Below are 62,581 nucleotides of genomic sequence, written 5' to 3'. Positions count from 1 at the left end.
TGGCTCAGTCAGTTCACTGTCTGACTTTGATTTCAGCTCAGGTCTTGACCTCAGGGTAGTGAGTCTTTAAAAAAAAAAAAGGTACTTTATTATAGAAAAAATACTGCTTTTATGCTATTCATTTAATTTTTTTCATTTTGAAATAATTTTAAACTTACAGGAAAGTTAGAAGAAAAGTACAAAGAATCTTTTCTCCTCCAAACCACTGAGCCAGTGATGCTCCATTACCTCGAACACTTGAGTGTATAATTTCTACAAAGAAGAATACTCTTCTAACTTGTCACAATAGAACTATCCACCCAGGAAGTTAACACAGATCTTACAACTGTGTATCCAGACCCCACTCAAGTCTCACCAGTTGTCCTAACAGTGACTTTCATAGGCAAGGGGTCACAATTTACACATAACTGTTACGTCTCTTTAGTCTCCATCAATCTCAAAGTTGGTCTTTCCTTGACTTTGATTACTTTAACATTTTTGAAGATTTCAGGTCAGTTATTTTGTAGATTGCTCTTCAGTTTGGGTTTGCCTGATGTTTCCTTATTATTAGATTCAGGTTGTACCTTTCTAGCACGAGGATACCACATAAGAGGTATAGGTATTACCTTTTTTGCATCTTATCAGGTGCCATACAATTTTGATTTGCACAGTTTCTGATGACTGGATTTTAATTGAAATTCAATTAGCCAATATATAATACGTCATTTGTCTCAGATGTAGTGTTCAGTAATTCGTCAATTGCATATATAACACCCAGTGCTCATCACATCATGTGCCCTTCTTAATGCCCATCACTCAATTACCCTACCTCCCCACCTCCCTACCCACCTTCCCCTCCAAGAATTCTCAGTTTGTTTGCTAGTGTTAAGAGTCTCTCATGGTTTCTCTCCCTCTCTGATGCCTTCCCATTCAGCTTTGCCTCCCTGCCCCCCTATGATCCTCTGCAATGTTTCTTATATTCTGGACTTTTTTTTTTTTTAATGATTACTAGATTTTATCAATTAATGAAGGCAGTGTCTGTCAAGCTCCTCTACATTTATAGTTACTCTTTTTCCCCTTAATTGATAAGTATCTTATAAGGAGATCAGCCTTTCATCCAGTGGTTTTAGCATTTACTGAAGACTTGTCAAAAACTGATTTTCCAATTCCACCATTCCTTTTACATGCATTGGTTAGCATTCCACTGAAAGGTAGAACTTGCCCTTTTTGTGGATTCCTGCCTTCCTATTTTATTCAATAGGTTGTAATTTGTTACTAACAAATGCAAATGCATACATGCAGGCACACACTCATACACACACACACACCCACACACACACACATTTCTTATTCTACAATTCTACATATATTGAAGATCGGGAGTTGTATACCAATACTTCCAATCCCAACCTTATTCTAGTTTTCTTCCTTTTCTTACTTGTAATACTCTTCTCTGACAGACATCTGGCTCCCATTAGCCTTAATATATTTACTTGATCGATCAGTCCCCCTCATAAATAACCCGTCTCCTACTGCTGCATCCTTAGTTCAGATCCTGAGAGTCCCCTCCCTACTACCCTCAAATGTCCTCCCTCAGGCTTCACCCTGTAGTCCCACCCTGGGCCACCCCCTTATGCCCCTGTGGCAGTACCTACCTGTACCTTGCTCAGAATAAGTGAATGACTTTTGTCCCGAATTATACAGGAAAGGAGAGAGAGGCAGGAAATAAGTCAGGAAGGCAGGAAATGAAAATCTTTTAAAAATGCGTTTTAGTACTCTACAAAAGTTATCACTTCAAAATTTTTTTTTAAATTTTTTTTTTAATTTTTATTTATTTATGATAGTCACAGAGAGAGAGAGAGAGAGAGGCAGAGACACAGGCAGAGGGAGAAACAGGCTCCATGCACCGGGAGCCTGATGTGGGATTCGATCCTGGGTCTCCAGGATCGCGCCCTGGGTCAAAGGCAGGCGCCAAACCGCTGTGCCACCCAGGGATCCCAAGTATCCCAAGTTATCACTTCAAAAGACAGTTACATATGCAGGTATATTCATTCAGCTATAGCTTTCCATAAAAATACCTAATGTTTCTAAGAAACCAAACTGTCTTTCCCAAGGAGGATGCTATAAATAACAAAATCTCACTGATACTTTAAAAGTCAAATCACAATAAAATTTTAAGAATTTTAGAGGTTTTTTTCCATTTATTATATTATCACAAAAAAATCACTGTATACAAAGATATTACAAAGGTAATAAAATATTATGTACAACAAACAGGATTTTAACACTTTACAAATGATTGCATCTTTTAAACTCATTTGGCATTAAATAACTGAGAACTTTAAAAAAAACTTTTTTCAATGCCTCTAAATTTATTATAGTCACTAAGAAGCATACAAAAATACATAGCACAGTAAAAAAATAGGATAGTGCCATTCTGTAAGGTTCTGAATTCAGGTAACAGTTATTTTTCAGTACATTCTTTAAGAACATAAGTCATCTCTAAAGAGTTCATCTGGTCTGAACCATGACCCCAATGAAGTCTCTTGAGAGACTTTCATACATAGAGCCACAAAATCTCCATCTTACCTATTTCTTACTATATTTTAGACAAAGTTATACTGTTTTGATTAGATAACAAAGAAGAAAAATAGGCAAGATGTTTACTTTTATCAAAAACTTATATTTACTAGGCTGGTATCACTGAAAACTCAATTTATTGAAGCACCATTATTTACTAATTATTGTGTATTACTATTCACACATAGGTGTTTAATTAAAATTTTAAAATTACTTAAATTTTTGAAAGTCCAATAGTAAACTGAAGTTGTGGGAACAAGTGATAAGTGACAAATGATAAATTTTACCCTCTTTAAATAGATAATTATTAGCAGGTGGTATTTTTTCCTAAAGCCATAGACATTTGGAAAATATTTAGAAGAAATAATTGTTTAAAAGTTTTATCTGTATTTTGTTTAATAGTGATGGTAGTAGGGACATGATGAGGATTTTCTGATCTATACTTTTGTATGCATGGAAAAAATGACAATTATTTTTGAGATTCAGTCTTATCTATCAATTTTAAGTTTGTGCTTTAAACTCTAAGATATATTGGTTAAAATATTAATTTGAGTCTTAGCCAAAGGCATAAAATTGGATATAAACAAACCATACATATATCTCTGATTAGTTGCCCAATCCTGGGCTTATAATGTTAAATAGCATGATGTTTTTTTTATTTTATGTGATACAAAAAGCATCCTAATTTTGCCCCTTTCATAGTCAATCCCTGAAAACAAAACAGATCAGAAATCTTTCAGTGGCAACTTCATTAGCTATGATGAGGTTCCCTTTTAGGAAGACAGTCCTCTAACTCCCGATTCATAATCAACTTTGGCAAAGAAATTAAGGGGCCTAGGAACTTCAGAGCTAGAAGTCATTAAATGACCTTATTTTTGCTATATAATGGAAACTGGTTCTGAAAGGAGTAAAGGCCAAAAGATAGGCCTCCAGATCTGGGCAAAACAGATAGCTACTCTGAAGAGAAACCTATCCCAGAGTTCTTACTAAAGAATCTAATCCACAGTGATTTCTCTCTGCCATGTATTAGGAGTGTTTGGGTTAAGAAGATTAATCAGGGCCACAGAATACACATAGATGTTTATTAATATTTGACTAGCACTATACTATTTACAGTTTCTTATGCCTTATTTAATACAACATATCTTGTGAGGTAGGTAAGCAGGGTATTATCTGCATTATGTATCAGAAGAGAGGCCCACAGAAGGCACGATTTCTTAGATACTATGTAATGAGTATGTGGCAGAGCAAACCCAGATGTTTTGACAAAAAAAAAAAAAAAAAAATCTTCTTTCCATTTCTCCATGCTATTTAACATCACATGACAATTTCTTTAATCCTCCTACATATTAATGTATGATACAACAAATTATTTGGTGCTACTGGGCAGCTGGGATCACAATTCCAAGTCTCTCTTAACATGGACAGTCTAATTTTTTTCCCCTGAAACATTAGGTTAAAAACTGACAATCTAGCTATTAGAGAAATCCAGTTACCTATTTAAAAGATCATTATGATAGTAGGTTCTAATGACAGAAATCAGAATAGTGGTTTTTGATGTGTAGGTAGATTGGTAAGGGCATGAAGGAAACTTCTGGGGTACTGGAAATGACTGTTTGCATATGTAAAAATTCATCAAGCTGTACACTTAAAACTGGTTCACTTTCTATACTTTACTGTATATAATATCCCTTAAAAGAAAAAGACCAACATCAGTGAGAGCAAGGGTTTTGTTTCATTCACCTCTGTGTCATTCTCAGTGCCTAATATGGTCCTTTGCACATCGGACATTCAAAAATGTGCTGTGTGACTGATTACTTAATTAATACGGGAGTGTCTGTGCAAGGATCAAGTGATGAGGAAATGCACACAGGGAGAAGATTAAACCTGCCACATACAGCAGAGAAAAGGAGCAAGGTCAGAGATGTGAAACAATCCTAATAACTGTAAAATTTCTACCTAATACAGTTAATATTACAGGAGGCAGCTAAATGTCCACATTTAGCTACTTACAACTATGTGGCTTGAAATGATAGAAGAGTCAAGACTGGTTTGAAAACGGAGGAAAATTTAGTAGAACTCTCCTTTAAAGGAACATTCCAGAATGCAGGAAATGCTCTAAATACAGAGATGTTCACGAAAGCAGCATTTTAACAGTGAAACAACTGGGAGCAACTTGAACACCCAACAAAAAAGTAAAATGCACACTGATGTATTCCATGCAATATGAATGGATTAAAACACTTCAGAGCAAAGGCCAAAGGGGTTGTGAAGCAGAAGAGAGGGCAGGACAGCACAGTCACTATGAGTAGGGGCTCCAGGATGCTGACTGAGGTTACACTGGACTCTTGCATGGCTGGAGGACCTCAGCGAGTTCCTCTGTTTGCCTTTGGTTCCTCATCCATGAGGAGAGGATAAACTGTACCTATTCCAAAGGGCTGTGTGAGGTTTAGAAGAAACGATGCTTTTATAAAGCCTTGACCCAAAGCCTGGCACGTGCTATGGGCCTGACAGATGTTCACCGTTATTAAATATATGGTCTCAACTGAAAAAAAACAACAAACACATTACATAGCTGGCATTCTTTGAAAAGTCTCTCAGGTTACCAGGCCTTCATGACTTCACCATGGTATCCACTCTGCCTCTGTTCCTCCGCAACTATAACACGTCTTCTTTAAGACTGGGCTTCTCTGTGAAGTGCAGTTCTGCTTCCCTAGCTGAGGTACACTTTGAACGCGTCCTCAGTGCAGAACTCCTCTTACTGAATTATAGTCATTTAAGGTTTGTCTTATTCATCTTTTGGACTTCATCACTTAGCATAGTCCATGGCATCATTGGTGCTAAATGGTAGCTATTCACGGATATAGGAGTGATTATAAAAATGTGGACAAAGATATGATTTTTTTAAAGGGAAAGGTACTTAAACTGGCAGGAAAAGCAGTGATGCCAAGATTACCAAGCTTGTTAAATACATAATGTGGTTCGAGGAGAATGTGGTATTTTTAACCAGGAGAGAAGATTCTGTTTGAGAAAAGGAATGAAGGCCTATACTAAGGAAGCATTAGGAAAAAAGGAGGGACAAATGCAAGACATTTTATGAGGCAGAATTTAAAAGACTTGATAACTAAGTAAGACTATGAGAGAGAAAAGGAATAAAACAGGATTTTGAGGGTCCTATTAAATATCTTGGGTGGCAGGGTAAATGGTAATGCCATTACTGAAAGTAGAAAATGCAAAAGGGGTGGGCGAGGCAGTTTATAAAGGCATTTGGGTAGCGTGAGAGAAAGCTGAAACTGTGGGCACTGATGAGGTCACCCAGGGGAAAAATAGCACCAAATGAGGGCTGGGGTTGAGATTCTGGAAAAAAGTCAACCTCAGGGAGGAATCTTACCTACCACAGAAACCTCAGAGGAGTATCCAAGGAGGGAGTAGCCAATAGGAAAGAAGGTTATGGATGGGTCACGCAGAATGAGGACTGATAAAAGGACACCAGATTTGACAAGGAGAGTGTCTCTGGTCACTTTTCCCAGAATATCATAAGAAAGCAGTACGAGGGCGTGCCTGGGTGGCTCGGTCAGTTAACTGTCTGACTTTTGATTTCGGCTCAGGTCTTTATTTTGGATTCGTGAGATGAACCCTGGGTTGGGCTCTGCGCTGGGCATGCAGCCTGCTTAACATTCTCTCCCCCTCTCTCTGCCCTTCTCCTCCTGAGTACACGCATGCTCCCTCTCTCACTCTCAAAAAAAAAGAAAGAAAAAAGAAAAAACAGTAGGAGGTGAAAGATTAATAAGCCAAAGAATGGGACCTGAGGAAATCGAAGCTGAAAGCATTTCCCAAGTCTAGATGTGAAGGAAGGTGGATTAGTTAGTAGTAGTTAAGATTTTTGTTCCCTGTAAGGTTAGAGAAGATATTTACCACAGTTACACAAAGAAAACCACCACTAAATACTGATGTGAAGATACAGAAACAAGACGGAAAGAGAACAGGGTCCAGGATGCAAAAGTAGAGTTTAGAAAGGCAGAAGGGCACTTTTTACTTGGAAACTAAGTGTGAAAACATAAATACATTTAGAGATAGAAGAGAAACAGATTGCCAGGTTATTTTTATATTATAAAATAAATTCTATGATCAGTAAATAGCACCTGAAAAAAGAAAAATCCATTGGAAATACTCTCAACACAGATGTAGTAGTATCTTCACTCAGCTTACATGGGGGGGAGGGGGTTTGCACAAATCTACAACCTTGCAAGACAAGTGTTTAATAGTCTGTGTTAAGCTGGTCAGTGATAATGAATACAAAACTATAGAATTCTGTATTTTTTGAAAAAGCTCACCACCTATCAACTGCTATCTGGAGATATCCTGGGTTCATATTTTGAACAGAAAAGAAATGAGGCTTCCTAAGTTTTACTTCCTCCCTGGTAAGTTCTTCTTATGCTTATGGCTTTTAAAATGATATAGTAAAGGTTTCATTTTGAAATCATAATTTCTAAGAAATATTAATGGTACTTAGGTGTCTTTAATCTTTTTCTCCTCCTTCCTAAACTATCCTAACCCCAAGTCTTATCTTATTCTCCTTCCCATTTCCTTCCCTTCCTCCTTCATTCAACTCAGAACTTTTATTTACATGACAGTCATATAATATATCTCCCATTTTAATTGTTCCAGTAAACTTACTAGTTTGTTTGGTTGGACACTGTGTAAGTGAAATGACATGTTGTTTCTAGCTCAGAACATGCCCAACATTCATGGTAGGTTCTAGTTGTAAAAGAGACTAAGTCTTTAATAAGTTTGTTACTTAACATCATGACAATTCCATCACAACTAAGATTACTGCCATCATTTTGCCCCTGGGATTACTTTGCTTTCTAACAGTTTGGATTACCATTATTAACTCCTGACCTGAAGATGCATGATTCTGACATAAACCCAATATCACGTTAAACAGAATTATAAAAATAATGGACATCTAATAATTAAAGCTGTTCTTTCTTTCTTTCAAAAAACAAAGTTCTATTAGTAGTACTTTGAACATTCAATAAATATTTACTGAGTGCTTAATATGAGGCAGACCCCATTCTACAAACTGGAGATTCAACAAACAAAACACAAAAACTTTTTTATCCCTGTGGAGCTTATATTACAGTATAGGGGGGAAAAAAACCAAAACAAATAAATGCTTGGTAAAAGTCAGATCCTGGTAAGTGCTATGGACCAATATATAGAAGGGAACATGGAGTGCTGTGTATAGGCTCGAGGAAGGCCTTGATCAGTAAAAGTTGAGTGAATCTGAAAGATCCTAAGAAGTGAGCTCTGCACCTATCTATCTGAGAGAAGAATAATCAAGGCAGAGAGGACAAGTACAAAGACAGTCTGAGGCATAAGCGTACTTGGTGTTTCTGAAGAGAGACTATGAGGGCAGAGTGCCTGGAGCTGAATGAGAAGAAAATGGTAAGAGATGAAATAGGAGGAGTAAGAGCCTGCCAATTTTCAGGATTTTGTTGAGCAGGTTAATGATACAATTTGACTTGTTTTACAAATAATCATTCTGGCTACTTTGGGGAGAAGAGACGGAGACGGTAGGGCACAAGAAGTGACAGCATCTCTGGAGGCTAGAGCTTCAATCCAGGCAAGAGGTGACAGGACACTGGCTTAGAACAGGAAGTTAGTAGTAGAGGTCAAAAGAGGTGGGGAGCTTTGGATATATTTTGAAGGCATGGCCTACCAGATTTGCTGATGGATTGGATTTGGGAGAGAAAGAAAAGATCAAGGATGACTCCATGGTTTTGAACCTGAGCAACTATATAAGCATAGCACTGCTATTTACTAAGCTGGGGCAGCCTGAAGGGGAAGCAAATTGGGAGGGAAGATGATGAACTCAGTTTTGGATGTGTTGAGTCAGAGCTCACTAATTAGGTTCCTAAGTAGAGATGTCAAATAAGCAATTTTACATACATGGGTAAGCTCCAAGCCTGGAGGTCAGAGGATAGGTCTAAGGTAAGGATAACATTTAGAAACAGAGAGCATGAAATTAGAGGTGATCACAGTGAGTGAGGGAACACAAGAAAGATGAGAGGTCTAAGGAAACCTCTTCACCTTAAAGACATGGGTGTAAAGCTAAAAATCACAAGCAATTTTAAAGGTAAGGATTTAATTGGTCTGAAATGTAGAGAACTTTCCCTACCTTGAGTTGAGTGAGTTGAGCTCACTTCAACTCTCTTCTGTTCAAGTTAGATTTTTTGTTTAAAAGATATTACTTATTTGAGAAACAGTGCACATTTGGGAGAGAGGGAGGGAGAAGCAGACTCTCTGCAGAGCAGATAGGCCTACTTGGAACTCCATCCCAGGGTCCCAGGATCATGACCTGAGCCCAAGGCAGTCGCTTAACCCACTAGGCACCCAGGCCTCAACCCGAGTTAGATTTTTAATTTTAAAGATTGTTGACTTACATGCAAATTTAAGAAACTCCAAGAAACCTCAGAAAACCCCTTAGGGGTCACCTTGGCCTATGGGTCTCAAAAATAATAAGAAAATCATTTTTTTAATGGCATAGCCATTATAGGTTTTACCTTAAATTTGCTTAAAAGCAAATATCAGTTAATTCATTTAACTAAGAATACATTAATACAATACAAAAGAAGTATAAAAAATGTGTATTTGGAAGAACTGAGGTGTCTTGATATTCTCTTCATTCTGTACTGAGAAGACGGGGTAGGACTGTAAAGCAGAAGTCCCACCACACACAGTATCGGGTCACATGTTTCAAAAAGAAGAAACAGTAAAGTCCTTTTAAATTTCTATTTCAGGATTTTCCTTTCATACTTTCCAGCTTGGTATTCAATACACCCAAACTACCATTTAAGTTTTACAAGTTACCTTGAAAAAATTCAAATGCAAATGAGTCGCTCAATTGCTCATTCTGCATAGTGCCAATACCAGAATACTGACTATGAACAAAACTGTGACTGTTGGGATTAGTACCGTTTGATGGTCCTGACTCATTTATCATACTGTTATCTGTACAGTTGAAGTCAGATCCCTCAAATGCCTCTGGCTGAGGAACAAAAGCGGTAGTACTGGAACTGGCACCTGCTGGCATACTGGGAGAGGACATCTGATGGAGCTGTCTCAAGTCTCTTGGGTCTAACACTGAATTACATGAGGGGTTTTCGAGATTCATGCTCACAAGTCTCGGATTATCAGTCTCCCTCATGCTGTCATTACTAGGTGTTATCATAGTCATAGGGCAATTCGGCAGCATGTTGCCATCAGAAATACCATATAAATCAGCTGATGACATGGATGGCGCTTCCATTCTGCCTATGTCATTCGCATTGTTATAAATACAAGCATTAGAGGCATTCAAATCACTTTCAAGAGGTATTTCCAGATATGGTGAGATACCTTGTGGATTAGAGGAGAGTGTCCCTGTTGAAAAACCACTCAGTGGATTCGTATTGACTGCGCGCGAGGTGGGGTGGGCCCCTGATGACCAGCTTGAAGAAGCCTGAGACACCATTGAAGGTATGGGTGAAGAATGATGTGACAGTGCATTTGACATGGACACAGACGAGGAATAGTAGGAATCTGCTTGACTTGAAATGCCTGAAGTCCTGGGCATTTCTGTCAAAACTGCACCATGAGAAAAGTTTGATTCTGTGGGGAGGAAAATGTATTTTTGCAAAGTGAAACAAAAGTATAAAAAACACTATCTCTAAATTAAAATTGCATAACCACACTAAGAAAATTTTCAAGCCAACTGATGTAACATTTTAGAGAAAAATATTAAATAGCACTAAAATTATTACATGAGTCCGAAGCTGAATTCTGTAACACTTACTGTTTTACAAATACCTATAAAATAATTTTGGTAAGTTATTTTGAAATAGATAGCTTCATTCCAGTTAAGCATGAAAATTTAGCTTCTGAGGCCTTATAAAGGTATTTTTGGAAAGTGAAAAATAAATCAGAATTTCAGGGGTGTCTGGCTGGCTCAGTTGGTGGAGCACGCAACTCCTGATCTCAAGGTTGTGAGTTTGAGCCCGCACTGGGCACAGAGATTACTTAAAAAAAAAAAAAAATCAGAATTTCAGTTAATGGAAATCTAAATAGCCAAAATCATTTCATATTCACTACTCTTAGGAGAAAATGGAGAGACAGAGGAAAGGTTCATTAGGGATGATTGAAAAATACACATAACTTGTTAAGATAAGCATCTGACTCTTTCAGCTCAGGTTATGATCTCAGAGTTGAAATGGAGCCTAGTGTCAAGTTCTCCACTGGGCACGGAGCCTGTTTAAGATCTTTCTCTCTCCCTCTGCCCTTCCCTCTTTCCCTCTCTCACCTCTCTAAAAAGAAAAAAAAAAAGATATAATTCTAAGGTACTACAAAATCCCCAGACAGAAAAAAAATCAAGGATTCTGTATGTATAGTATAGGACTGCTATACATACTAAACCAGGAAAAAAGCACAGATTTAAGAATGTAAGGGGAAGAAAAGACTTCCAGTTAAATAACCCTGGTTCAATGATCTAAACCAGAGGTCTGCAATTTTTTTTTTTTTCCCTGTACAGGGCCAAATATTTTACACTCCGTGGGCCATACAGCCTCTATTGGAACTACACAATTCTGCCATTATAATGTGAAAAAAGCAACCACAGACAAAATATGTAATCAAATGAGCATGGTTGTTGTGTTCCAGCAAAATTTTATTTTTAAAGATGGGCGACTGGCTAGATCCAAACCATTTATTCCATGACACATGGTAATTAGGTAAAATTACCACCATATGAAGAAATGTAATTTCTCAAACAATAAATCCCAAAAACATAATCATAGTTTCCAATAGGACCTTAAGAAGCTGAGATCAATTCATTTAATATTCAAAGCACAAAAAAATTTGTGAGCCTAGAAGATAGCAAAGAAGCAGTTTTCCTTTCCTAAGAATAGAATCCAATATACTGTGCAAAGCACTGGTCTTTTGACTATTAAGGAATACTCTCTATGGGGGATAAAATACCTTTTTTGATGAATCTTCCTTCTCCAGTTGATACTAGGGTACCAGGTCTAGGTCTTTCAGGAAAATTAACTGCTGTGATAAAGTTTTTCCATTATTAAATGCAATTTAAAAAAACATCAGCTAAAATTTGGAAAATTGAATAAAGCAAAAAACCCAAAATCTATTTAAATACAAATCAAATAGTCTTACCACAATCTTGCCACAGTTTCTGGAAAAGTAGAGTTGTTTTTTGTTTCTTTGCTTTATTGCCGTAAGTATCTGGTTAAAAAGAAACGAGGAAAACATGTAGATCATCATAGGTTTATGTGGCTTCTCCTTTAAAAAACAGGTGTTTTATTCCCATAAAGTGCTTTAAACAAATGTATATGCTTTGGATTTATTAAGTGTTGCAGAATGTGTCCCAAGTAGATAGTAAAGGGTCTAATACTCGTCTTGTTTTCTCATAACACCTATTAAGTTACCAATGTCAACTAACGCAATAAGGGCAGGTAAGGACGAAACCAAAATGGAGACCATTCTGAATGGCAAGCTTTCCATCTATAAAAAGGGCACAATAAGGACAAAAACAGAACCTCAAATATAAAATAAATTTTGGTAAACAGTTCAGATACTCTGAAATTATTCTAGATTCCTTTCCAAAGACAGGGATACAAAGAGCATAAATATCAATAGGTTAAAAAAAAAAATCACCGAAAAATTTTCCGGAAATAAAACGTGAACTATAAATAAACCTAAAAGTATGCAAATGTATCTTACAAGAAAATGGTATTAGGAGAACTTTAAGAAATACATAAAACATTACCACCAAGAACTCATACCTTTTTCATCTGGCAGATATCTAAAATCCATTGATTCACTAACTTCCTGGTCAGAAGGTCTCCGCAACTGCATTTTTACTGTCACTGGTTCTGTTATAGCTCTGCAATATGGTGGAGTCTTAAAAACAATGGCTACTTGACGGTGTACATCAGCTTGCGAAAATATACCTTTTGCTTCCCAATCATTCAACACGAACCGAACTTCTATGTCATCTAATGAATACAAAAGCAAAGGAACAGCAATGGAAAACAAAATCCATCTATTAATCTCAAATACAGATGGTTCCCAGCTGATGATGGTTCAACTTAACAATTTTTTGACTTTATGATGGTGTGAAAGTGATATGCAGTCAGTAGAAACCATACTTCAGATTTTGATCTTTTCCTGGGTTAGTGATAGGTAGCATGACACTCGGAAGATGCTGGGCAGTGGCAGCAAGCCACGTCAGCTACATGATCAGGAGGGTAAACCACTGATATACTCACAACTGTTCTGATTTTCACTTTCAGTACAGTTTTCAATAAATTACATGAGATAGTCAATACTTTATTATAAGTAGGCTTTGTGTTAGGTCATTTTGCCCAACTATAGGCTAATGTAAGTGTTTTCTGGGCATGTTTGAGGTACACTAAGCTGAACTATGACGTTTGGTAGGTTACATGTATTAACTGCATTTTCAATTTAAGATTATTTTCAATTTACAGTGAATTTATCATGGTATAGCCCCACTGTAAGCCAAAGAAGATATGCATATTCTAAATTCAATGAAACAAATAAATACCTTTCTGAACTTTATCACATAGTAGAAATATTTCATCACCACCTCTGACACTTCCACAGTTCTTGTTTACACGACAAATCCTTAATTCTGCAGTATTAGGAGCACCTAAATAAAAAGGATTTTTTAATGGGTTTCTGTCTTAGTAATATTTTTTATTCTTTTTTTAAAAAAAGATTCTATTTATTTATTCATGAGAGACACAGAGAGAGAGAGGCAGAGACATAGGCAGAGGGAGAAGCAGGCTCCATGCGGTAGCCCGATGTGGGACTTGATCCTGGGACTCCAGCATCACGCCCTTGGCCGAAGGCAGGCGCTAAACTGCTGAGCCACCCAGGGGTCCCATTTTTATTCTTTTTTGATGGTGAGAATTCTAGGGAAACAATTTATAGGACAGATAAAAGCTTTAGTGTATAAAGAAATTAAGGACACTAAGTACATTAATCATTCACACCTGTCCTTTTCCTTTCTGATGACAAGCCCACCCTGGTCTATAGCCTTGTGACTTCATTTCTCAGCAATAATAGGTCCACAAGTTAAATCTCCTTGTTCCTAAATTCTGATCCTTTCAATCCATCCATACACTGTCACCAGATTAATCTCTTAAATCATGACTATAACCCTATAACAAGGTGATTTCATGCTCTCTTTTATTAGGAATATAATTTCAGTAACTCTCCCTGGCAATTCAAAATTCTCCATGAGGAGGATACCCTGATCTACCATTATAGGCCTATGTGCTTCTAGATGCAAAATAGGCCGTCATATACCAGGAATGGATGCATATATAAGAGCAAATACATACACGTGTGCACAAAAACTTTCAGGGCAATTTCATAATCTTTTAAAACTATAAACATCCCTATCCTTTGATCCAGGATTTGCCAACATTCATACTACTGTAAAATTATGCTAGAGACACATATGCACAAAATATGCATATACAGGATACTTACTGAAATACAATTTATTAGAGAAAAAATCAAGAAGGAAACAAACCAAATACCTTGTTTGGTTTAATAAGATGATGATACAGCCATATAAGGAAATATGCAGCTACTGAAGGGAACAAGGAACCTCAAAGGGAAAAGGCTCAAGATAACATTGCTAAGAGAAAAAAATTTTTTACAAAGGATCTGTGATGATTTAAGTTGCTAAAAGTATATTGTATGAATGATAGTGATAATGTGTTTTTATATATGAAGAAACTGGTGAAATATGTACCTGAGGATATAGATTATCTTTGGAGGAGGAGATCAGAGAAGATCTAGTCTTCTTGTTATTTCAGTAATGCTTGAGTTGTTCTTATAATGAACAAACTTTCTCTAATTGCCAAAATACTTTAAAAAAAATTAAACTAAAAAACATATAAATACAATACAAATACAATAAAATAAAGTACTTACGGTTGTCATAAATCGGGTTAGAGACAACAGGAGGTAGAGCCGTTGTCAAATTACCATGTTCATCGGGGAGGAAAACTTGAAAACATAATCTCACCACATTGAGGTCGCAATCTTCAATATCCAGCAGCTGTTGTTCAGGGACTAAATAGTACATTTTTTTTTTTAAGGAATGTAAAATAGTCACATAGAACTAAAATCCTGCTAGGTCGTCCTCCTCCCTGCCCAACATTTCCAATAACCCTAAGTAGCATCCTATCTGTACTAACAAAATAGAAGAGTATAAAATCGCAAGAATGCCTTTTATCATGATCATCATGTAGTCACTCACAGGATTCATTAAGTTATGTGCATGGTCAGGAAGTAACTATCCTAAGTCATCTGAAATTTAGAGCAGAACGCCAAAATGATATTAATAACCAACCAAATTTTTATAAAAAGGGTTGCAGGTTATACACAACAGAGAATAAGGAGAGTATAAATCTGTATGAGAATTACTATCATCCATATTTTATAGATGAGGAACTGATTTTTTTTTAATTTTATTTATTTCACAGAGAGAGAGAACACAAGCGGGGGGAGGGGGGGGCAGAGAGAGAGGGAGAAGCCTGAGTGGAAGGCAGATGCTCAAAGCCTAAGCCCCAGCTGATAGCCAGAGGGGAACGGGGTCTGCATTTCTGCCACTATATAAAGAACTAAATTTGGCCAGCAACCAGAACGAGTTTGGAAGTTCTCTTGGAAGGTTACAGAATGTCAAAGACAAAGTGTGACTCATCCTGAAGAGGAATGAGCATCAACCAAAGACAAATATAGGACTCTGCCAATTTGTCTGGGAAGAAGGTTAGTGTGTTGCATCATGTTAGGAGGAAGTATGATTTTAGAATTCAATTGTGGTTAATAAAAATGCATATAGATTCCAAAGAACTTATCCGTACAACTAGAAGGTCAAAATATACGCCTGTGATGCAGGTATTCGTGTAATAACACAATATGACATAACAGGTGTGACTGCAAAGGGGTTATTACAAATAACAAATGACACTCCTTTGAATTTTTTTGCTGTTATCACTTAGCAAGGATTTTAGGAGCTCTTTGCCAGGAATGAGGGTGAAGACAATTATATATTTATTATAAATCACAGTGTCACAGAAACCCAGAAAGGTAAGTTCAGAATAAGAAGCCTCTTTTTTTTTTTTTTTCCAGATAGAGCCTGCCAATTTTTTAAGAGGTAGCTAGGAAAATGAGAAGTTGAGATAAACTCTCAATAGCCTATAGCGGAAAAACAAGAGTTCAGGTTCTACCCAGGATGGAAGATCTGATAAATGCCCAATACTTTGGTTGGGGCCCTGAAGGAGCTATACCTTAGGAGTTAAGAATGAACTGGAAAGATACCAGATCTCACAGAGATGAGACCGGTTTCAAATAATCTAAATCACTCACTGATTGGAGGCAATCTGAGACTGCTAACTACCTACCACAAGAAAATCTTTAAGGTAGATAACAATATCCTGGCCTAAAATCTGTATAATTTTTCATATACGATGACTGGTATTCTATTTTAAATAACCAGGCAAATGAGGAGACAAAATAGAGGGATTTTTCTTTCTCTTTTTTATTTTTATTTTTTTTTTAATTTTTATGTATTTATGATAGTCAGATAGACAGAGAGAGAGAGAGAGAGGCAGAGACATAGGCAGAGGGAGAAGCAGGCTCCATGCACCGGGAGCCTGATGTGGGATTTGATCCCGGGTCTCCAGGATCGCGCCTTGGGCCAAAGGCAGGCGCCAAACCACTGCGCCACCCAGGGATCCCTCTTTCTCTTTTTGAAAGAAAAGAAAAACAACAGCCTACAGAAATAGACCAGGGGTGCCTGGGTGGGTCAGTTGTTAAGCATCTGATTCTTGATTTTCAGCTCAGGTCATGATCTCAGGGTTGTGAGATTGAGTTCTGCATCATGTTCTGTGCTGGGCATAAAGCCTGCTTAAAATTCTCTCCCTCCCTCTCCCTTTGACCCACTTCCACCAAAAAAAGTAACAGACCACAAAGGATTCAAATAATGAAGTCTGCAGACACATGATTAAAATACACTTAATACATTCAAGGAGTTAAAAGACAAAACTGAGTTTAGTAGAGAACTTGAAACTATTAGGAAAGGAACCAAATTCTACAACTGAAAAATACAATAAACTCAAATTAAGAATATCATCAAATTTATCAACGGTTTATAAAACGTTGTTTTGTGTCCTTCTATATGCCAAGGACTAAAACCTGTTTACTAATACTTTTTGCCAAGAGTCTTAACAAATGTTGATTTACACTAAAATCTTTAATCCATCTTCAGTTGATTTTTGTATATAACAGAGGTAGAAAAATCTGACTTAAGTCTCATATTTTCTTAAGTCTCTTTCTGGGCTCACAATTCTACTCCACTGGCCAATCTGTCTATTGTCACTCCAACACTACACTGCCTTAATAATTCTTCATAATAAACCTTAATATTGATAAGGTCAGTTTCTCACTTCTGTTTCTCTTCTAATAAAGTATCCTCCTTCTCCTGCTCAAAATAATTTTATCATATTTAATAAAAAAAAATATTGCAAGAGTTTGGACTTGCATTGAGTCTGTGTATCAATTTAGGGAAAAAATGCTCTCTTTATAATATTGATATTAGTGAACATGACATATAGCTCCTCAGTTTAGGTGTTCTCTATCATCTCATAATAAAGTCTTATAATTTTCCCTAAAGAAATCTTGATCATCATTTCTTAAATTTTTGCCATGTACTTCATATTTTCTGACAATATTTCCTTTAATTATTTGTTGATATACAGAAATGCAACTGACATTTGTATATTAATTTTACATCCATTCACCCTTTTAAAGTTATTATTTTAATAATCTATTCGTAGGGATCCCTGGGTGGCGCAGCAGTTTGGCGCCTGCCTTTGGCCCAGGGCGCGATCCTGGAGACCCGGGATCGAATCCCACGTCGGGCTCCCGGTGCATGGAGCCTGCTCTGCCTCTCTCTCTCTCTCTCTTTCTCTCTTTCTCTGTGACTATCATAAATAAATAAAAAAAATAAAAAAAATAATCTATTTGTATGTCCTTTTAAGTCTTCACCATAAATAATAGCTTCCAATAATTACAGTTTTATTTCTGCATTTTCAATCAGGTCGCACTGCATTGGCTATAATCTGCATTGAACAAAAGTAGTAATTTCCTCTTTCCTCATTCCTAATTTCAAAGTGAATGCTTCTGATGTTTCCTTCATTTAGGATAATGCCTGCTGTAGGCTTTTAAAATATATACATATCATTCTATAATACAAAATGCAGTATTTTATTCTGCAATGTGAAAAATGCTATTCAGCTTTTAAAATATGCAAAATCTGCGACGCCGGGGTGGTGGCTCAGCTGTTGAGCACCTGCCTTCGGCCCAAGGCCTGATCCTGGAGTCTCAGGATCGAGTCCCGCATCGGACTCCCTGCATGGAGCCTGCTTCTCCCTCTGCCTATGTCTCTGCGTCTCTCTCTCTCTCCTGAATAAATAAGTAAAGTCTTAAAAAAAAAAAAAAGAAAAAAGCAAAATCTAAAGTATGAGAATAATCAAATTCTCTTAAATTCCTCTTAAACTAGTTTAAAATTTCTTTATACTTGATCAAAAGGAAACAAGGTAATGATTGTTCTTTATCTTTAGAAATAAATATTGTTCCTTAGTTCTAAGAGCAGTATGTACAAAAATTTCATTTTTATCAAAAATATATTACCACGATGTATCTCTCTTGGTAGCAGGGATTCAAATTTTTAACGTCAATTATAACATCTATTAGGTCGAGAGGTACGACATTTCCAAAATTCTAATACAGTTAAATATTACTGAAACACAAGTAAACAACAGGACAAAAATATACAATATAAGGACAAATAATTTTATTTTTTTGAAAGATTTTATTTATTCATGAGACACACATGAGGGGCAGAGACACAATGAGAAATAGGTAAACTAAAATTATGTAATACAAAATGTGTTATAATGGGAGTATGTTCAGGAGTATAGAGGTGTTAAGAGAAGTGCCTCAAGTTCTGCCTAGGATAATTAAATACGGCTTGAACAACTAAAGTGAGTGAAGTGAAGAAAGGATAATGAAGTACTTAAGAGCCTTTTTTCCTTCTTACTATTAATATATATTGTAGTAATCTCTACACCTAATGTGGTGCTCAAACTCACGACCCCAAGTTGAAGAATCACATGCTCCACCAACTGAGCCAGCCAGGCACCCTTCTTCTTGCTTTTTAAGATTTAAGTTGTGAGGAAAGATTCTTATTTTCTTGTATATATTTTTTTAAAGATTTTATCTATTTATTCAGGAGAGACACAGAGAGAAAGAGGCAGAGGCATAGGCTGAGGAAGAAGCAGGCTCTATGCAGGGAGCCTGATGTGGGACTCGATCCCAGGATCCTGGGATCACACCCTCAGCCAAAGGCAGATGCTCGACTGCTGAGCCACCCAGGTGTCCCCTTATTTTCTTGTATTAAACCAGATTTTATTTTTATTTTTTGAAGGCAGGGGCCTAGGGTGAGGGAAAGAGAGAATCTTAAGCAGGCTTCACACCGAGCGAGAAGCACGACACAGAGCTTGATCTCGCAATCCTGAAATCATGACCTGAGCCAAAATCAAGTATCCGATGCTTAACCCACTGGAGAGTCACCCAGGCACTCCAAGATCACTTGTCTTTTTAAAATGTATTCTTTAAAAAGCTTAAAAAAATAAAACAAACTGTGTTCATTTCCAGACTACCAATATAAAATAATTCCCCAAACCCAACTGTAAAATAGTTTATGTAACAACTCAGTGTCCTCTGTATATTGAAAAATAATAAAATACCTAATAAAACTCAAGTACAAATTCTTTGTCAAAATCCGATAGATCTTAATCAGTGAATATTAGAATTCCTGAAATGTTATTAAATACATAGCTAGAAAATGATAAATAACTGAAAATTTTTTCAGCTTTTGTAGTAAGAGTCCTCTAATAAAGTCTGTTATTCTTTTATTCCAGGTAAGTAGACACTATTAAAGCTTGATACTGAACCCTTCTTTAAATTCCTTACTCCTTTAGATTTCACCACATCTTAAGACAATTTGAACAATATTTTTACATGAAGCCTCAAGTTTAATACTACTTGATTGCTATATATCCCTATTTGCAAGAGGTAGTTCCTGTTTTAAAGTACTAATAGCAAGAAAGATATGAAATGGCCTTATAATAACATACTGGTTGACGTACTACACAAGTAATCCTACACAAAGTAAAAAGTTTTTTTTTTTTTTAAAGACTTTATTTATTTATTTATGAGAGACAGAGAGAGAGAGGCAGAGACACAGGCAGAGGGAGAAGCAGGCTCCATGCAGGGAGCCTAATGTGGGACTTGATCCCGGGATTCCAAGATCACGCCCTGGGCCAGAGGCAGGCGCTAAACCGCTGAGCCACCCAGGGATCCCCGTAAAAATAGTTTTTAATAGTCTTTGTATTTTACATGATACACCTGATCTCTAGAAAAGACTCACAATGAAATAGCATCAGTCTATGGACCAGAATTTGTAGATCCTATTCTGCTAAACCTTTCCAATTCTGTTGTTGTTGTTGTTGTTTTGTTTGGTTTTTTTAGACCCAGGAGAACTTAGAAACTCTGTTTCTATATACTATAAATATATATCACAAAAACAAAGTCAGCTGGCCTCTTACAGTACAGAATTTTCCAATGTGAAGGGATACAGCTATGAAAAAAGATCAATGCAGCTCTGACAAATTTCTAAGTGGTAGAATTTTAATTTGTAGACCTCAAAAATAAAATAAACAGCCAAAGAATGAATAATTCTACCTCTGAATTCAGGTTATTTAAATTAGTTTTTAGTGTTTTGAGTTTTTTCAGGGGGGTTAGATTTTGCTTTTTTGCTTAGTATTAGAAGTATACTTTTTAAGTTTCATTTCAATATTCGAGGAAAATAAAAGTATATAATCATCATTATTTCTACTATGAAAACTACATCAGAATACAGAATGAGGCCTACTCTAACCATCTATTTACATTTATAACCTGTTCTCCCTAACAACTAACTACAAATTCCTGACTCTTTACACTGTGGATTTTTCCTCCTCTGCACTTTTCATTCTCTAATAAATTACATAATACACTTATCTAATAAATTTGTTAATTGTTGGTCTTCACAGAAATATAAGTTTCTTGAAGGCAGACGTTTCTGTTTTGTTCACTAACCTATCCCAAGCACCTAGAGCAACACAGGATTATAAAGATTGAATGAGGTAAAAACCTGTTGAAGGAATGAATGTATAAGTAGCTAAGATGTGTAACCTACGTCATAGAAGGTATGCAGGTTTTACCTTAAGGTACTTGGTTGTGAAGATATTTATTTTAACAGTAATATAAATATACTGTTTAGGTACCAAAGTTAAATATAACCCAGTTCCATCATAGATCCTGTCCACAATGAGCGTGAAATTCATCTCAGGAGACAACCACTAAGAATTAAATGATACAACAGATGTCATAAAGCTTTTCATGACTAATTGCTGAGTGAATGGATAATTAAGAGGATATCACCTTGGACTCAAGAGAGCTGTGAAAAAGGCTTTCAGGGTACTTCAGGTAAGGAAAACAACTTGAACATTTTTTATAGACAAGTATAAACAAAGCATGTTCACTTATTCCTTTGTTCACTTATCCTTCCTACATTTTAATTAAGCCTCTACCATGTGCTAGACACTAGGCAGGCTATGTGTTAGAGATACAACGAAGCCAGTTCTTCAGAGCCTCAGGACTCAATGCAGGAGTAACATGCAAACAAACTATAGCAAATCATATTAGAAATATGTACAACACGGACACCTGGGTGGCTAAGCAGGTGAGCCTCTGCCTTTGGCTCTGGGTGTGATTCCAGAGTTCGAGGATCAGGTCCCACATCAGGCTCCCTGCGGGGAGCCTGCTTCTCCCTCTGCCTGTGTCTCTGCCTCTCTCTCTCTCTCTCATGAATAAATAAATAAAATCTTAAAAAAAAATGTACAACATTTTGGGAAAACAGGATACTTTACTCTATCTGGAAAGGTCACAGAAAGCTTCAAAGATGTGACCCTTAAACTTGAAGGCTGAGCAGGAAAAATTCACCAGGTAGATCATACTACTCCATGACAGAGAGTTGCATATATAAAGGCAAGCTAGCAAGAAAGAAAAAAATGTGGCTCTTCTAACACGGCAAAATAGTTCAGGTGGCAAAAATAAAGCACGTATGTGTGCACTCAGTATTAGGGGAAGGAGGGACAGGAAGTTGAGGCAGAGGATACAAGCTAGAGGTGAAGCTGGGATGGAAAACAAGGACTGGATCATGAAGGGCTTTGAGTACCATGATTGAGAAGCTGAATCTAGCAAGTAGATCAGAGTTGCTCAAAGCTGCATCAGAATCCTCTGTGGCAGAGATTTTCAAGTTGTAGTTTGGGACCCACACTGGTCATAAAATTAATTTGGTGGTTGGATAAGCATTTTTAAAAAATTTTTATTCTAGTTAGTTACCATACAGTGCTATATTAGTTCCAGGTGTACAATATAGTGATTCAACACTTTTATACACCACCCCCAGTGCTCATCACAAGTGTACACCTTATTCCCTATCACCTATTTCACCCATCCCGCTACCCACATCCCTTCTGGTAACCATCTTGGTTCTCTAGAGTTAAGAGTCTGTTTCTTAGTTTGTCTTTCCCTTTGCTCATTTGTTTTCTACATTCCACATTGAGTAAAATCGTGTTGTGTTTCTCTGACTGACTTATTTCACTTACTAATACTCTCTGGCTACATCCATGTCATTGCAAATGACAAGATTTCATTCATTTTATGGCTGAATAATATTTTATTATATATATATATATATATATATATATATATATATATATATATATATATACCACATCTTCCTTATCCACTCATCAGCTGATGGACACTTGGGCTGCCTCCATATCTTGGCTATTGTAAATAATGCTGCTATAAACACAGGTGCATGTGGATAAACATTTTCCTTAAAAAGAGAAAGAAACAAATGGAATGGAAAGGAATGGAATAGCATAGAGAACATATTTTGTGTAGTAAGAGTCTGGGACTTACTGGTCAGCCATAAAACTAATTTCATGGGTTCAATAAGCAAGTTCTTAAAAAAAAAAAAAGAAGACAGAGAAAGGAAGGAAGAAATAGAGTGCAAGGTATGGAATATAATATATTATTGCATGTAGTAAGATTAGTGTTTATACGTATGTATGTATGCTTATGTATGTATTGAGTAGAGGAATAAGATCTGTTTCTTCTGTGAGTCACAGTCAAATAAGTCAAGAAACACAGAGCTAGAGGTTTCTTAAATCACAATCCCAGGGGCGCCTAGGTGGCTCAGTCGATTAAGAGTCTGTTGGTATTAGGTCATGGCCCCGGGGTGCTGAGATGGGAGTCCAGTGTTGAGCTCCCTGCTCAGTGGGGAGCCTGCTTCTCCCTTTCCCTCTGTCGTTCCCCCTCTGGCTCATGAGTGCATGCATGCATGTGCTCTCTCTCCCTCAAATAAATAAATCTTTAGGGCAGCCCCCGTGGCACAGTGGTTTAGCGCCACCTACAGCCTGGGGTGTGATCCTGGAGATCTGGGATTGAGTCCCAGGTCAGGCTTCCTGTATGGAGCCTGCTTCTCCCTCTACCTGTGTCTCTGCCTCTCTCTCTCTCTCTCTGTCTCTGTCTCTATGAATAAAAAAACAAAATCTTTAAAAAATCAATCTTTAAAAAAACAAAAAACCAACACAGTCCCAGATCCCTTGCCAGACCCAGCAAACTGGTTGGAATGTGAACTGGAATCTACCTTTTTTAAGTAAGAAGGATTTCTTATGTATATTCAAATTGAGAACCACTGCTGATAATTATTTAGAGCCACTGAAGGATGATAAGCAGCATTCTGAAGTAATTCCTACTGGTTTTAGCAGGCTAATTTTGCATGCAGCATATAAAGTGCTTAAAAGATGATAAAGAATAGAGGCAGGACCCCAAGTTTAGGTGCTAACAACAGCAGTCCAGGCTACAAGCTGTGAATGATATAAGCTTACATTCCTATGGAAAATGGAAGACAATGGACTGAGACAGTGAGGGTAGGGTGAACAAGAGTGAAGGGTGAAGAGGACCAGTGGAAGAGAAGGAAGGAAAAATACGTTGGAGTTACATGTGAAAGACTTTTAATTTAGGACCATTTAGTTTTTAAACTTTTAAAGGAGTCATTCCAACTTCTTAATCTGAATGATATGCTAAGAGTGCTATTCTAAGAAGATTACTCTAACAGGAGTGGGGGAGGGTGGATTCCTACAACTCAAATTGTGAGATAAATTTTTATATTAGTGAGAGCAAAAAGGGCTGTGGGGAAGAAAAGGATGTTACAAAAAACTAAACCACCATCAAACCACAAATACTGTGAAGGCTCAACTGCCAGGATTGCTCCCTTCCCCAAATCTAAATCCACCTAGGCAGCTCAGGAGAGATAAAATCATGAGCCTGGTAGCCAGGCTACCTGTGTTTAAATCCCAGCACCCCCACTTAACAGCTCTATGACCTTGAGAAAGTTACTTAACTTTTCCATGCCTTAATTTATTTTCAAAATGGACATAATAGTCCCTACCTCATAGGTTATTATAAAAATTAAATGAGATAAGGGGCACCTGACAGGCTCAGTCAGAAGAGCATGCAACTCTTCATCTCAGGACTGTGAGTTCAAGCTCCATATTGAGGGGCAAGAATGATTACTTAAGACTCTTTTAAAAATATATTTTATTTGGGATCCCTAGGTGGCGCAGTGGTTTAGCGCCTGCCTTTGGCCCAGGGCGCGATCCTGGAGACCCGGGATCGAATCCCACATCGGGCTCCCGGTGCATGGAGCCTACTTCTCCCTCTGCCTGTGTCTCTGCCTCTCTCTCTCTCTCTCTCTCTCTCTGTGTGTGTGTGACTATCATAAATAAATAAATTTTTAAAAAATTTAAAAAATATATATTTTATTTATTTATTTGAGAGAGAGAACAACAGTGAGAGAGAGCAAGAGCAGGGGTAGAGGGAGAAGCAGGCTCCTCGCTGAGCAGGGAGCCCAACACAGTGCTCGATCCCAGGACCTGAGCCGAAGGCAGATGTCTAGACGACTGAACTACCCACTCCCCACCAAGTTAAATTTAAAAAAAGAATTTTGAGGTTTAAATAGCATACATAAAGCACTTAACATTTACTCCTTAACATACAAAAATTACTTAATAAACAGTAACCTATATGATCTTTTTTATACTACATTATCCCTGTTTTTTTTTAATTTTTTAAAATTTATTTATTTATGATAGGCACACAGTGAGAGAGAGAGAGAGAGGCAGAGTCACAGGCAGAGGGAGAAGCAGGCTCCATGCACCGGGAGCCTGACGTAGGATTCGATCCCGGGTCTCCAGGATCGCGCCCTGGGCCAAAGGCAGGCGCTAAACCGCTGCACCACCCAGGGATCCCCATTATCCCTGTTTTATACTGCACCTAGACTTAGATGGACTCTATAAGATTGAGTTTTTACTTCAGCAATGAAAATGAGCATATTCTTGACCCAGAAATTTTCCACTTTTAAATTTATCCTAGGGGCATCTGACTGGCTCAGAAGAGCATGTGACTTGATCTCAGTGTTGTGAGTTCGAGCCCCATGCTGGGTATAGAAAGTACTTAAATAAATTAAAAAAAAAAAAAAAAACAAAAAAAAAAAGAAAAGAAAAATATATCCTAAGGAAATAATCACACAAGAACTCAGTGTATATATGTTCAATGGAGGTTTTTTTTAACAAAATGAAAATAACTTAAATGTTAACAGATGGCTAGATAAATAAATTATGGTCTATCCAAACAGTACAGTACTCTGTTAAAAAGTAAAATAGATTATTTATAAGTACTAACATAGCAAGATGTTTAAGATCTTTTCCTAAGTGGAGAGAAAGATGCAGCAGTAATATACACATGATTCTTTTTATCAAAATAATATATGCATATGTGTATACAGCTGGGTATTTACTGTGTAGTGGATTTTGCTGGGGATGGCAACTGTAAGCACTCTGTATTGTTTGAATAGATGAATGACTACACCAAGCTAAATGCTGGCATCCTATACTACAGTAATCTGCACCATAAAAACTATGAGATAAATTCCTAAACCAGGGAGACAGCTATACATGTATAAAGAAAATTCTGGAGAAACATACACCAAAAAACAGTCATCTGCTCTGATAAGGAAGACCGAAGGGGAAGAAGGGGACGTTTGTTTAGAGCATTACACTAAATATTATAAAAAATAAGGACCTAGGGAGAAGAGATGCAGACCTTACAGTTCATAAAAACACAGCATTTGGCTATGAACATATTCCTCAAATTATCTTCCTATCCCTTATTAAAAAAAAAAAAGATTTATTTGACAGAAAGAGAGGGAGAGGGTGCACAAACAGGGGGAGCAGCAGAGGGAGAGGGAGAAGGAGAAGCAAGCTCCCTGATGAGCAGGGAGCTGACATGGGGCTCAATCCCAGGACCCCAGGATAATGACCTGAGCCGAAGGCAAGATGCTTCCCTGACTGAGCCACCCAGGCGCCCCTCCCTTAAATTATTTTTATACATCCAGGAAAAACACAAACCAACAATATAAGGATGTCTTAAATATGACAGAGAAATCTATTCTTCGAAAATGTTAGTCATTTAGTTCCTGAATTATGCCTATTTAAGTAGCTGCAGAAGACTTTACAGTGGAGACTACTGTAGTGTAGGATGCCTGCATTCAGCTTGGTGCAGTCATCCATCTATTCAAACAACAGAGGTGTTTAGTTGCTAGGCGCAACACCAGATTGCACAATCCCTGACAAAACCCACTAACCAGTAAATAGCTAGCCTTATACACAAATACACTATGGAAATATTCTGTATCACTTCTACTATTTCTATACATCTTCTTCCACACTGGTATTAATTTTAATTTCACTGTTGAGTATGCCCTTGATTTAAATAACCACAGTGCCAGTTCAACGTTCAGAAAAGGTAATGTATACTGTCTGCTGGAGTGGCAAATGGAAGGCTACATTCTAAAAGAAATCAGAACATTTGTGACAAGATTTTCTTATAGAAAACAACAGCACTCTCCACAGATAGAAAGCCTTGTCTGTCAGGTAATTTTTTTCCCCAACCCTATGAAAGCTTTTAAATCTTCATTCCTCAGATACAGGTATCCAGCAACAAAACTTAATATAGCTTTTAAAGCACAGGTTCAAGACACAAACAATTCACTTGCACAAATAGGTCAATATTCAAATAATAGAAATAATTCTATCAAACATACTTACCATTGAAAGGATTGATTCCTGCTCTTATTCTTGAAATAATAGCTTCTTTTACTTCTTTTTTCTTTACACAACGAATACCCAAATTTTGAAAACTAGAAGGAAAAACAGAACTTTCAAATTGCATTACAGTTAAACACAAAGACACATAAATGAAGTTTTAGCAAATACTGCCAAAGTCAAATGTACATCCTATACCTATGTCAAATACACCAAAATAGATGAAAAGTAACAGGAGAGTGATACCAAAAGCTAAAACTGACTTCCCAAACAAAAAAGTGTAAAAAGACGCCCACAGGTATATTTTTCTGAGCCCATAAATGTTGCCTGTATTAAAAAAAAACAAGCATGCAAACGCTACTAAATTTAAGAATCCAGTAACTGGACATAAACATCTAGAATTCCGGGTTCTCCTGAACGTTCTAACAGGCTGGCAACAGTAGCCTTCCACAGGAACACCTCGTTGGAGCCGAGCACCCATAACCGCATTTATGCTGGGATCTCCAATTCGCTACGGGGCCTGCTAGTCCTCCTATACCTGATTCATTCCACAGACATTTGATTTCTGAGCCCTGACTTCACTACCAGTAGCAAAGGAGTGTTTTATGTGATAGTACATGAAGTTATAATAATCATTCATAAGAAAGCACTGACATGTTTTCTTTTAAATTAGAAAGATATTTAATATGAACAATAATATTTAACAAAAGTTTCAAAGTGTCATTTATGGAAAACTTCTCAATAGCTACAAATATCACTAATTTGCATATTAGTAGCACAGATGATGGTGGGGGGAACTCCCCTACCACCACCAGTCATACTTGTTCCCACATGGAAAAACCATGACATCATTAAAGTTGGGTGGGTGTGAATAAGGAAGCAAAACTTGGTTATAATAACATTACTATCTGTTCAAGCTTCACATGGCCCTTTGCTCCAGGAGGCTGCCTGCCTTGTTTGCTCCTCTCCACACTCATGGTGCCTTCTGTCTATGCTCTTCACCTTCACCACATTTGTGATTTTGTTAGCACCTAAACCATCTTTGACATTTCCTTCCTCTGTCTCCAATAATTAAAAAATAGATCTTGAATTCATAATCCTTTCTCAAAACCCTGAAACCATAATCCTCTTCCTCAAAAATACTCTGCTTCTTTGAAGGGTTCATAGCTTGGCTCTTACCTTTTCTTTGACAAAAAAATTTAAAGAATTGTTTAATATATTTATATACTACTTAATTTTGTTTCATCTGAAAAATGGTATTTGACTGCTATTCACAGAATATGAGAAGTGGTAAGGATTTTTGAAACTCTGCCATGAGGAAACCAAGGATCATAAAGATTCTCTGAATCAATCATTCATTCATTCATTGATTCACAGTTATTGAACAAGTTTTGGGATTCCTACTCTGTACCAAAGACTCTAGAAAGTAACAGAGACATACGATCCCTCCCCTTGTGGAGCTTACACAGGGGTTCACAAACTATCACCCATGGACCATACCCAGCCCACCATCTATTTTTTTAAACAAAAATTTTTTGGAACGCAGGCTGATATGTTTATATATTGTCTGTGCGTGCTTTTGTGCTACAACAGAATTAAGCAGATGCAACAGAGACCACATGGCCTGCAAAGCCTACAATATTTACTATCTGGCTCTTTACAGAGAAGGTTTGCGTCATGACCTCTGGTCTAGTGAGGCAATTTGATCACTATTAAATAATCACAGGCAAAAAAATGCTAAACTGAAACCATGACAAGTTTTATAAAGGAGATATATACATTATGTCATGGGAGCCTGTGATGGGAGAGAGCTGATCCATTCGGGAAGGACAGAGAGGCTTACTGTGCGAAGTGGTACTTAATATAAACAGAAATGAACTAAGGGAAGAAGAGAGGAAAGAGATTTCGGGCAGAAGGAACAGAACAAGCAAAGGCTTTTACAAAAGAGTGCTGTGAGCACAGTGAACTAAAGGAAGGTCTCTGTGACTGCAGCAGAGAGTTCAAGGGGCGCACAGGATAGCAGAAGGCTAGAAATACAAGCAGACCCTGAGGACTTTATAGGCCAATAAGGAATACTGCCCTTATTCCAAGAGCCACATAAAGCCATTGAAATGTTTTAAATGGGAATATGACAATCAGATTTGTATTTGAAAAGATCACTTTGAATAAATTTTTAAATTTATTATTTTAATAAATAAATTAGATCTTGGATAAAGTAGAGAGCAGATCTGGAGGGAAGAGGTACAAAAAGAGTTGATGCAAGATCAGTCAGGAGGCTATCCTGGCAGCCTATACATATCCACTACAGGTAGCGTGGTGATGACAGAGATCACCGAGAGAAGTGCAGAGATTCAAGAACTATTTAGGAGGTGCCTGTTAATGCATTCAATGTGCGTGCCTGCGTGGGGAGTATCAAGGATGATACCCATGTCTGGGAGCTGAGATAAGGCACAGTGGAAGACCCACTGAGAAGAAAGAAGTATGATCACGGTAAAATCAGGATTTGGGGCATATTCTATTGGAGGTGCTTTTGATGTATTTAAGAGAATATGTTAAAAAGACAATCAGACCAAATACCATTCTCCCCTGAAAGGAACCAGGGCTCCTCAGAAAAAAACAGATTTCAAAGCTGGAGCAAGAAAAGTACAAGTAAGCCTTGAACATCTTGCTGTGTCAGAAAGTAAAGAAGTACTCGAAGAAAGATGGAAACATGTCAAAAAGATACAGGAAACAGGCTGAAGGAGCTTGCATTGGTCAATTTGAACATCAAAATAATAATGCCAGTAATAGACTACAGTACACTGAATATAAGATTCCATGGGTCTGCAGTGGTATTTATTTTTTAGTGGAAAAAAGGAAAAGGAAAAGTTTTTCTTTACAAGAGAATGTCAATTAATACCACCAATGGAAAACACTAATATCCCATGTCTCCTGAGGGATATCTTAAGAATAACATTATACCACCTCTGTAGCCTTCTCAACCAAAATGTTTCATGTTAACATGAAAATACTACTCATGTTACTCATAGCAACATCAATATAAATGAGCAACCATTCAGACTAATCCACATTGAACAATAATCTTCAAGCAGGTAGCCCAGACTCTTCAAAAATGTTAATGGTCACCAAAAAAAAAAAAAAAGTTAATGGTCATGAAAGACCAAAAAAGGCTGCAAAACTATTCTAAATTAAAGGAGACTTTATTAATCATGACAACTAAAAAAACATAACAAGTAAATACAGTGTGTGATCCTTAACAGGATCCTGGACTGGGCAGAGAAGCAGGACAACCATAAAGGGCATTATTGAACATAATTAAGAACTTAACTATCTGTAACTAAGATTGAGAAAGAATAGCTAAAGAAGTAGGAAATAAAACACAAGAGTCTGTTCTCACATAAATCCAAGAAAGGAATGGTCTATGATGTAAAATGGTGTTGGGAGGTCAAATGATATGAATAGGAAATATTTCTTGCCATACGTGTATTATTAGGTATCTATGTTTTGTGTTGCTATTGCAAGAAAAATATTTTTAAAGTATTTTTCTAGATAGTTACTATTAATATATAAGAAGGCTACTAACATTTTCCTTGTTGTAATTAGGTTCAGTTTTTTCCAAAGGCAATACATGTTCATTATAAAAACTGAATCATAGAATAAACACAAGTTAAAAAAAACATAAAACCCCACAGTCTTAACCACCAAAAGACAACTACTATTAATACCTTAGTGTATATACTACCAAGCATAGGTATACACCTATTTTTTTAAGATTTTTTTTTTATCACATATTGTTTTAAAACCTATTTATCAACATAGTGTGATTACCTTTTTACACAAAGCGATATTTGCAATGTTATTTTTAAGGCTACACTGCACGGATGTGCCAGTTTATCTAACTGATCCCTTGTTTATTATCCTCAACACTTCTAACATTTTGCCATTATAAACAGAGCTGCAATGAACATGACTATAGCAGAATATCTGAACATGCTTAATTGTTTCCTGAAGATAATTTCCTAGAAGTAGAATTGCTGGTTCAACAGACATTCATACTTTTCCGGCTTTTCCTATGTAGTTTTTAAAGCACCTACCAGAAGGATTTAATTTATACTATCAGCAACATGATGAATGGACCCATCTTCTGGCACCCTCACCAACACCAAAGTGTTATATCATTTTTCTTATCTTAGAACTACCATCTTATGTTACCTTTATAACCTGTCTTTTTCTAAATAATAATTCTAGTTTTCCAGTTGGTTTTCTCATATCTGGTAATTTTTAACTATTAATGAAAGGACAAAGTAAAAATATATGAAAGAAAACTTTTCAGATTGTTCAAACTAAGAAAAAAATCACAGCATAAAGTAAGTTTATGTTTACCTTTAGTAGCAATAAATAAGTATTCCTGCTACCACCATGAGCTGTGTCTACTAATAAAGAATAAAAGGGTAGTTCTACTGCGAATGGTAAGCAAATTTAGGTGTACAATACAGTAAATAGAAGAATGAGAAATTACTTTATCTGGCTAAGAAATAACAGATGTACATGAAAGGAAAGGGAGCATCCTCTGCTTATCTTATTCCTCAAGATGCCTGTGACTATGTACTTACAACAAGGGTCTGCGTTCTTGTCCAAATTCTGCTTCATAGTAGCCATCTCTGCAGTCTTTTCCTACTAAATCATGAGGATGAGGTTTATATGGGTCGTTCTTTGTTACTAATGTAATTCTCACTTTTCCCTTTCCGTAATAGTTCATAATCTGAAAAAGGGGGAAATTAAATATATGATCCATAAATTGATCTCATTTTAAGAACTGACCTACCAAATGGGGTTCAATTTATATCACATGGTTAGCACTAGATAAATAAAGTCCAACTGACTAGCAAATGCAGTTTGGATGAAAATTTCCAGAGAATACCAGAAGGGAAGAATTTACTTCACAGTTCTTTGGCATATTATTTTCTGCACTAATTTCAAGTGATCATATATCATTTGATTCTGCTTATTTTCCTTTTAAAATGTTATACCAAAATATTATCATGGAGCATGAGAAAATACTTGGATGTTGGGCCACTGAATGCCATGCTCTTATATTCACTGTCATACCATAAATATCCCTTGACAGTATATATTTAAGCCAGTATATATTTAAGTGGAAATGACAGCACACTGAAGAAACTGAACCTTTAGTGTAATTGCTATAGATAAAATATTAAGCAATTAAGAGTTAGATACAAACAGGAGAACGGTCTATTACCTGGATAGATGGGTATGTTCGGTTGTTGTCTGTGCTGTGCTCCCCTGGAATGCTCCCTGCTGATCGCCCTTCACACTTGTATCTAAAACGCATGCCCCTCTGCCTGGGCTGTTCAATTATCTCTATACATGGGTTATACCCACCTGAAAATTTAAGAAAGGGTGAGGAAGAGATTAGGATAGCATTTTTGTTTTTTGTTTCTTTTTTTTGCAAAATAGCAGACTAAAAAATTTTCCCTCCCAATATTAAGTAATAAGGTTGAAATGTAATTACCCAAGATTGAGTGGTAAAGGCACTTCTTCTCCCATTCATATTGAGCTCCTGTACAGTGTTAACACAAGTCACTCAAATCATATTTATTGGTTAGCACTTTATCATTTAATATCCATAGCTAATGCCAGTGTGAAGTTCTGAGATACGCACTTCTTACATCAGACCAAGTGAAAGGATTTCCCTCAAGATTCCCCCCAAAGGGTCAAAAAGATAGTCTTCAGAAGTACAATATCCTACTCCAAAAGTGAGTTGATCTGCTTGATTTTACATTAAACTTTTAATAGTGGACTAAAAGATTGCTAATTGAAAATGAAAATGCATTTAAATCCTTGCAGAAGGATATTTTTTTTGTATCTCCACTGGAATCTTAAAGGATTGATAAATAGTACATCAAAACAAGTTCCAGAAGTCTTCATTTTAAGCTCAACAGAATTTTCAATCAGTTCCATCTAAATCTTTACTAAAGCAGAAGACACAACAGAGGAAAAGAAATTACTTACTTTCTAATGACAAATGTAATTCCAAATATGCAACTTTAGAATGAACTGATCTATACAACATGGATGAATCCTATATGTTATACACCTGAAATTAATGTAACATTGTGTCAACTATACTCCAATTTATTTTTAATCTTTTTTTAAAAAAGATTTTATTTATTTATTCATGAGAGACAGAGACAGGCAGAGACATAGGCAGAGGGAGAAGCGGGCTCCATGCAGGGAGCCTGATATAGGACTTGATCCAGGCATTCCAGGATCACACCCTGAGCTGAAGGCAGATGCCCAACCGCTGAGCCACCCAGGTGTCCCTATACTCCAATTTAAAAAAAGTTATGCTGACTGAAAGAAGCTATTCCAAAAAGAGCACATCTTGTAAGCACATTTATATAAAACTCTAGAATACGTAAACTAATCTATAATCAAAAAAAGCAGATCACTGATTGCCTAAGAACAGGGGTGTGGAATGGATGGGGAAACTCAGGGGATGGTGGATATGTTAATTATCTTGATTGTGATGATGATTTTAAGGTTGCATTCATATGTCAAAAGTTATAAAATTGCAAACTTTAAACATGCGCAATTTATTATATATTATTTATATGTCAATGAAGTGGTCTAAAGCACATGCATCTTTACCCCTTATTATCCATACTGTTGAAATGACAAGTTCAGGGAAGACATTCAAGGGTGCTTACAAGTAGCGTACTTGGCAACCTGTCTTTAAGGGGTATGAAGATGTCTCCCATTAAAAAAAAAAAAACAACAACACCATTTCCCTCCATTGCTTTAGTGATTTCTAAATTCCCACAATTAGATAATCCATTTCTTTGACTAAAGACTTATCCTGTGTTAGAATGCAAGCAAATCTTTAGAAAGTCTAACACAATGGGTCTTATTGGTACAGTGTGAGGAAGGGGACTTTTGAGTCCTACTTAGCCATATCTTAATAATGAGGAGCCTGGAAATGTTACCTTCTAAGTCTCCTATTCGAAAAAATGGGAATAATAATAACAGCACCTACTTCACAGGGGCTGTTGTGAGGATTCGAGGTAGTGTGTGTTCAGTTCTTATCAAGTATCATGCCTATTAGGAACTCAGTAAATGTTGTCTATTATTATTTCAGATGCTTTCTTGAAAATTTAAAGCGATACCACGAAGGTGTAACAACAACTGGTACTTTCAAGAATGTTACAGGCACACAACATAAATTATTAGAATACAGGAGAGTCCAACAGAACAAAATTTTGTTTATGCTAACAAAATTGTGCATAAATGATAGAGCAAAAGAGTCAGGTATGCCTGTGTCAAAGGAAAAAGAGTCAATGAAGCAAAAAGATGCAGAAGAGAAGAGGGAATTCTAAGGAAAGGGAACAGTGCGTCCAAAGATGTGGCAGCACAGAAGAGGGAGAGTTTAAATGACCAAAGAAGCCACAGCGCAAGTGGAGTACACTTCCCCCTTAGAACCCAAAGCCAGAGTACATATCTACAAATCTGTACAGAGTACATTAGGGATCTGGATTTCATTCCATGAGTGACTAAGAGTCAATGAATGGCTTCACGTAGGGGAATCATACAATTAGACTGACATTTTAGAATAAGAATTCTAGTGGCAGTGGACAGATGGAAAAGAAAGGAGGAAGTATGATGATGGCTTTAGAGGCTGTTACATACAGTCCTGTGGGCAATGATGAGGGCATGTCTGACATATAGTGTGATAACAGGAATGAAGGATTATTTAAATAAAATTGGCAGTTCCTGGTGACAGACTGAACATTAGGGTTAGGAGCAAGTAAAGAATCACTGAGGCTCCACAGTTCCTACTTTGGGTTACTGAGTCAAGTTACTGCTACCTTTAATTTTATTCTGTTTGGTTCAGACTCCTGTTTGATTTTACTACCTATTTGTTTATACAAAAGACAGAGAGTCAGGGAAAACTGACTTTCACCTTATGACGTTCACAATACTTAATTCAATTTTACTGAAATATGTAAGGCGCACGAGTGTTTCGAAATAACATATTTATATCCTTGTATATTTTGAATAACTCAAATTCACATTTCAGTGTGAATTCGAATATTTCACATCCTTATATATCGTTGCAGGCGTATTTAAAAGAAAGTAATTTTCTTCTCAATAGTTTGAAACACTCAACAGCATTTTTAAAGTAATAAATGATTTATGTGGTTGAACTAAAGGTCAAATAAATCCCTGCCCACTACTTATTTAAAGTCTTGGTGGGAAGTTGATAGAGAATTACATCATTAAGGATAAGTGGCTAACTTTGGGGGGAAGAGTGAATAAAAGTGCAGGCTCATAGTGATTTTTCAAATATTTCATTGGCTACACAATCCCTCCTTAAACTACAAAGTGTTTGTGAAAAAGGTCTATAGATAAGAGAACAGAAAAGCAGTAGCTGAAAGATAAAACAATTTTTAAAGATGTAAAGTTATAAAAATGACAAATATTAGTTACTATATAACATCTAGTACTTAAAAACCTTTGAAATCTATTCTTCCTATTGTACAGCTCTTTACTGGTAAAAAGTCTCATTATCAACCAAGTGATATTTTCTTGTAATGTTTCACATTCCCCCAAATGGAAATACTCTCCCCCTCCTCTAAGTTATCATAGTATTTTGTTTATGTCAATTATTCCAAATCACTATAATTTAGGGAAGACTCACTGTTTCATTTCTTCTTTAAAAAGCTATTTGTTTTCTTTTCAAACTACTTTGAAGGCAGGAATTAGGACTTATCATCAGTGCCTTGCAGTAAATATCTGTAAATGTCTTGGGGGTAAATAACTGAAAATCTAAAAATCTTTTTGTTTATGTAAGTTATACAAGCATTAAAGTATTGTATTAATGATCAATCTGATTTTCCTTATTAGGGTCCACTACTATAGAAAAAAAAAGTGCTTTACACTTTTCCAATCTTCATACCTACTTATAGTCTAATTTATCTGTATTTATGATTTAAAAATACTTCCCAGCTATAAATCATTTATATCCTGCATCAGTACAATGTACCAGTTACTTCCTCTCTCAGCACTGTGTTTTAAAGTGCCAATCTTCCTGAAGATAAGAGTGCTGAACACTTGTCTTGTACAGAGTGGAGGAAGGTAAAATGTAAATCAGGGAAGTGTAGAGAAAGTATGTACTCTTAACTAAGATTATCTCAGATCTCTACAGTTTTGAAAAGTACTGAAATTTCTTCAAAGTGGTTCTAAGCAAGTTGATTACTGTGCTTTTTTCTTTAACCAATACCATGCAAGCTGGGATTGACCCATATATTTTTAACAATATTGTAAAATGCTAATACAGATCAAAATAACATTTCAAATACAGCCAAAATGTTTGCAAGATATATTTATGTTTTTATTTGCACTTAAAAAAAAAAAGCTATTTGAGTTTTTAAGATTAAAAAATTACACTGAAATAAAATTTTAAAATGGAACCTCAATTGTCAGAAATAAACACATTAATTAAGACCTTATGGCTAGTACTGGGAACCAGTATTAATTGTTCAGTAAAAAGTTAATTACAGTAATTATAACATTGCTTTAAAGTACTTTTACATCCTCTCAACTTTAATCTTCAAAAAACAGAACAGGAATTATTATACCTTTTTATAGATGATAAAGTTCAAAATTATAAAGTTATAAGAAAAAGAAATTATGAATGACATTAGCAAATATGATAGCTGGGATCCCAATGGATCAAAAAAATTTTTTTTTAAAAAAAGCATAAAAACGGCTGGAGGTAAAGTCACAAGAACTGATTACAGCAAATAACCGAAAATAAATACAACTTAGTTTAAGAAGATAATGAGTATTTAGATCCAATGAAATCTCTGGAACAGAGTTCATAGTGAGAGTATATACCAGAATCACTCTGGAAGCTTTTTCAAAAAACATACATGCCCTGATCCCACCTGTGATCTGCTGAATAGATACAGAAATCTTTAAAGCCCCGACATATTTCTGAAAAAGCCTTCCAAGCAATTCTAACACACTCCTAATTAAGAACCATCACCCTAAAACACAAAGAAGCAGAAACAATGCACATATCCAGAGAAACCAATCCAAAAATTCATTACAAGTATGGCCTGGGTGACAAACCAGCCAGAGGAAATCTGATTTTTTTTTTTTCTTTAATTCTGATGACTTTAACTCTTCTTTCTCTCCCACTCTAAAAAGCTTAGCCAAATACAAGCAAGGGAAAAAGGCAGGAAGATAGGGATAGCCTTCAATCACACTGGTCTATTTTAAAGGTAAATTTTTGCTAAATTACTATTTTAATTATCATTAGTAACATTTCTTACAATATGGCAAGCAAATGATAATACAGTAAAGTGTCAACACCACAGTTGAGAATAACTCACTGCAGAATCCATCTCTCTCTCAGAAGTACCGGAGAATACATTGAGAGCAAAAGGAGCAAACGGAGCTAACAATATACACTTTTCTAAGTATCACCTTCACTCACTTTGGGGAAGAAATAATATCTATTTGTCATTCCTCAAACCTAGGAACCCAACTGAATCATGGTGATAAGCTTCCTTACCTTAAACACACTTTTTCCATTTCTTCCTAATTATTAAGTTTAGAGTTACCTTTTCTCACATAGAATAGCATTTAATTAAAAGGGGCGATGAAAATTTAAGCCTATTCCCACATGATAGAAAAAAGACTAACACAGAAGGTGCAAAAGAAGTCAAATGAAGGGAAAGTTATATCAAATAAGCAAAAGGACATATAGCCTATCTACTAAGAAATTTTTTATTTACCTTCTTTTCAGAATGTTTACTATCATTTAAGTGGACAAAGAAGAAAAGATACAGTCTCCAAACATCACTGTCAAATTCTTTTCCACTAGTTAAAAAATACAGAAAACCATTTCAAATTGTTTAAAAGTAAATGGACATTCACATATATTCTTGAAAGACTGTTTTTTGTTTTTTGTTTTTTTTTTTGGTCTAGCATCTGTCTATTATAAGTTTTTAAGGTTTCACAGAATTCTAGAATGTCTAGATACCCAAACAATAATGAGTGCCAACTATCTCTAGTAGCTCCTGTTTCCTAGGGGTCTGAGGCTCCAAACAGCTCCACTACATAAGAAAACTAACATTAAGCGGCATGAATTGTCTCTGTTGTTCCTCAAAACAAGATGCTGCGGTAGTTATTCCCATTTTTAAATCACAGAGTGGCAGAACTAGAATAAAACCAGGTTTGTTATGGGCTAAAGTCCACATTTATTCCAATATCTGAGGCTGACTTTCAAATAAGTCTTAAGAATCCAAGTTAGGGAATTTTCAGATGAATATTTGATATACACAGCGTAAGGTAAATAAAAGATGTAAGAGTTTGACAACAGAAGATTCTGCTAGACATTCCGTTCTGGTGGGGGGGAGAAGGAATCTTGAAAAAAATTTCAACTTCCAGGATGAAAAAGTAGAGAAATAATTTTAAAATCTGTCCCAGATTACTCAGGTATTTAACCAACTTAAAAATAAATGACAGTATCAACTCATCTGTTCTGATTAAGACTGCCAGATTACAGGGTGCCTATTCAAAAATGAATTAAAGAAATTTTTTTAGAGTAAGTATGTCCCATGCAAGTATTTGAGTCACGTGCCTACAGACCCAATCATATGCAGAGAACATGGAGGAGACAAGGCCAGAACACAAGGAAATTCTGAGCCTCTAACAGTGTATTTGGGAAAGACACTACACACACCCCAGATGATCCCAATAATGATTCATCACGATTCCTCCCTAGCCATTTCACTCACTCATTCCCTTCACCCCATCATATATCACTTTTTTTTTTTTTTTTTTTTTTCACTTTAATTCTTTTATACAGGTAGCTGTTGTCTCCTACATTTTCACGTGCGGCATTTCAGAAAAAGCTCTCATGTTTATAGTGTGTCGTCTTTTACTTGAAAACAGTCATTTGCTTTAGTTGTCAATTCCTGCTTCCAACTCTATCGGTAAAGATTAAGCTCCATCATACCTACACTGATTTTTTTCCTCTTACTCAAGAGAAATACTTAAGTTCTCTTGAAATTCACACCACAGAGTTGCAAGTAGTGCGGTTTACAAAAACAATTTCTTCATGTACTTCCTATTATATGACAAAGCAGATCTATGCTAAAGAAAATTGTGAATAAATACCAACTATCTAAATTTTAAAACATATTTTACCAAAGACAGTACTACTGATTAGTAAACAGAACTATGTGTGCCTAAGAACACTTTGCACTTTGTACTGGAACAAGGACGAGCTTTAATTCAGACATAAAATAGCTAATTTTACTTACGTTAAACAATACAGAATTATAAATATAAAAGAGTAATGACTGACTACCCATACCCTACATGAGACAGGGAACATTTTGGTTAACAATACCTGTTCTAATTAATTGTGTCAAAAGACAGAAATCAAAGTGTTAAAAAAAAAAAAAGCAGTAAAGAGAGCTTAATAGACCCCGGTCTGTGAAACTCTAAATAATTAATTTGATAATTTACCTAAACAAAATTTAGAATCATACTTACATACATATGATATATATACACACATATATATTAAATTTCCAGTTACTCATGATACTTAAATAATTTTGCTAATGAGACTCTGATCTGTTAACTTTTACATTCTACAGATAACATATTCAGCTACACATACCTATTTACATATGACATCCGGTAAGAAAAGAAGAAATGGTTTTAAGTGCCTGGTAATCAATAAAAATATTTTTTGAGATTTTAATACTACCTTACTACAAGTAATCTAAGCTAGGCAACGATAACTAATTAAGCAAAGTTTTTTTCCTATTACTCTTTCGGTTCAACTACTGTTTCAAAACAGGAAAAGAATTTATAATTTACTGATGAGTCTTTTTCTCTAAGGCCTTTACAAGTGATTAAAAACAATACACCCAGACTCCTTTTTTAAAATTTCTTTGGCAGTTTTCATACAACTGAATTACAATTTAAATAACTTGTCATATTAAATACTCCCATTTTAATGCAACTCCAGAAAAGGAAAGAAAAAAACAAGATAATGATCCTACGACTTTTCATTCCTTTAAATTCTTTCCCCTTCAATTTAGGAAATCAGTCCTCACAATAGCACAAAATACAGTGCCATTCAACAAATTTAAATTTTATCACATTGCTGAATGATGGGGGCCGGGGTGGGGGTGGTTCTTACCTTACCCTCTATGTAAATGGTTCTTTTAAAAGAATCACAAGTATTACACTCGTGCCACATATTAACGAAGTTTGGTTAACTTTGCCAGCAGTCAGACCTTTTCTTTTCTTTCTTTCTTTTTTTTTTTTTTTTTAAACTTATAATGCTCACCGTTCTCTCTCTCATACAAAAAAAAAAAAAATCTCGGTCAACCAATAAATCAGCCAAATATCTCAGATCATCTTTGCCCTCTTCACCCTCTTCATCTCAACGTGCTTTTAAATGATAAATTGACAAAATTATCTGAAAGTTTGGGGTCACTGAAGTGGGTAAAGAGAAAGTTGAAATATTTTAAACTTGTATTCTCACATAAAAACCACAGACAAACCGAAATCAAATGTCATGTGAACCACCCCAATTTCCTTTTCGGCCTGCAGCAGCAGCTAATGGCATTGTTCTCAATCTTCTTTTTTTTTTTAAAAAAAAAAAAAAAAAAAGCTTTCTACTTCCTCTTCTCCTCCAGACACCAGCCTCCGAGGGTCACTAAGCCAGGGTCTTGGGAGGGCGCGGAGGGAGCATAAACAAGCCCCCCCCCCCCCCCCGCCTTCAGCCTCCTGGCCCAGCGCTGAGCTCTACTCTAAGGCCTCCCTGCCTCGAAACCGCCCCATGAACCTTGCCAGAATCCTCTCCAAGGCCACCTCGAGCAGAGCCCGCTGGATTTACTTCCCTTTAGGTTACAGGCAGATCTAAACCCCGGCTGCATATCATATAATAATAATAATAATAATAATAATAATAATAATAATAACAACAACAACAACAACAACAACAGGAGGCTCCCTCCTCTGCCCTCCAACCTGTCTTTTCTGGGTAAACTCGTCGTCGTCCACTCCCCCTGCCCCCAAAGCAAGAGATCTACGCATCTATCTATAAACGGAAAATAAATTGTTACCTGAGTGATGCAAAGTTTTCATTGCTAACTCCTATTCGAAACCCCGGATATTCTAACACTCCCCTGCCTTCCAACGAAGAAATTAAAAAAAAAAAAAAAAAAAGTACCCGCTTTAAAGTGGAAATCATCCACTCGGTTGAAGCAACCTTGAGGACCGGGTAGGGCACCCCCGGGGGAGGGGGGGGCTCCTAACAGAGCCACTCGGTGCCACTCGGTGCCACTGTCAGCACATCAGCGATCATCGGCTGGCACTTGATGAAATTGAAGAGAAAGAAAAGAAAAGAGAAAAGAGAAGAAAAGAAAGAAAAAGGAAAAGAGAATAGAAAAGAAAAAGAAAAAGGAAAAGAAAAAAAAAGAAAAGAAGAAATAGAAGAAAAGGTAGAGCACTCCCTCCTGAGGTCTTCACTCCTGTTCGAAGACCTAAAGCCTGACCAATTCAAATAAAAATCCATTTTGCAATACGTGACCTCTCGGTCCTCCCGACGTGAGGTTCCCGGTAACTGCTCTGACCCTGAACCATCAGGGCGCCGGGACGTATCCTAACGGCTCGGGTCACCGCCCGGGGCTTGCACTTCGCACGCAAACCCGCCGCCCTCCCGAGGCCGCCGACGTGCCGGCCGAGGCCACCCCAGGGCAGGGGCGCGCGTCCGCCCCGGGACCCCCGCGCCCCCCGCCGCCCCGCAAGCTCGGACCCGCGCCGCGGACACTCACCCGAGGCCATGGCTCCGCTCGCCGCGCCGCCCGCTCCAAGCGTCCAGACCCGAGGCCGCACGAGCAGCCCGCGTCGGTCCGGCGGCCGAGGGACTCTGCCGGCGGGCCCCCCGGTGCCCCTGACCACCCCCGGGCCTCCTCCTCCTTCCCGCCCTCCTCGGGGCTTTGCGGCTCACACCCTCCCACCCCCTGAGCGCTCGCGTCCGGGATCGCCGGCTGCGCCCGTCCGGCGTGCGGGAGCCAGGCGCAGGGGGCGGAGCGCCGCGACAGCCGAGCGCCCGCCGCGGCCCCGAGGCTGAGGCCGCCCGGCGGGAGGGGAATTTCCCGCGACTGACGTAGGCCCCCCCGCACCCCCCCGCCGCGCGCACGCCACGCCCCCTCCGCGCGCCCCGCCACGCCCCCTGCGGCCCGGGGGGCTCCGCGACTGGGTCGGGGCCGCGGGGGGAGGCGGGAGCTTCGGGAGCGCGGGGAACGCTGGGAGCCGCGCGGTGACGGTCCCGAGCGTGCGAAAGCCGCCGGCTGCGGAGAAATCCCCCTCCTCCGGGTGGTTCGGAGGCGCGTGGCTTAAAGTTCAGGAGCGGGCGGGAGGGTGCGCTGACGTGCCGGGGGGCCGGCCGCTGGGAGCGCTGGGGGCGGGCCGGGCGGCGGGGGGGGCGGGCCGGGGCTTTCAGTGGGTGGTTCCCCCCTTCCCAATTTCGTACATGCAAATCTCCGCCCCCGCGCCGGCGCGGACGTCCCGGTGAGCCCTGGCGGGGAAGTGCGGAAGCCGCGGCGTCGCCTCTGTTCTTCTGTGATGCGCAGATTTGCATCTGGGGACCCCCGCCGCCGGAGCGCCCCCCGCCCCCATTCTGCCGCCGCCGGCGGAGGTTGTGTCCGCTTCACCTGCGGCAGCTCTTGAGGCTCTGGAAGAGCCGCCCTGCGAGTTGGGCGCCTCGTACGCGCTGTGCTTGGTGAAGGAGACGCCGTCCGGGATCTGACGGATAGACTCCCACGGGGAAGGGGGAGGGGGATAGACTCCCATGGGGAAGGGGGAGGGGGATAGACTCCCACGGGGAAGGGGAGGGGGATAGACTCCCACGGGGGAGGGGGAGGGGATAGACTCCCACGGGGAAGGGGGAGGGGATAGACTCCCACGGGGAAAGGGGGAGGGGATAGACTCCCACGGGGAAGGGGGAGGGGATAGACTCCCACGGGGAAGGGGGAGGGGGATAGACTCCCACGGGGAAGGGGGAGGGGGATAGACTCCCACGGGGAAAGGGGAGGGGGAGGGGGATAGACTCCCACGGGGAAGGGGGAGGGGGAAAGATTCCCACGGGGGAGGGGGGTGGGGAGGGGGATAGATTCCCACGGGGAAAGGGGAGGGGGATAGATTCCCACGGGGAAAGGGGAGGGGAAGGGGGATAGACTCCCACGGGGAAAGGGGGTGGGGAGGGGGATAGACTCCCACGGGGAAAGGGGTCGGCAGGGGGATGAAAGTCGAGTGTGCTGAGGGCATCCGTGATAACTTCGTTACACCTCCTGTGTGTCCAGCTACCTCATGTTTAGACGTGTTATTCCGATTTTGTAGATGATGTAATAGGGGTTCAGAGAAGTTAAGTAATCCGTCAGAGGAAAAAAAAAAAGTAATATTTCAGAGAAGTGAAATTCTAGCGAAAAAAAAAAAGAAAGAAAGAAAGAAAAGCACAGTTTAAATCCATGTTCTCTCCACTCTGCCTTGCTGCCCAGACCAAGTGTGGAGAGGGAATGCGGATCGCCAGCCGGCTGTACAAGTGCAGAAACTGGAGGACCCAGTTCGGGGAAATTCTAAAAAAAAACAAACAAAAACCTCCTAATATAAAAACCCTCCACGAAACGTGGAAAACACTGAGACCGTGTTATCGAATGAGCATCGAAACATGCCAGTGATGCACTGACGAGATTATAAAAAACCAAAACGAAACAAGTCTCATTTGTTTAGGGAGCCAGGCAGATAAAATCCATGACGGCACCTGCTGTCTTTATCCAAAAGAAAAAATAACACGAAGTTACATCTGGGAGCCAAAAGCTGAGGTTTAAATTCCTATGGAGGCTGGGTGGTGTGGTGCCGTCCTCCTTGATACTTGCATTTCAAAGAAGGGAACTTCAAGACCCCCTATGAAAGACCATGGTCGTGGGGGGGGAGGGGTCGGATTCAAAACTGTCAAGAGACTTATTTAGCTTTCCCCTCCCCTAAGATTTTACTTATTTGAGAGTGAGCGAGGGAGAGCACCAGCAGGGGCAAAGGGAGAGGGAGGGGCAAGCTCCCCTCTGAGCAGGACCCTGAAATCAGGAAGGAAGGCAAGTCACTCAACCAACCGAGCCACCCAGGCACCCCTTATGTAGCTTTTTAAAAGGTGTGCACACATCCCAAAGAAAGAAGTCGTTTACAATTTCGATTTTTCTAAGAAAGAAAAGAAGATGAAGTTTCTTGTCTTTTTCGGTGCCTGGGAAATTTTTTGATTTACCTTTTTAATTTAATGTTTTAGACCCATTCAACCCCCAATGTCAAAGCCGTAAGGGAGAACCGCAGAGATACTTAAGAATCGACGAGGAAGGGAAGCCTGGATGGCTCAGTGGTTGAGCATCTGCCTTTGGCTCAGGGCATGGGCCCTTGGTCCCGAGATCGAGTCCTGCATCGGGCTCCCTGCACTGAGCGTGCTTCTCCCTCTGCCTGTGTCTCTGCCTCTCTCTGTGTGTCTCTCATGAATAAATAAATAGAATCTTAAAAAAAAAAAAATCCACGAGGAAGGTGAACGACAAATAGGAACAGAAAATATTTTGTGTGCATTTGTTTATATTTCACCTCCAGAAACTGATTGGTCTTAGGTAGCTCTTGAACTTAGGGGATAACGTTTGTTCAGAGTGCTGGAGCAAACCATCCATCCTAGCTGCAGACTACAGACCTGTTCTAAAACCACTCCAATCTATAAAATCACAAGTTGCATCTAAAGAGATTTAGTGAAACTACAGAATTTTGAACCAATTAAGTTTTATCTTCTGTTTTTCAAAGACTCGGACTTATTTAAATCTCACTAATAGAACAGCATATTTGTATTTACTTCCAGGGCTATTTTTGTCACATAACTAAGCTATTGGCATTATTATTTCACCTTATTTTATTTATTTGAGAGAGAGAAGGAGAGAGTGGCCAGGAGAGCATGAACGCGGGGAGGGGCAGAGGGAGAGGGAGAAGGAGCCTCCCCACTGAGATGGGAGCCCAATGCTGGGCTCCATCCCAGGACCGTGGGATCATGACCTGAGCCAAAGGCAGATGCTTAACCCACCGAACCACTCAGGTGCCCCTATCTCACCTCTTTAAGGGTTTTTTTTTTTTAACCCTTTCACTATTTTTTAAGATTTTATTTATTTATTGAGGGAGAGTATACATACATGAGTGCCAGCGAGGCCAGAGGCAGGCAGGCAGAGGGGACGTAGAGAGAGAACCCCAAGCAGACTCCACTCTTGATCCCATGACCCGGAGATCATGACCTTAGCCAAAACTAAGAGTCAGAACCAGCTGAGCCACCCAGGCGCCCCTTTATTTTATTTTATTTTTTAAAGATTTATTTATTTATGTATGTATTTATTTTAGAAAGAGAGGAAGCACAAGCCAGGGGTGAGGGAGAGAGAGTAAGAGAAGCAGATTCTCTGCTGAGCTCTGAACCTGACTTGGAGCTCAGTCTCACCAACCTGGGATCATGACTTGAGCCAAAACCAAGAGTCAGATACGTAACCAACTGAGCCACTCAGGCAGCTCCCTCACTGTTGTGTTTTGTTTGTTTTTTAAGATTTTATTCATGAGAGACCCAGAGAGAGAGAGAGAGAGAGGCAGAGACACAGGCAGAGGGAGAAGCAGGCTCCATGCAGGGAGCCTGACGTGGGACTTGATCCCGGGTCTCCAGGATCATGCCCTGGGCTGTAGGTGACACTAAACCGCTGAGCCACCCGGGCTGTCCCTCTCACTGTTTTTTAAAGTAAGCTGAACCTCCTTTTGAAAGATTGAGTCCACATCTGAAAAGTGTGAAAATATTTTAGTTGTACGGGATACGTTTAATTTTTAAAAAAAAGAAAGGTTAGACGAGGTGATGGATGGACTAAAACCCACAAAGGTAAGTAGTGATTTTTGACCAGGGGGGACTTAAAGAGTTTATCACTGTAGAGATGATAAGCCGCTAGTTGTTGAGGTTTATAGAAAAGAATAGCACATGTTTTTCCTTAAGGGCCCCAGTTGTTGTTAGTGTTTAGTTTGACAAATAGCTACTCTGTGCCAGATGCTCCTCTATTGGGAGCCCCATATTCCTTGTACCATTCCTTTCTAACCAACAGGTTAGAAGTTGGGAGCTATCTTTGACTCTCAGCTTCTCCCACTTAACCCACAACATCCAGTCACCAAGTCCTGCAGATTTTACCAATAAAAAAATATGAATCCATTTCTTCTTCGTTGTCATTGTCCATTTTGATATCTTCATCATGTCTCACCCAAACTCCTGGAATGGTCTCCTATTTTGCCCACTTACACTTTCGTTCCTTTTGAAAGCCGTTCAAACCTATTCAAATCCATTGTTGCTTGAGTCTTCTGTGAATGCACATCAGACCTCTTTCTTCAGCCTAACCTTCAGTATTCCATGCCTTGCACTTTAACACCCCATTGAACTTCTCCGTAGCTTCTCGTGCTCCATAAGCCACGCTGTTTTCTTACCCATCTGCCTTTTCTCTTACTTTCCCTTCTAGGCAGAACATGGAGTGAAACATGAACATGGATTGAAAGATTTAATATTGTTTAAGTGACAGTTTTCCCCAAATTAATCTATTGGCTCAAAGAAACCCAGTTGAAACCCCAGCATACTGTTGTTGGAATTGACACGGTGGTTCTCAAATTTATATAGAATTTCCAAGGTCCTGGACTAGCCAAGCCAATAGTGAAGAATAAAACTGAAGAGTGTACATTACCAGATGTCGAAATTTATTATAAAACTACGGAAATTGGGGATCCCTGGGTGGCTCAGCGGTTCAGCGCCGGTTCAGATCATGCCCAGGGCATGATCCTGGAGTCCCGGGATCGAGTGCCGCGTCGGGCTCCAGGCATCAGGGAGCCTGCTTCTGCTTCTCCCTCTGCCTCTCTCTCTCTTTCTCTATCATGAATAAATAAATAAAAACTTTTAAAAAAACTACAAAAATTAAGACAGTGTGATATTGGTACAAGTTTAGACAAATAGAATAATGGTCTGGATTAGAAAATCTAGAAACTAGAGCCATACATGTACAGTCTGTTGTTTATAACAGTCTCCACTGTGGGTATGTGGGGGGAAAGGAGGCCTTTTCATTTACTCGTGCTGGGACAAATCTGTCATCTGAAAAATAATAAAAGCTGATGCCAACCTTACAGCATACCCAAAATATTACTTAAAATGGATCATAGACCTAAATGTGAACAGCAAAATAATAAAACTTCGAGAAGAAAACATAGAATACCTTCATGACCTTAAGGTAAGGACTTTGAACATCATGCAATAAGCAATGACTGCCAAAAAAGAGATAGATAAATTGGACTTAATTAAAATTAACTAACAGACACCACTAAGAGAATAAAAAGGCAAGCATGTACTGGGAGAAGATACTTGGCAACAATACATGTGGTAAAGAATTCTGTGGCATCTGTGAAGTTACTCTGCTCAGAGCTCCCTTCTAGAGAGGCTCTACCTCAGCTTGCAAGTGAAGGCCACGTTTCCTTGGAAGCACCTACCCAATTATGAACACAGTTGTGGGACAAAGGCTTGCTATTTCTAGCCAGTACAGGACTTCTCTATGGGGAGTCATGTCAGAACTCCTTATTGGGCTGGCTGAGAATTTCTTAGACATGCATGCCAGTCTGATTCTATTCCTACCCAGTTCTCTTTCCATTTCCCTTTTCACGGGTGTCGGAACTGTATCTGAAGACTCTTCCTGCCTATTCCTTCTCTCTCTCTCCCCATTATAGTTCATAGGTATTACCCTGAATATATCCCTTGCATTGATCATTTCATATTGGTATCTGCCTCCCCCAGGACCCAGCTGATCTACTCATTCACTCTAAAAATCAGTAAGAAAAAGATAACTCAACTTTTTAAGTGAGCAAAAAACTCCGAAAGGCACTTTACAAAAGAGGATCACCAAATGACTAATAAGCATATAAAACGGTGCTCAGTCAAAAGGGAAATGTGTACAAGAATCATAATAAAATATTGCTACACCTTCATCAGAATGGCTAAAATTAAAAGGACGATACCAACTGTTTGTGAGAATGTGAAACAAGTGGAATTCCCTTAAATTTTTTGTGGGAATATAAATTGGTACAATGACTTCGGAAAATTGGTAGTATCTACTAATCCTAAAATAATAAGTATCGTATGTTCCAAGAGTACCACTCTTAGATATAAAGCTAACAGAAATAAGTAATTTTATTTATCAAACGTGGGTGAGAATGTTGAAGGCATCTTTATTCTACACGGCAATATGAAAACAAATGTTCATCAACAACAGAATACATAAACTGTTATATTCATACCATGGATTTCTCTCCAGTTATAAAAAGGAACGTATTATTGCCACAGAACAACATGGATGAATCTTATAAATGAAAAACTACACGCAAAAGAGTACATACCATATGACTCCGTTCATAAGCGTGCCTTGGAGATACTATGGATTTGGTTCCAGACAACCACAATAAAGCAAATACTGCAATAAAGTGAGTAAAATTTTTCAGTTTCCCAGTGCACATGAAAGTTATGTTTGTGTTATTCTGTAGTTTATTAAATATGCAATACCATTATATCTTTAAAAAAAACAATGTAAGGTGGGTGGGGGGTTGGGGTGACTGGGTGACAGGCACTGAGGGGGGCACTTGACAGGATGAGCACTGGGTGTTAGGCTATATGTTGGCAAATTGAACTCCAATAAAATTTTTTTTTAAAAAAACCCAGTGTATATACCTTACTTTAAAAATGCTTTGTTGCTAAGAATACTATCATCAAAACTTTCAGTAAGTTGAAATCTTTTTGCTGGTGGAGGATCGTACTTTGATGTTACGAGCTGCTGATTAATCAGAGGGGTGGTTGTTGAAGGTTGGGGTGGCTCTGGTAATTTCTAAAAATAAGACAGTAATGAAGTTTGCCACATTGATGGGCTCTTCCTTTCATGAATGATTTCTCTGTAACGTGCAGTGGTGTTTGAGAGCATTTTACCCACAGTAGAACTTTGAAAATTGGGAGTCCATCTTCTCAAACCCTGACACCGATTTATCAACTAAGTTTATTTTATATTCTTAATCTTTTGTTGTTCTTCAGCAGTCTTCATGGCATCTTCATCAGGAGTAGAATCCATCTCGAGAAACTACTTTCTTTGCTCATCCTTAAAAAGCAACTCCTCATCCATTAGAGTTCTACCATGAGACTGCAGCATTCAGTTACATCTTCAGGCTTCACATCCAGTTCTCCTGCTATTTTCACCACATCTGCAGTTCCTTCCTACATTGATGTCCTGAACCTCTCAAACTCTTCCATGAGGATTGGAATAAACTTCTTCCAAACTCATGTTAATGTTGATATTTTGAGCTCTTCCCATGCATCATGAATATTCTTAATGGCATCTAGAGATGCATCCTTTCTAGAAGCTTTTCAATTTACTTTGCCCATATCCATCAAAGGAATCACTATCTGTGGCAGCAGTTGCCTTACAAAATGTATTTTTTAAATCTTTTTATTTAAAAAAATGTAAATTGAAGTATGATTGACACACAATGTTATATTAGTTTCAGGTGTACGACATAGTGATTCAACAATTATATATGTTACAAAATGCTCACTGTGAGTATAATTACCATCTGTCACCATACCAAGTTATCACAATATTTCTAACTGTATTCCCTATGCTGTACTTTTCATCCTCATGGCTTATTTATTTTATAACTGGAAGTTTGTAACTCTTAATCCCCATTCTCTATTTGGCCCATCCCCACACTCCCCTCCCCTCCGGCAACCATAAGTTTGGTCTCTGTATTTACAATCTGGCTCTGCTTTTGTTTGTTTATTTGCCTTGCTTTTTAGACACGTATAAGTGAAATCATGGGGTTTGTCTTTTTCTGACTTATTTTGCTTAGCATAATACTCTTTCTATGCATCCATGTTGCAAATGGCAAGATTTCATTTTTTTTTTAATGACTCAGTAATACACCATTGTCTATACTACATCTTGTGTCCATTCCTCTACTGTTGGGCACTTAAGTTGCTTCCATATCTTGGCTATTGTACATAGTGCTGCAGGAAACATAGGGATGCATGTATCTTTTCAAATTAGTGTTTTGTTATCTTCAGATAAATACCCAGAAGAGGAATTACTAGATCATATGATATTTCTAAATTTTTTGAGAAACTTTCATACTGTTTTCCATAGTGGATGTACCAGTTTACATTTCCACTAATAGTGCCTGAGCATTCCTTTCCCTCTGCATCCTTGCCAACACTTATTTCTTGGTTTGTTGTTTTTTGGGATTTTTTTTTTTGGGGGGGGTGGACTAGCTATTCTGACATGTGTAAGGTAATATTGTGGTTTTGATTTGCATTTCCTTGATGATTAGTGATGTTGAGCATCTTTTCATGTGTCTATTGGCCGTCTGCCTGTCTGCTTTGGAAAAATATCTGTTCAGATCCTGTGCTCATTATTTAATCAGATTTTTTTTTTTTGGTTGTATGAGTTCCTTTTATGTTTTGGCTATTAACCCCTTATCAGATATATCATTTGCAAATATTTTCTTCCATTCTATAGATTGCCTTTTCATTTTGTTGATGGTTTCCTTTGCTGTGCAAAGGCATTTTAGTTTGATTTGGCCCCAATTGTTTATTTTTGCTTGTTTCTTTTACCTGAGGAGACATCCTGAAAAATATTGCTGAGGCCAGTGTCCAAGAGACGTTTTCTTTTAGAAAATTTATGATTCATTTTAAGTCTTACCTTTAGGTCTTTAATCCACTTTGAGTTTGTATGGTATAAGAATGTGGTTCAGTTTCATTTTTTTTTCAAGTAGCTGTCCAGTTTTATCAAACCATTTATTGAAGAGACTGTCTTTCCTCCATTGTATATTCTTGCCTTCATTGTCATAGATTAATTGATCCTATAATTGTACCTGACCCTATAAATTCATTGTATATTTTTCCCTCCTTTGTCATAGATCAATTGACCCTATAAATATACAGGGGTGTTTTTTCACCCCTAGGATCTCCTTTGACCCTATAAATATAGAGGGTTTTTTTTTTCACCCCTAGGATCTCCTTTGAGATCAGAAAACAGTTCCATTGATCTGTTTTTGTGCCAGTACCATCTGTTTTGCTTACTATGGCTTTGTAATGTAGTTTGAAATCTGGGATTGTGATATTTCCAGCTTTATTCTTATTTCTCAATATTGCTTTGGCTATTTCGGGTCTTCTGCAGATCCATATAAGTTTTAGAATTATTTATTCTAATTCTGTGAAAAATACTACTGGTATTTTGATAGGGATTACATTGAATCTATAGATTGCTTTGAGTAGTTACAGACATTTAAACAATATTACTTCTTCTGATTAATGAACATGGTCTATGTTTCTATTTATTTATGTCATCTTTAATTTCTTTTAACAATGTCTTATTTTCAGAATACAGATCTTTCACCTCCTTGGTTAAATTTATTCCTAGGTATTTTATTTCTTTTGATGCAGTTGTAAATGGGATTATTAATTTCTTTTTCTCCTAGTTATTAGTATATACAAACACAATAAATTTCTGTATGTTAATTTGGCATCTGCAACTTTACTGAATCAAAATGTATTTCTTTTTTTTTACATTTATAAGATATACTTACTATTTTACCAAAGTGCAATGATTTTTTAATCTCCTTAAATAAATAACTGAAAAAAAGAATTCAAGAAATAACAGAAATGGGAAATTTAACCATTAGATTTTTTTTTGCTTCATACCAACCCTGTATTTGGCCTAGAAAACAAGTGTTGAGTGAAATATTACTAAAACACTAACCAAATCATGAAGTGTGTTTCTTAAATAATAAGACTTTAAAGTCAAAATGACTCCTTGATCTGTTGGCTGTAGAATGGATGTCGTATTAGCAGACATGAAAACTACATGAATCTCATTGTACACTCCATCAGCATGCTTGAGTGACCAGGTGCATTGTCGATGAACAGTAATATTTTTGGAAGGAACCTTTTTCCTGAGGAGTAAGTCTTAATAGTGGGCTTAAAATAGTCAATAGATTGTATTTGAAACAGATATGCTGTCATTTGGGCCTTGTTCCTTTTATAGAGCACAGAGTATATTTAGCATAATTCTTAAAGGCCCTAGGATTTTTTGGAGTGGTAAATGAGGGTTGGCTTCAACCTAAAGTCACCAGCTGCATTAACCCCTAGGAGAGTCAGCCTGTCCTTTGAAGCCAGACACTGACTTCTTTCTGGCTTTTCAACTCTTACCTCCTTCCAGTAAAAGGTTGTTTTGTCTACTTTGACAATCCATTCTTTAGTGTTGCAACTGTCATTAATGATTTTATATAGATCTTCTGGAAAACTTGCTGCAGCTTCTACATCAGCACTTGCTGCTTCACTTTGCATTTTTATATTGTGGAGATTGGTTCTTTCCTTCAACCTCATGAACTAACCTTACTAGCTTCAAACTTTTCTTCTGTAACTTCCTCACCTCTCTCAGCCTTCAAAGAATTGAAAAGACTTCCCTAATCTCTTACTCTGAATTAGGTTTGGCTTAAGGGAATGTTGTGGTTGATTTGATCTTCCATCCAGACCACTAAAACTTGGCTTTTGACATGCTTTCTTCATAAGCTTAATGATTTCTACCTTTTGATTTGAAGTGAGAGGCATGCAAGCAGTGTGCCTGGCTGGCTCAGTTGATAGAGCGTGAGACTCTTGATCTTGAGGTCATGAATTCAAGCCCCACCCTGGTCATAGAGCTTACTTTCAAAAATCAGATTACCATAATGTGATAATAATAAAAAGTTTGAAATATTGTGAGAATTACCAAAATGTGACACACAGACATGAAGTGAGCAAATACTGTTAGAAAAATAGTGCCAATAGACTTGTTGATGCCAGGTTGCCACAAACCTTTGATTTGTGGAAAAAAAAAAAAGCAATATCTGAAAAGTACAATAAAGTGAAGAAAAACAAGGTATGTCTGTGTATCAAGTTCAAAAAAGAGATAAAACTAATTTTTGTGATGGAGGGCAGAATGTTGGGTATCTTTGGAATGTACAGGGGCCAGTTTTGAATTTTCACTCGGGGAACTACTGAAGTTGCTAACCAAGGACAAAGAAGGAACACCCTTCTTCTCTATCTGGCTGAGGGAATCTATAAACCCCTCCTGTACATTGAATCTTAAAAGGATTAGTAGGAAGTGACCCAAGGGAGCCTTCTGAGTTGCTAGAAATGTTTTTTATCTTGATATGAGTGAAGGGTGCTAAAAACTGTTTCCTTGGCCAAACTCTTGTCAGGCTTTTCTGAGTCCTCTTTTTGACAAGTCCTCAGTCTTGGCCTATAACAACTTCAATCTCTTAGCACAAATTATTTTTCCCACCCTTATATTAAGAGGCTTGATCAAACTCTAGGAGAATTTCTAACCACTCAAGTCCAGGATGATGACTTCAGCCTTCCTTAGGTTGCTGCTTGGGAAAGCACAACACTGTGGAAAGAATTCTCTGTTTGTTCCAGCCAGCACTTGAAGACAGAATGCCTGGGGGCACCTGGGTGGCTCAGTGGGTTGAGCATCTGCCTTTGGCCCAGGTCATGATCTTGGAGTCCTGGGATAGAGCCCTATATCAGGCTCCCTGCTCAGCAGAGAGTAGGTTTCTCCCTCTCCTGTGCTCCCACCCCATTCGTGCCCTCTCTCTTTCAAATAAATAAATAATAAATAAAAGTCTTTAAAGACAGGATACCTGTCTCCTAGTCTTTATGGGAGGGTAGGAGCCTAACTTCAATAAATACTGGATAACAAACGCAGGTGTTTGCCCCTTCCCATTTTTTATAAATTTCCACATCCCTGGCTCATTTCCCCCTTCTCCATTGAAAATGCCCCGTCGCCTCTGCATAAATCAAAGTTGAGTTCAGTTTACACTGGGCTTTCTTCGTTTTTCAATACCACTCTAGAATCTGGTTTTGTATAGCTTTTCAAAAAATATATTTACTTATTTTAGAGAGCACCCACCCATACATTCATACCCACACAAAGGGAGGGAGAGGAACAAGCTGACTCCATGCAGAGTGCGGAGCCCAAGTCAGAGCTCCACCCCAACCCTGACATTATGACCTGAGCTGAAACCAGGAGTCTGATGCTCCATCAACGGAGCCACCCAGGATCCCCTGGCTTTGTATATGTATACATGGGTTACATATATTAAAAACTGAGCTAAAAAAAAAACTGAGCTACACTGGTGTGTATAAACACTTGCACACTTTATGTACGTTATACCTCAGATTTTAAGAGTATCTAAATAGATTTGTGATTATTGACCCACAAGGGCCATACAACCTGGATAGCCTTTCCTTGAGACCCTGCTCACCATCTATCTCCCTTCTCTCTACCTCCTAACACTTCTTCACTGGTTTCATTCCTACTAATCCTTTTAAGATTCAATATACAGGAGGGGTTTATAGATTCTCTCAGCCAGATAGGGAAGAAGGGTGTTCCTTCTTTGTCTTTGGTTAGCAACTTCAGTAGTTCCCCGAGCGAAAATTCAAAACTGGCCCCTGTACACAGAGGGCAAGGAGAGATGGAAGAAAGGCAGACCACTCCAGCTTGGTAAGTTGCAGGTTTAAGAAGCAAGAGAACTTATATACAAGGTTTGTCTTGGGCAGCTGCAAGACAGGTAGATCCCTATGCCACTTGCCAGATTCTTAAAAGTTTATACTGAGACCTTAATGGGGTTCAGTCACATACAGAGTCCAGATGATCTCAAGGGCACATTACTCTCTTAAGGCTGAATCCTTGAAATGGCTCCTACTGTGGAAATTATATTCCAAGGACAGGGAAGAGGGTAAGGAGTCTGATTGCCCAGCTTGAAGGTCAACTGGTGGTCATATCCTTTCAGCCTTTTGCAACATAAAAACCAGCATATTATCTATCATACCTGCTTATACTGAAGTACAGTTATCTGGTCATGTGCCTGGTTCCCTTACTAAAATACAAAGTCCTTGAAAGCAGGGACCCTCCTGGTGGCTGGCATATATAGCAGATGTTCACTGTTTGCTGAATGAAATATCCTGATTAGAGCTCAATACCTTTGTTCCTTGAGCCTGAGTCTGGCTGGGTTATTAAGCATCCCATCATGTCTGTCTTTATGTGTTGTATATCATCCACCTTGCATTTAGATAGCTCTTCTGAGTCTTTTGGGGACCACAGTAGTTGATTTTATTATGAAACTTTGCTATAGGGGCACCTGGGTGGCTCAGTCAGTTGAGCATCTGCCTGCAGCTCAGGTCATAATCCCTGCAAAGGGATCTCTGTCTCTGTCTCTCTCTCTCAAATAAATAAAATCTTAAAAAAAAAAAAAAAAACAACTTTGCTACAAACACATCTTTTCAGTTTGAAAACAGGCATCTTTTTTCTTATAAAGCAATTTCATTTTTTTATCTCTCACTCTTCTTATTCGTCTGGGATCATAGACTTAGAACACATCCATTTACTACTCATTTATTTTTTTCTTGAGAGATACACTTCTTGATTGCTGCATCATTAAAAAAATAAAAAACTTCTTGATTTTATGTGTTGACATGTTCTTTAGTATCAAGGACAATGATTCTTCAGCTTATCAGATTGGTGTCCACTATTTTATAACTTAAATCTGTAACATCTCCTTTACTATCCTGAAGTGAAATACATAGATATAATCTACCTCACATGTGTATCTTCAAACAAATAAAAACAATGCCCTAACAGCAATATCGAGGAGAAATAAAAAGCCACTTATAAATAAAAAAGATACTTTAATATGTAAATGTTTGATGTAAATGATGGGAAATATGTATATATAACTCTGCCCCTAGTTCCTGGCACAGAGCTCCTAAATCCCTTGGAATTTCCTGGGTAACAGTAATATCTTTTGTTCTAATGAGACAACTCCTTGTGGGCTCCTGGTTGACTCCTGGATGGTCACCAAACAGAACTAGCTGCAATTAGAAGCTTGGAATATTCAGCCCCACCCTGCAAAGAAGGAAAAGGGACTGGAAATGGAGTTGATAATTGATCATGCCTATGTAATGAAGCCTCCATAAAATCCCAATATCATGGAGTTCAGAGAGCTTCCAGCCTGGGAAACACATGGAGGTTCTGGGACAATAGCTTGCCTGGAGAAGGCATGGAAGTTCTATCTCTGTGTATCTATTCATCTGGCTATTCATCTGTATCCTTTATCACATCCTTTATTATATAATCAACTGGTAAATGTAACTAAATGTTTCCTTGGTTCTGTGAGCTGTTCTAGCAGACAACTGAATCCAAGGAGGAGGTCATGGGAACTTCTGATATGTAGCCAAGTCAGACAGAGGTTATGGGTAACTGGGGGACCTCCTACTTATCACCTGAAGTCAGGACAGTCTTATGGGACTGAGCCCTTAAATCTATGGGATCTGATGCTCTCTCAGTGTCAGAATTGAGTTACATTGTGAGACACCTAGCTGATGTAACACAGAATTATTTGGCTTGTGAAAAAAATCCCACATCTCATATCAGAAGTTGTGGGTTTAATAGCAGTATCAGAGTAAAGAAAGAAAACTGAGTTTTTTTCCTTTCAAAGATTTTATTTCTTTATTTGAGAGAGTGAGCAAGAAGAGGAACAAAGGAAGAGGGACAAGCAGACTCCATGCTGAGTGTGGAGTCCAATGCAAGGCTCCATCCAACAACGCTGAGATCATGACCTGAACTGAAATCAAGAGCCAGTTGTTGGAATGCCTGAGTGGCTAATGGTTGAGTGTCTGCCTTTGGCTCAGAGCATACTCCTGGTCTAGGGATCAAGTCCCATATCGGGCTCCCTGCGAGGAGCCTGCTTCTCCTGCTTCTCTTCTTCTCTGCCTATGTCTCTGCCTCTCTCTGTGTCTCATGGATAAATAAATAAAATCTTTAAAAAAGAGAGAGAGAGAGAGAGAGAGCTAATTGTTTAACCAACTGAGCCACCTAGGCACCCTGAAAATTGAGTTTTTCTTTACACTCTTGGGTTTGACTACATTTAAAGACTTAATGAGGTTTTCAAATGTTTGTGCCTATACATAGCAAATGCAAGCGCCACACATGCAGCCTGATGCTGATGTTTTATATTGATGAGCTGTCAAAATTGTGATTTTACAACTTTCAAAAAGGTTTTCAATTAAACAATCTTTGGATTAACATAGTAATTGCATTCCTAGGAGAATTCACTGTATCTGAAAACCACGTGAGAAATATATTGTGCTTATATGTAAAATGAAATTGTGTTCCAGACTTATAATAGATTTTTCACCTACATGCGTGTGAATATCTGGTGAGACACTGGGAAATCATAAGGATGGGGGCCAAATCTTGGCTATGCCAGACTTCCCTAGAAGGGCACGTAGCCTCTAACCACCTCCACAGTAAATGGCCACAGTGCCCCCAAATCATTTTGACAACCAACAATTTGGTTATAGATTTCCAAAATATCCCAAGTGGTTTGAAATAGTGGTTCTTGGGGATCCCTGGGTGGCGCAGCGGTTTGGCGCCTGCCTTTGGCCCAGGGCGCGATCCTGGAGACCCGGGATCGAATCCCACATCAGGCTCCCGGTGCATGGAGCCTGCTTCTCCCTCTGCCTGTGTCTCTGCCTCTCTCTCTCTCTCTGTGACTATCATAAATAAATAAAAAAAAAATTCTTTTTGAAATAGTGGTTCTTAAATTTTGATGGTCATAAGAATCACTTGAGGAATTATTTGGAATGCAAATTCCTTAGCCCCATCTTAGAAATTCTGATTCAGTAGGTAGGGGAAGGGCTCTGGAGTCCATGTTTTTTTTATTACTACCTTAAGAGTTCTGTCCCTCAAAACTCACTCTGACAAGCTTTGCTCTTCACTAGAGCCATGATACTCAACTACAGTGGTCTACTGAGGAAGCCAACATATGGCAAGGGACCAATTTACACCATACGAACCTTTATATTTAGTATTTTTAAAAAGATTTTATTTATTTATTTGAGAGAGAGAGAGCCAGAGAGCACAAGCAGGAAGAACAGCAGAGGGAGAGGGAGAAGCAGGCTCCCCGCTGAGCAGGGAGCCCAATGTAGGACTGGATCCCAGGACCCTGAGAGAATGACCTGAGCTGAAGGCAGACACCCAACCGACTGAGCCACCCAGGTGCCCCAAGAACCTTATATTTAGAGCTGTTCATTTGGTACATTTATGTTTTAAGGCCATACAAATTGTGATCATATTGTTGGCAGTATACTTTATTGCTATCACTTTATGACACCAACAAAAGTAAAAATGCCATTAATAGTTGAAAATTGTAATAATGCTGCTGAGTATATTCTTGCTACTATAATAACTATTTAACACAGAAGTAAATCTTAAAACTCAAGTGATAATAGAAGGCCAGAAAAGCGATGGATAGTGTTAGGTGAGGTTAGGGAAAGTATTTAGAGGAGACAGAGGAGCCCCAGGTTAATGGTAGCCTACCAAGAAGTTCAAACAAACAGGGCCAAAAGAAAATGGCATCCTACACTTCCAAGTGAACATCACAACTGAGAGAGGCTTGATTTAACGATTAATATGGAAACACAGTACCCCACCTGGTGACATCTGGTTTCCAGTTGAAAACCAAGCACAGCTCCAGAGTTTGATCAGAGGCTTTTCTTGTGAGCAGACATGTAGTTCATCAACTAGGCCCATGGCATTCTTTTCCCAGGTACAAGTTGTTTGAGAGGAAGTAGGAAGACTGCTTTATGGGAAAGGAGTCCGGCAAAGTGAGTGAGAGAATCTTGAATAATATTTTATGGAGGCTATGAAAAAAGTGTTGACTTATCCCTGGAACATAACTAAGGGGCCTGGCTTAACAAACAACACAGACCCGGATTTAAATCTTAGCTTGGCCAAGTTTTAAAGGTGGAATATTGGACAAGTCACTTAACCTCTCTGTGCCTGTTTGCTCATCTATAAAATGAAGATAATAACAATACAGTGCCTGTCTCACAGACTTGTCCTGAGGATGAAATGGCATCATCACTATAAAGTGTCTGACACAGGAAAGTGTTTTTAAAATGTTAGCAGGGTTTTTTCCTCTTTTATAAAAATTTTCAACATGCAGCAGAGTTGAAAGAATTTTGCAAGGACCATCTCATCACTCACAGACTAGATTCTACCGTTAATATTTCACTACACTTGCTGTCTAGCAATTTTTCTATCCCTCTTTCTACCACTTATCTATCTTATTTTTTTTTTAATGAAATCGATTGCCAACACCAGTAGACTTCTCCCTAAATACTTCAGCATATAGAAGCAATTATTTTTACCCTCCTCTGATAACCAGAATGAGCCTGTTTATCAGATTCAAAGTCTCCATCAAATAATTCTGGATGAACATTGCCAAATTGCTTCTCTTTGATACCCCTTTTGTCTGTGTTACTTTCTCTCTGTTGCACAGTTTATGTAGATATTTTACATCAATTTAGGCAACAATGTTATTTTACAAGAAATAAAGCCTTATCAAGATTCCACTCGGGGCATCTGGCTGGTTCAGTTGGTGGAGCACATGACTCTTGATCTCAGAGTTGTGAGTTTGAGCCCCACACTGGATGTAGAGATTACTTAAAAATAAAATCTTTTTTTTTTTTTTTTTTAAACACTACACTCTAGTCCCAGTTAGAGTACTCTCAAGTCAGGGAAGATAGTTGCAGTAGTTGGACTCAGCCATTAGGAGTGATTTTACCTGTGCTGTTGGCAACTCCCCCCTTCCCATCTCTACTCCTCCCCTGTTTACTTAGCACTCGGTGAACATTATTTAAGATCTCTGAAATCCACTTCCATGAATTTAAGAAGTGTAAAAGACTAAAGTCAGGGGGAAAACACCTCATAAAGGTCAAGGATTAGGATGTACAAATCAGTTTTGAAGAGCCCTAGAATCATTTCCACTTTTTTCCGCCAATGGAACATTCTTTTATATGACTGCAGTACTCAGCAGAAGATAATACTTAAATAGGGTAGATGTTATTTGGATAAGTGGAGAGAAGAGAAGGAGAGAAAGGGAGAAAAACTGAGTGTTGGAAAGACCGGGACAATGGAAGCAAGAGGATGTGTGCCATACGTTGCTGGCCGACTTCTTTTTCTGTATTAACTGTAGCTTGGTACGTGATTGCTCAACTGTGCTGTATCTCCCAACTTCCCTTGAGAAGAGGTGCTATGTGCTTGCCCATTCCTAGTCAGAGACTTTCAGATAGTGATCCTGCTTTTTACACCTTTCCATGGGCTAAAAAGATGTCCTGTGGTCTGTGTTCAACCTTATTATTGAGGACAATGTCCTCCATAGAGGTTATGATTGAGAAATAAGACAGAAGGAATCTGTGTGACTGCATGGAGCAGACTTATTTAGTCTGCTCTTTAAATGAAGAAATGAATTTCTGTCTTTTCTGAACCATTTGAGTCTCTGTTATAGCAGCTAACATAACATTAACTAATATGAATATATGTTGAGAACAGAGAAATAAGAGTAAATTTGGTAACGGAACAATTAGAAATGCTGGGAGGAGTGGTTTACTTTTATCTTGTAGACAGTGGAGAAAATAGCAAGTTCTTTTTTTTTTTTTTTTTTTTTTTTTTTTTAAGTAAACTATACCCAGCAGGGGCTTGAACTTACAATCCCAAGATGAAGAGTCACATGTTCCACCAACTGAGCCAGTCAGGTGCCCAGAAAATTGTTAGTTCTTAAACCAAACAGTGCTGTGATAAAGCAAGTATTTCAGGAAATTAGGCTGGTAGCATGAAAGCCTTCAGGAAGAGGTATTTGCTGTGAAACAAGTGTGAGCCTGAACAGACCACAATATTGACTGTGGAAAAGAAAGAAAGATAAAGAGGAAGGAAAACAATCAAGAGACATTACAAAGAGAAGCTACAGGCCTTGGTGACCAACTGGTTATAGGGAATGAAGGATAACCAGGAGGCAAAGAAAAGCCCTAGAAGTACTGATACAGTAGGAATTGCTGGCAGGAAAATGGAAATTTGAAGATTAACTTTAAAAAAATCATAAATAGCTTGGAGTGTGGCAGCAGACCCAGATCCTGCCATCACCAATTTTACTTATAGTCCTTCCTATCCAACAGGAGTCCATGTACCACCATTTCTAAAGCAAACTTTACGTGCAAGGGACAGTCCCTAAAAAAGGACTGTAGCTCTGAGAAACCTGCCCACTCACCTATTTTCATTTAAGGAACTGAAACATAAGGCTTGTGAACACCCAGAGAGATGAAATCTTTAGTATGTGAAAACTACTAAAGCAGTTATGATTGCTAAAAAGCAATCATAAAACACTCATTTAAAAAAATACCTCTCTTTAATCTCCATGTTTGTATTGTTTAGGCCCGATGATGTCATATATGCTAATTTTGCACATAGAGCACTGCCTGGAAGTATGACACAATGTATGAACTTGGTTTCTGTAACAGTAGTAATATCCGATGTTTCACAAACATGAAATCCAATATAATTACTTGCACAGATTTAGAATTAACATTTTTCAGAACTGGTAATAAAGCCATCATGGAAGTCATATGTTTCTGATATGTCTCAACAGAGGACCATTACATTTTAAGGTTGGAAGGAATCTTATAGAAATTGAGGCACAGAAAATTTAAGTACTTTGCCCATATTCATGAAAGCTGGTTAGTTGGTGAGTTGAAACTTGAAACTAGACTTCCAAACTCTTGTTTGGTCTTTCCCCACCTGCCACATTTCATTTCCAAATGTGATTTAAGATATAAAATGACGTAAAAATATGTGTAGCCATAATCTCACTAATAAAAACGCTAACATTTAGAGTGCTTAGCATCTGTAGGTTTATATCTTTTAAGACTCTTATTCTTTCCTAAGAGTTCTCAAATCACCATCTCTATGGGAAAAGTAAAAATAAGTCCTTTAACATGTTTTATTAAAGGCACGGTGTCTTACTCATCATTTGTTCTCTCTAAGGTTTAGTACAGTGCCCTGAGTATTGTAGATGCTCAGTAAATATCTTTTTAAAAAAATATTTATTTATTTATTCATGAGATGGGACGCCTGGGTGGCTGGGGGTTGAGTGCCTGCCTTCACGTCAGGTTGTGATCTTGGAGTCCCCAGATGGAGTCCCACATTGGGTTCCCTGCGGGGAGCCTGCTTCTCCCTCTGCCTGTGTCTCTGCCTCTCTCTGTCTCTCTCTCTCTCATGAATAAATAAATAAATCTTTTATATATATATCTTTATATATATGTATATAAAGGTGCAAGATTCAACTCTTTGACTGCAAAGAAGTAGGTAAATAATTATGCCTGCAGAGAGGTATAATAGTGATTAGAGTATGACAAATGCCAAAATCATGCATTACTATCATAAAAGCAAGCTGAGTCAGTCAGTTGACAAATTCTTTAGTAATATTCAAAGTCCTTAATTTTTGCTAAAAGTTTT

The 62,581-nt window shown here is 38.2% G+C and overlaps 1 protein-coding gene across 2 annotated transcripts; it reads right to left on the bottom strand.

Annotated features, from left to right (window-relative positions):
- Nucleotides 1-2,151: 2,151 nt before the first annotated feature.
- REL (REL proto-oncogene, NF-kB subunit) lies at nt 2,152-42,004 on the bottom strand. Of its 2 annotated transcripts, none has more exons than XM_072743119.1 (10): nt 41,888-42,004; nt 32,257-32,399; nt 31,610-31,758; nt 27,000-27,091; nt 14,581-14,721; nt 13,178-13,282; nt 12,396-12,608; nt 11,767-11,835; nt 11,578-11,649; nt 2,152-10,215 (listed from the first exon to the last, which is right to left on the bottom strand). In XM_072743119.1, exons 1-10 carry the CDS (start codon nt 41,895-41,897, stop codon nt 9,425-9,427), a joined length of 1,785 nt encoding a protein of 594 aa, XP_072599220.1. In that variant the 5' UTR covers nt 41,898-42,004; the 3' UTR covers nt 2,152-9,424. The 2 variants fall into 2 exon arrangements, with proteins under 2 accessions (XP_072599220.1, XP_072599221.1); XM_072743120.1 differs by having other exon boundaries at nt 9,201-10,215; nt 11,578-11,646.
- Nucleotides 42,005-62,581: the final 20,577 nt, after the last annotated feature.

Source organism: Vulpes vulpes, chromosome 16 (genome assembly GCF_048418805.1).
Source record: "Vulpes vulpes isolate BD-2025 chromosome 16, VulVul3, whole genome shotgun sequence".
In the NCBI taxonomy this organism is placed as follows: domain Eukaryota; kingdom Metazoa; phylum Chordata; class Mammalia; order Carnivora; family Canidae; genus Vulpes; species Vulpes vulpes.
Note: the sequence above shows the minus strand (reverse complement) of the source record. Positions and strands in the feature narration are given on the sequence as shown.

What these genes read in the sequence shown, in the direction of transcription:
- REL (XM_072743119.1), bottom strand. An exon ending in TAACCCGATTTATGACAACC is followed by an intron (nt 13,283 to 14,580) that starts GTAAGTACTTTA and finishes CTTTTTATTTAG; the next exon opens with GTGCTCCTAATACTGCAGAA. An exon ending in AGGAAGATTCATCAAAAAAG is followed by an intron (nt 10,216 to 11,577) that starts GTATTTTATCCC and finishes TCCTCCCCACAG; the next exon opens with AATCAAACTTTTCTCATGGT.